The sequence below is a fragment of the Halichoerus grypus genome, chromosome 5 (assembly GCF_964656455.1).
Source record: "Halichoerus grypus chromosome 5, mHalGry1.hap1.1, whole genome shotgun sequence".
Lineage (NCBI taxonomy): Eukaryota > Metazoa > Chordata > Mammalia > Carnivora > Phocidae > Halichoerus > Halichoerus grypus.
The window spans coordinates 128,775,275-128,847,363 of record NC_135716.1 but is presented as its reverse complement, the minus strand read 5'-3'; the positions used below and the strand labels follow the sequence as shown (position 1 = coordinate 128,847,363).

Here is a 72,089-nt window from a genome sequence, read left to right as displayed (position 1 = left end):
GCCTTGATTGGCAGCTTTAGTTTCAGAGTGACGGATGATCAACATGAGAGGTCCATTTCAAGGCAAGTGTGCTTGAAGAGATATGCAGGAAAAGCTTCAAGTACTTGCCTCGCTCTACCTGACACTTACTGGGAATAAATATTGCATTTAATTATTTTTCACAGAAGAAAATGGGTCAGGCAGATTTTAGCACGTAGACAACTAGGGTGGGCTTAACGATAGACCTTCTGTCCACCCCTATCCCTCAATCCATTTGTGTTTCTGCCTAAGTGCTTTTAGTTACTGGCAGGGCCAACAAAGGTCTTGGCCTAAGATGAAGAGAGGCAGAATTTAGGGGCACATGTCTATGGCAATTCAATTTGATTTGACTCAAGTTTAGTCAATGCAATATGAACCAAGATCACAGGAACTGAAATCAAGGAAAGTAATCCCTGAGTTCCTTTCACTGCCTTGACCTCCACTGCTCAATAAGCCTATACTACAAAACTTCAGATATATAACTTAGAGGGACTTTGCTTGAAAACTAGAATGAATATTTTTGACTATTTGTAGCTACTCAAGGATTCTCTCAGGCAACTAGTTACTCACAGATATTCTAGGCAAGTAGGCTTTATTCTTTACATCAGGGTAGAATACTGAAAGGCAATGGAGAGACATATTAAAGTGCATATATTTTAGCAGTTGTAATTCAACAATATGATTCAACTCTGCACCAAAATGAGGGTGAAGGATTGGGATGAGAATATTAAGGAACAAAACAGTGTTACCTGGTATAGGCTCTTAATTTAAAAATAAAAATAAAAAAAGAAAGAAAACTTGCACCTAAATTAAAGTTAAATGCAGAGTAACTTGTGTGGAAGAGTATTAGATTAGATAGCATTTGTTTTGAACTTGCTGCCAAGACTTCCCACACTGAATAAAACTCTTCATCTATAGGCACATACACAAGTTTTGGAGAATAAATATTAGGCCTAAATATGGGAAGAATAACTTGGAAGCAGCCTTCCTGAGTTATACACAGAATTTCACTAAGAGAGAGACAGAGACAGAGAAAGGGAGAGAAAGGGAGAGAGAGAGAGACAAAGAAACAGAGAGACAGAAGGTCAAGGGACATGCAGGGTCCTTGTTAGAATCATACCATAGAGGAGGCTCAGAAGCATAAGGTAATCATTCTCAAGGACCAGGTGAGTTGTCTCCCTTACCACGAGCTTCCTTTGAACCAAATGCCACATCCAGGGGAAAAATGTGGGCAGGAGAAAAGTCTCAAATAGGAAAATAAGACTTTTTTTTTCTAACTGAAATGCCTAATAAATGATATATAACAGAAGTTAGCATTTAACATAGAAACTGGGTTCTATAAAAAAAAAGTTTTATTTTTTTCCATACCTGAATTTGTGCAGATTTTCTATCATTTCCATCCTTTTCCTGGGATTCCTGACCCATATAGGCTGAGGGAGAAAATGCCATTACACATTGGCACTTCTCCCAGTTGGAGAAACTCAAGTTACTGTGCTTTGATTAAAGATGACTAAGCCTGGGGTGCCTGAGTGGCTCAGTTGCTAAGCATCTGACCCTTAGCTCAGGTCTTAATCTCAGGGTTATGAGTTCAAGCCCTGTGTTGGGCTCCTATGGAGCCCACTTAAAAAAAGAAAAGAAAAGAAAAAGATGGTTGAATCTGTAAACATTTACAGGAAAAATTAAATATTTATTCATATCTACTTATGTGAATTAAACTTTTATTCATATCCACTTATATTGCTACCAAATGTTAGGTCACAGCACTGTTTTTATATAATGGATTGATTCAGATTTTTGTTTGTTTTAGCAATTATTTTCAGGGTACATTTGACACTTGAACAACATGGGTTTAAAATGTGTGGGTCCACTTATATGTGGAATTTTTCCAATAAATACAGTACAGTATTGTAAATGTATTTTCTTTTCCTTATGATATTCTTAACATTTTCTTTTCTCTAGCTTATTTTATTGTAAGAATACAGTATATAATATATACATATAACACAAAAATATGTGCTAAGCAACTCTTTATGTTATTGATAAGGCTTCTGGTCAATAGCAGGCTATTAGTAGTTAAGTTTGGGTAGAGTCGACTTATATGTAGATTTTTAACTGCACGGGTCGGTACCCAACCCCCACATTGTTCAAGGGTCAACTGTATTTGTTTTGTACTGATACTGTTTCATTCCTAATCAATTCAACAATATAATTCAACTCAGTCTTTCTAAGCATCTACTATGTGCTAGTTCTCTGATAGCATTTAATATGTGCTAGAAACTATGCCAGGTATAAAGGATACAGGGTGAACTGTTCTTTCCTTAAATAAGCTTCGACTCCAAAATATGTTCTTTTATAACGGAGATGCCATGAATTATAAGATAGTAGGTAGAGAGAGAGGTGGAAAAAGAGAGATAGGGCCTTCCTATGTTGGGACAGTGGGCAAAGGTCTACTAGGTCTTGCCTTTTATTCTCTGCTGCCACTAATCAGATCCTTGGTATTCTTTCCTGAGTTTATGGCTTTTTGAGTATATTCCCTGCTCTCAAAACAACTCATGCTGAGCTTGGTCTTCTTGAATGCCACAATAACTTCAAAATGATGTGAAAATAATGCACCTATAAGACAGTTGAAGATTAGTTACAGATTAACTAATTTAGTATAAATTAACAAGTTAATTTTAACCGCTATGGTTTTGATTTTTAATCAGTATCCTGAATTCTAATTCTGATTCTACTCCCTGCAAGCCAAGTATGGTAGGCAGATTTCTAAAGATGGCACCTGCTAGATTCCTATCTTTTGGTTATTCAAACAGAAATCTAAGTACTACTATGAAAGGATTTTGCAGAGGTAATTATAATCTCACTTCAGTTAATCTTAAAATACAAAGATTATCTTTCTAGGCTTGACCCCATCAGTTTCACCCTTTAAGAGCAGAGAGTTTCTCTTGCTAGTGGCAAAAGAGGAAGTCAGAGAGATTTGAGGCATGAGAAGGATTCATCGTGCCATTGTTGGCTTTGAAAATGGTGGAGGCCACATGCCAATGAATGCTAGCAGCTGAGAGGAGCCCCATGCTCACAGACAGCAAGGGAACAAGCATCTTACTCTATAACTATGAGGAACTGAATTCTGCCAAACATTTTAATAAACCTGGAAGTGAATTCTCCAACAGAGCTTTCTGATAAGAGCCAAAGACCAGCTGATATCTTGAGACCAGAAAGAATTCAACCATAGTCTGCCAGGCTTATGACCTACAGATGTTTGAGCTAATAAACAGATGTTGTTTTAAGACACTAAATTTGTGGTAGTTTGTTATACCTCAGTAGAAAACGAATACATCAGGAAACCTTATTGAACTAAATTAGAAGTTCTGGGAGTCAGCTTCCTCATCTACAAAATGAGGTAATTCTAGTATAAAAAAGTTTATTGTAATACTTGAATATATATGGGAAATAGTAGAGAGCAAAATCTAATGCAGGGGTATCGTCATTATTAAAAAAAACATTAGCAGGGCATGAATAGTTGTATTCGAACTCTAGTTTTGGATGTAGTTGTTGCTAATTTTTACACTGCATAGTTCTATATTCCATTCTGTTCCTGTTCTGGGGTCCTTTTGTGCAGTCCTTTAAAATTCTCCTATTTCCCTTAGCCTGTCAATTTAGAGTTACAATTTCTTTAAGTGCCTAACAAGTATTTATGTTAAAATTTTTCATTATCCTTTTTGCTTTCTTCTTTAAAAAAATTAATGTTTTTGTTCATTCCTATTTTTATTCGTGTAGTTACAGACACAGTCTTGTTATCTGTGTCCTCAACAGACAGGTTAGACTTATACAACTTCGGATAAATCAATTTGCTCATGAGAACTCCCACATTTTTGCAATGGCATGACCTGCTCTTATATCTTCACATAGAAACCTACCATGCTCACAAGTGACTTTGTGGGAGCTGACTTTTCTCTACAAGTAGGCATTAAACTCTTTAGGGGCTTCTGGGGTAGGGACAATAAAAAATACCCACTATGTGAGAGGGATGATGATTACCTATTATAGGAAAGAATATGTATTCAAACTGGTATCTTGACTCCATGTGAAAAGTACAACATTTGGCAACCTTGGCAATGTTATTTCTGATATTATTTCATAAATATTATATTCTACTTATGCCTCACAAAACAGCATACATGTTTTATTGTAAATGTTGAGTCAATCTGTTTTAGTATAAAATTGGAAAGTTGTGATAATATGGATAAGGGTATGTTTAGATTCAGGCAAAAGTGTTGATCTTGCTCCTTGAAATGAAATGAAATGATTCTCAATGTGCATCCCATTCAGGATAGCCAAGTGACTTCTTGTTCAGCAAGTGATTTTATTCATATCTATTATTTCTAGCAATATGAGACTAATTTAACTAATCCAAAAGCATTTTGAAATTATGTGTGCTGAACTTATATCCCAAATATGAATAATATTCTATTTCCAAATCATGCACTGGAAATCACCCTCTAGGGAATGAACAGCAAATGTTGGACCATTTGTATTTTCTCTGCTTAAATTAATCTTATGTCTGTAACTTTAAACTGTCTCCAAATGAGAACAAAATGTCTGATTGTTTTGGGAATGTTAAATCTTAGCCAAGATATTCATGTGCATTCCCAAACGTCTCTCTATATTTTCAGAAGTTTTGTTTGAGGAGATAGAGACATACCTTCAAAAACTCTGTGATCTATAGGATGGCTAGACCTTTCTGAGATTGTAAAGTTATACCACAAAGCAGCAGAAACATATCAAGAATGCATAGACAGCTGGTCTGCACTATTTGCCAATTACTGTGTCTGAGATTGCAGTCTGGCCTTCATGTACAGCTTTGCTGTGCCTGATATTATCTTTGATAGTGTGACAGTTTTGAAAAAGTTGGCCTAATAGTCAATTAAATTTCCAACTGTGAGAACTCATTGATTTGATGAACTTATATCATCAGGCTTTATCTCTGATTTATTTCAGTTTCTCACTGATTGACAATCATTACTTCCATGTACTATTAAATTCCCTCTGGGGAAAAAAAAAATTCCCTCTTGTTGCAGACTCAGTTTTCCAATTTGGAGAAGCATAACTAACCCACAAACCCTGGGCCTCAGGATTCTCTTGGTTGACGTTAAATGAGAATGCACGATTATGATGTGAAAAATATGAAGACAAAATAGAATAGAAACATTCCTCTTTGAACACTTAATGCAGTTCGGTGGAAAAAGGATTTAGTAATCATTTCCTCAACATCATGCCACAGTATTTCTCTGTGTGTGTGGCTGAAACTATGAGATGATTAGTATTTTTTAGCATTGTTTTAGTAAGTTTGCTTCTATCTGTGTTTTTCTGCTGATGCTTATACAGAGGAACAAAGCATATGCAAATATATTCAAAATATCAATTGCTGATGACCCTGAAATTGTGAAAGGCAATACTACATTCAGTTATTCCAGCATTTCAGTTGCACTGACTGCTGTGGACCAAGGCAGAAGAAATATCAGCGCTAGAGGTCTCCAATTACTGTCCATGTTTCCTACTATGGGAAATGTAAATGGTGGATTAATTACATCTTTGAGAGAAGGATGCCTTTTATCTCTTTGTGTTGTCCCTTCCTAGCCACGTGGCTACTTATATTTTAATGTGAATGAAGGGAGAATCTTCCATGCCAGGGAAAATTTCTCATTATACAGGAAAATCAGATATAATAGGAAACCAAAGAGACTCTTGGACCATCACTGATACCATGTTGAACATATCAGTCCTGTGTGGTTGCATAAATTGCATGCTCACATTATTTCTTTGCTGAAAATTCATTGTCTATAGAGTAAAATATTTATTTTAATGACAATAAAACTCTTTTCATAGGCTAGTACAAACCTACCATATTTCTTTTTCCAGGATCATATCAGCCACTTGTTTCTTTCTCTTATTCATTTGTAATTTGCTATCTCCCAAATGCCTCATTTATTCTGGACAGTCTTCCCCATGCCTTTGTTAATGGTGGTCCTTTGATCTATAGAGTCCCTTCTGCCTACCTTTTGCTTATTTCTTCATGTGATGATCTTAAACTACTATTTCAAGATCAATCTTAAATAATGTAACCCATCTGAAGCCTTCTCTAATCTCTCAAGGCAGAATTTTCAGGGTGACCACATCTTTCCTATAGACATTCATCATTATGATGATTCTGTATGACATACAGTTGTCTGTTTTTCTGGGGCATTCATTAGGTCAAGAACTATGTCTCATTCATCTTGTGTACTTACCTTTATTAATGTACAAACAAACCCATTCTAACAACAAGACATGAGATCCAAAGGTATAATTGCATGAATAATACAGGGATTTATTTCTCTTGTATGATATAGTCCAGTTGGCTTTAAGAGCTTTAAATCATTAAGAGACACAAGATTTTTTTTCCACTGCTTTATTCTGCCCATTCATTGGCTGTGGTTTTCATCCACATGGTTGAAGGTGGCTCCTGTCTTCTTTACATTCTGCAGCAAGGGAAAAGAAGCTTTAGTTTTAGAGATGACCTGAAGTTGCACACAATATACACATGATAATGCATGCTCACATCTATTGGTTTAAATCCGGTCTCAGGGCCATACTCAGCTGCGAGATAGGGTAAGAAATGGTGGTCAATGGTCAGATGCCAAATAAAATCCTGATGTATAGGATGGATTTTATTGCTAAAAGGAACGACAAGATAATGGATACAGGGGAATGATTAGCAGTCCTTCCCGATGTACCTTAATAGAGTATTTGGCATATAATAGGATGTCAGTGATTGTTGTTGAATAGGTAAATGAATGAGTGAGTAAATGGAATTACATATAGAAATTAGCATAAAGAAAACTAATTTTTCTAGATATTTAAAGAAATATTGGGAAATGAGATTCTGTACCTTAGAATTTGCAATATTTTAGCTGAACATAATTATTATGATGATTTATCTCAATGGGACTTGTTTTGTCTGCCAAAACTTTATTGGCACAAAATAAGACCTCCCAAAACCAAAAGAACTAGTAAAACTAATTTTGTGTTGTGTTAAGTGACCTAGTTTTGACACTGTATTCAACATTTCATCTTACTGTAGGTGTTTTGTGTTTAGCATTTTGAATGCCATCTTAATTAACTTCAGTGGAAACTGGGAGTTTCTCCATAGACAAAGTAAAGGTAAGAGATAAAGCGAAATTATAGGGATTTCTAAAATCTAACTAATAACTAATAAATAGTTATTTTCCCCTTCTGATAATAAAAAATCATTTTAAGACCTTAATTATGCATTAATTATATATATTAGTTATAATTATCTAAGCATTTATAAATCCATTCTATTATATTACAATGGGAATATCAAAGTTTTGTCATTTAAAGTAGTCTTTTAAAATATTTCACTTTTCTGTCTTGTGGGGAAGTAAATGTAGACAATTAAAGACATTTACTCTTAAAATGATTTATTAAATAAGAATCAAAACAAATCTGCCTGTGATTTACAATATCTGTAAACGCTAGATGGAGCTCTATTACTAATGCCAATACTAATACTAATATATATGTATATGAGTGTGTGTGTGTTTGAAAACAGACACACTTAGGAAGGAACCTATTCTACAGATATTTTGAAAGTCAAAATGTAAATATGGAACCTGTGCGTGATTCGGCATTGTCAATTAAGCACTGTTTCTTGTTAAAGATTATACGAACAGCAGTCCTATCTATTTTTCCATCCTCCTCTCACCCTCCTCAAATCCATGATTGCTTGTATGTGAAACACAAAAATACACAAGTAGGAAAAATTAACTTTTCTTTAAATCCCTGGATCATTTTGTTCTTCAAAATGACCTGTGTACTTTCAAGACACTGTAGGTGCATTTAAGGTATTTGTAAAACAGAGTAGTATAATAGTAGAAAAGGCTTTTCATTCATATGCAAAGAAGCTGATTAAATAGGCAAGATGCCTATATATTGTGTTACTCAAGACATAATTTAGAACCAGCCACAGAACTTCAGAAAATTCCAGAATAGAAATTTAATGACTCAAGTTCTTTTGTTTTGTTTGTTTTCATGGCAGAGTAGTTAGCACTTTTTTCTCCTAAAAAATGATATTAAGTGGTGCTGAATAGTCAAATCTCTGGTTTTCTTCTTTGAGTTTTTCTGTGGTGATGCTTCATCCACCTAATCAAATAGAAGAATACAGAGGTAATTTTGGTTGTAGACTCAACTATGGAAAAGAAAACATTTCCTTTGGTTGTCACCCAGTATCTAGTCTTCCTTTATTATGTTGTAAAATATTTCTGCTAAGTACCTGAGTGTCCAGGTACAGATTACATTTTCCAACCTTCTTTTGTTAGCCCATAAAACTAAATTATTTCTGTGATGTACGTATGAGGTGTGCAACATCCATGCTGTGACCTTAAAGGAAAATAGTGTGCCCTCACCTTTTCCAGTAATCCTGCCCAATGGCTTTAATGCAGATATCCAGGCTTGAACAGAGTCCCTGAGTGGCAGAAAGTGATATAATAAGATAGAAGAAACTGTAATTCTGACACCAGGAATCCACTATACTTAGTTTGGATTGCTTTTGACCAGATGATAACCTGAGAGGGAAATAAAATACTGCTTCCTTTAAGCCACTGTCATTTTGAGTTTCTTTGTTGTAACAACCAATCAATGATTATTGTAACAATCAATATTCTAACTATTATGTGTTCCTTTGTTTTAGAAATGATTCCTAAGTGATTCGGTTCTATTTTGTACTAACACTTATTTCAAAATAAAACAGAATCCGTTTGGTGCTGATAATTTACTTTTCTAAGCCCATAGAACGAATGAAGAAGGAAAGGACCTCAGAGAACATCTAATTTGATGCCATTTGTAGAGGAAGAAAGTTAATTAAAAAAATGGAATATGGTATTTTTTAGTATGTTTTTTTTTTCTTAACAAGTAAGTTAGAGAACAGACTTGGATATCAGAGAGAATGTGGTTATTTCTCTTCTCTAATTGGACACTCGAAAGCCTTAGTTTTCCCATCTGTACATTGGAAATAGGAACTTTTCCACAAAGTATTTGTGGGGATTAAATGAAATAAGTAAAAAATGTAGTGTAGAGTTTGGCAAATCAGAGGCACAGAAAAATGTAAAGCATCGCAGAGTCATTATGATGTTTCTCAAAAATTGAAACTATTTCTAAAAAAAAAATTATTTCTGCCACTACTATTTCTTGGAAACTGTCCATGATCACACACAAAAGAAATATCTTTCCAACACCAGGTTCTAAACCAGTTGTAGTCTCAGATCTCTTGAACTATTTGCTCTTAGGAATAATAACAAAAGTTTTATTGTCTTGGTTTATACATTAAAATTATGATTAAGATTATCCTCAAGATCTGGCTAGTTTAAGAGAGCCAGTTCTTTTCAATTGTAGAATCTCAACACAGTTGTAATAATCCTGTGTTGGAATTCATAGAAACATCTATGTTCTGTTATCTCTTAGTAACTCTAAGTAGATATGTCTTCATAAAAATGAGTAAACAGAAAAAAATAAATCAACTTGAAACCTGTGTGGGAAAAAGTGCTGAGGCACAAGAGTAAAAGATAAAGATTTAGAGACAAATATTTTCATTTGAAATAGATATTTTGCAAGTAACATAACCATAATATTTTATTAAAAAATTGAAGTAAAGAAAAATAGACTCTGAGTATATGAAGCAAGATTAACCCATATTCAGGAAGCAGGATGAAAGAAGAATAAACTGCATGGAAAGAAGTTCTTCTAAATAACTACTAGTTGTGCTGAACAAAAAACCAAACAAACAAAAACCACCTATGAAATCAAGGAAAGAATGAAAATTACTATTGTAATTTGAGAAAATAATGCAAACATTTTATAAATAATAGAAAATAAGAACATCAAATAGTTTATCCTTAGGTAAGGAAGAAGCAAAGTACTTAACTCATTTGCAACCCCCAAAAGAAAAGGAAAGGAAAACCCAAAACCCAATTTACCTAAAGAAAGCCAAATTGATAGGATAATGAATGTGAGGGTAGTGATAAATTTGTAAAAATAAAACCAAGATATTAAGCCCAGCTCTGTATTCTAAAGATCTCTCTCTAGATCTTTAAAATGAACAGAGCCCTACAAATCAGATCAAAGGAAAAAATATAAAAACAAAACAAATGAATAGAGGCTGTATTAAAGTTAGTGAGGATGTCAGTAGTATGAACAATATATATTTAGAGCAAAATCTCAAGTTTAACATGGCTCTCAGCTGATTTAGCTGTTCCTCTCTGACCTTCTCCTCTCTGACCTTTTCCCTCACTCCAGTCCAGCCATGCAGGCGTTCTGGCTGTTCCTTAAACCAGTCAATCACTTTCAGCCTCAGGGCCTTTGCATTTTGTTTGCTCTGTCTGGATCGTTCAGCCCCTACATGTCAACCAGACTAACTTTCTTTGTCCTGGTGTCTGTTCATGTTTTATCTTATCAGAGAGGCCTCCTTCAGCTGCTTAATATAAAACAAGCCACTTATATTCCTGTCGCTCTCTGTTTTCTTTAAACAACTTTATTTTTCTTCTTATAATACTTATTGCATACCATGTTATATATTTACCTGTTTTTGCTGCCCCCTCCTTAAAATGTAAGAAACTGTTGGCAGTTGTTTGTTTTACTAAATGTTTCCTAGTATTGACTATATTAATAAATGCAATAATTGTATACTTAGCTAACATGGCTATTTCACCAAAATAGATAGTTATCTCAAAAATATAAATTATCGTAATAGATTTTACAAGAAATAGCACACCCAAATGTATTAAATTTAAAGAAGCATAACAGAAAGTTCAAGACAGAACTTATAAGGATTAAATGAGCTAAGTAAACCATTTGCTGTAGAGTTCGACAAGTCATAGGCACTGAAAAAATGCTAAGCAGCATGGAATCATCATGATTTTCATCCTTTGGTACTGGGGGCTCCTCATACCCACCTTGGTCCATCCAGGAAGGAATTCACTTACCACCTAGCTTTATAAGATAACTTCTATAAACACTTAGCATTTTAACCCTAACTACTTGACACCCAAAATAGTTTGCTTGTCTCCCCAGCAATAGCCTTTATCTCCCAGTATCTTATTAAAATGGAAAAAAAAAAAAAAAAAAAGGATGAGGAGGTCTCTATTATATCCAACACTGCCTGGCCCCATCGTCCTTCTCTGTGGGATAAGAAGATCGGGAGGCTTTTGGCTTCTGTTGTTGAAATATGACTTGTATATTTCCCTTATAAAACCTACTTCTTAACTCACCATTATGAAATTGTGGACACAGGCTATGTTCCATGACACATGGTGCCCTTAATGCCTTAATGTGATGTGGTACTTGTCTTCCCCTACCTTAAATGACAATATGATTTTTACCTTAAAAATTGTATTGATTTAAAGTTATGTTACTTCATAATCAATTTTAGAAAATTGACTATGTAGAAAATGAATATACAGAAATTAATGGTATTTCATACTAGAAAAAGTCAGAATAGAAAATGCTTACTAGATGGCCTCTTTAAAAACTAACTACATCTGAGTGTATTGCAGAATAAAAGGAATGCATATCTTGTCCATTTTTACATTCTATTAGATTTAATTATTTTTTAAAAATCATTCTCACAACAGACATTTTATCGTAGACAGTGCTTGAGGCACTTTCCTATAGTCCAGAAATCAATAAAGAGAGCAACTTCTCTACTTCTGTTTGTTTTGTTTACATGTGTGAATTGTGTTTGTGTTTGTGTGTGTATGTGTGGTGTGTTTTAGCTTGAAGAGAGAGGCTGAGATAAATCTTGCTGCCTAATAAGCTGTAGAAAAAAGTGTGGTCTAACCAAAAGAATATGCTATTTAAATCTCTCTTGCAAGTTTTCTTAGACCAGTTTTAGCTGTAACATGTCTGTTGGCAGAAACTTTAGCACTATATGATTTTGAGTTTCAGATGATGCATCCTCAAGATTCACTGAACAACTTATTCGGTACTTTTTATATACTAGATGCTTTACTAAGCTTCATTACATGTGTTCTCCTGTTTAATGATATGTGCAATGGACCTTGAGAACTCTGAGGGGAGTCCTAGGAGGGGAATACAAATAACAGGATGACCTATGGCTAATTAACAGTATTTCTCCCTGCTTCTTTCCTCAACACATATTTATTTAGTGCCTACTATGTGGCAGACATGTAGAATCCAGGGAGCAACTATGGGAAAAGAGAATGTATGCAGACTGATCAGCAGCCTGGTTCACTGCTACCATTGGTTTGCATATAGCATTCTTTCTAATTAACTGATTGTTAAATATTTTTCCATATTATCCTTGCCATTGAGATCATTAGAATTAACTTTGGAGGTCAATAAGATGACAAATATAGCAAAAGTTTGACTTCATATATTCCATATTTAAAGAAGTTTTCAGTTTTAGCATATTTAGTATATCTTAGTGTAGCAAGTCCCTTAACCATTGAAGAAATATTTGGGAATGGATTATTTTCTATAAACGGTACTTGTGGTATTCCAAGAAGAATACTGATGCTACTAATGCCTTGAAACTGGTACCCCTACATTGGATACCACCCCTACATTGTTTACTAGTGATAAACTAGTCCTCAAATGACTTCCCAGCATTTACTTAAAACAAAACCCAAACTCCTAACCATGGCCTCTCAGACTCAGTATGACCCAGTCTTACTTCCTGCTGTTTTGTGACTCTCAAGCCATAGTCCGCCCATCTCTGGATTTTTGTGCATGCTGTTACAACATTTTGGAATGCTCTTCTTCCAACTCTTTACATCATTAAGTTTTAAATCAGGTGTCAGCTCCTCAGGGAGACTTCTATCCAACATCCATGATAGTATCTCCCCTTCCCCAAAGTCAGCACTTATTTTATCTTTTACACTGAACCCAGAAATTGCCTCTCTTTGGGGGTATTTATTAATTTGTTTATAGGTTTATTGTCTCTCTCTTTATCATGGAGCTTATATTTCTCTAGGCAAGTGATTTTGCCTGTCCCATTCCCTGAGAGTACCTAGCATATATTACACCTATGTGTTAATGGACTTGCTAACATTTATTGAACATTTATTATTTGATAGGTAGGTCCTGAGATACATACCTTACATGAACTCTGTCATGTAATTTTCTTAACAGCCACATTATTGTGTTAACATTACTAATATCAACCTCCTTTTTCCAATGGAGAAAACTGAGGCTTAGAAATGTTAATAAATGCCCAAGGTCACAAAGTTAGTACAGCCTGGAGCCAAGATGGCCTGACTGCTAAATTTAGCCTTTCTCCAATATTCTATTTGCGTGAAACTGCATTCACAAAAGTTTCAACCTGGTTGGGCATGAAAGAGATAAAGAGAGCATATCTGCTTGTATATATTTGTAGGGATTTAAGGAGGTTTTTGCTATAAATTTTATAATATGACAATTTCACTCAATTTAACTCTCTATTTAATATTAAATGCATGTCAATCATATCCTCCTCTCTGCAAGATCAGTTATTAATTTGCAGAAATGTTTCAAGAGAGTTGAAGGTAAAGAGAGGTATGAGGTATTGTTATTATTCTAATATTTATTATTTAGGACATTCTTCATATTTTGAAGATGAATTCCAGTCATTAATTATTCCCTGTCATGTTGCCTTGGTTACAATTACTCATAGTAACTGAAGCTGTCAGATGCTGTAGGCAGAGCATGAAGAGTATTGGGTCAGATTAACACTGAGTTATACAGAATGAAAGTCGAGTCATCTTCCAATTTAAAGCTCTCTAAATTCTCCTAAAATGGTTTTATTAGGAACATATGGCATGAATAAAATACATGTTTGGGTAATTTCCTTATTGTAAGACGTTCACTTCAAGTTGGTGCCACTTATTCTACACTAGGACATCTTGCCTTCCATAAATAATCTCAGACAGCCACACATTCAGGTATTTTGTACTTTACATTCATTTACAATGGACTTCAATTAGTGTGTTCCTGCTTGGTAAGTAAATATGTGGAACACAGAGTATAAATGACAAAGATGCTACATAATTCCACCATAAGTAACCTGGATATCCAGTGCCAGCAAATTACTCCTAACTTGGAAAATAAGTGCCTGTCCGCCACGCCTGCCCAAAGATGTGGACCGAAAAGCATTTTAAAATCCCCAACATCTATCAAAAAACTATGCTTGTACACCCAGAAGGAAATGAAATTAAAGGAAAACCCATAATGATATTGTTCATTTTTATGTATGCTGAGAAGCTTTAACTTTTATTATTTTTTCCCCCTCAAGTCCTATTATACCAAATAAATGCAAGACAGCTGGTTTACAAGTGTTGGGTCAGTCTCCAATCACCAGCATTATAAAGGAACAACATTCCATCTCCGTTATTTTTTGTTGGAATTATTGTTACATTATAGCTAGGATGTGTTTCTTTTTGTGCCACTGGTCATCTCTCATTTAGTGATAATAGTGCCGGCACCACTGACCTCGCAAGGTTGTCGTAAAAATGACGACTCAAGCTTGAGAACTATATTATACATCAGTATAATGGTAGTATAATTGATAGTACATACACAATGTGAGATTATTATCTGAAAACATGCTTTGGAAAAAAATGTGCTTAGATGTCAGGATAGACAGATTTTAAGACCATAGAACTCAATCACGGTTCCTGGACAAAAATGACAGAAGATATTTTATATGGCTACCCAACCATACAGCATGTGAAATAAGGGAGACAAGATTATAACCTCTTATTTCAGGGACAGAACCCAGGTACCTGGTTTGGAAACAGCCTGGAGATAGAACGCTGATCTGTCTGCGTTTCCTTCTGATAGTCTGCACTGGCTGTTAGCACGAACAGTCTTATTCAGAGTTCAAGCAACCTGTTTCGTGTAAATGTTTTACTGAAAATATGAAGTCACTGATGAAAAATATACATTTCCTTAAAATCAAGAGTCATGACAAAAATACTGAAAATGCCAGCAAAATGAGCTGAGAGAGATTATGGACCAACATGTTCTGGTGCATCCTTAGACTAAATGGAAGAGTATTGACTGTCAATAATTCACGTAGAAACTTTGAGGATGAGGGCTGGAGATAGAGTAACATTTTGCCAGGGTAAGGTCAAATCTCAGCCCTTTGGGTTTAGACACACCATTATATATGCCGCATTAATCATAGGCACCACATGTTGGAGTAGTAGTCTTTTTGTGTCTATCTCCTCTCATATTCTAAATGGAAAGCAATTCTAGAATCAGGACCCTAATAGGCTCAACTGCCTAGCATATTATGTAGACAGAGCTTATACTACATGGGTTCCTGAATCTACCTATCCTTCTATTTCTCCAGCTTTCACCTTCTCATATCCTCAAAATACCTTTTCCATCTTTTTCTGGAAATTCAGCCCCAAATACTCCAGAGTATAATTACCTTAGGGGTGGTCATGGGGGGGGCTCCTTTCCATGCCTTAAAGAAATTTTAGGTGCTCAGGGCAATGGCTTCTCCCTTGTTCCTCATCCCATGTTTAAAAAAAAAAAAAAAGTTTTTTTTTTCTACATTTGCTTTGTATTCTGTACCAAACTATCTCATTTTTTGTTAACAGTCATATGAGATAGATATTTCTTATTCCTCATCTCACATAAGTAAAATGAAACTCAGAGAAATGTAATTCTTAGCCCTAAATCCCAAACCTGGACTTGACTACAGATCCTATAATGTCAAATCCATGAGAATTTCTATGGTACATGAGCATTTTTTATTTCAAGAATGATAATTCTATTTTTAAATCATTCTGAAAGGCAAATCATTCCCAAAGATGATAGAGAGGATTCTTAATTTATTGCACTTTTCTTAAATTATTCCAAATTTTGTTTTAACTGTATTTAACACTCATACTGAATATTTTAGATTTGACAAAGTACTTCATACTATTTCATTATTTTTCATACTATTTCCTTTGGGTGAAACCATTATAGTTTTGTCCCCTTTCCCACAGTATACATGATTTAACAAATCCTTTTTTATGTCCATTCTTAGGATATGCTACCTATAAAACAGTTTGTCTCCCTCCTTTCCCATCCCAACAACATTTAAAGAAGATTAATTTGCATTAAATTACTTCAGAGGACAATGTTTCTTTATGATAAGATCTTATTAATTTTCCTGAAATATCTAGCCAAGTCTAACTGCATAGCCAGAGACAAGGATAAAATAAGATGTAAGACAAAGAATTCCTAAAAATTCTATCCAGTAGGGAGCATGTTCTCTGTAGTCATAGTTTTTTTTTTTTTTTTCATATTCTGGAAATGGATTTGTATAACAATTGTAAATTGAGAGCATTTCATTTCAATATTAATAAATACATAAGAAAGATAACTAAACATTCTTTAAAATGCCATTCCAAATGGGGATACTCTGATCAATTCAAGAAAGAAGGAAAGTGGAAAGAAAGAAAAGTTTTTATCTAACAAATAAGAATGTTCAATCACTTTCAGCCTAAGCTAACTTAAATGACTTTTTTTTCCATATAAAACAGACTATTTTAGAGATGTTGAAAAGAAGAAATAGGCAGGACTTCTGGCTATGGCCAAATGAGGAGGTTGGCAAATCTTCTCCCAGAAAAGCAACTACAATGTTGAGTAAAATTGAGAAATACAGATATTCCCATGCTCTGTAGGTTGATCAAAGGCAATTTATGAGAAGCATTTATGCTTGAAAAACTGCTGAATTGGGGGTATTAATAGTGAAAGTCTGTGGTGTTTTTACCTATGACTCTTCCTCACAGTTCAATCAATGTAAGGATTTTTACCAGGCCAGGGCAAGCTGAGAGTTTGTTTTGTTACTGTTTTGTTACTGTTGTTAAAAAGGTCTCAGTCTATTGGGAAAGATGAACAATGCCTATAACCAGTGACACTGTTGATGAAATAGATGATCTTTGTGGTATATGAGTAGGGATGGCTAATGGTTCTGTTTGCTTGAGGTTGTGGTCATGCTCGGTTGAAGCTACGTGCATGCATAGTGGAGACCACAGAGAGCCCAAGCTGTCCACACACTCCTGTCAACCCCAAGTCTGTGTTCATGCATAGAGGATACTGGAAAAGGATCAATATAAAGAAAAAAATGATATGTTAACTAACTAGACTTTAAATAAAAATTTGGAACAAACAAAAAAGGTGGCATCAGATTGAAAAAAAAACAAACTGTGAAGTTTGGGTGTGCATCTTTTTTTTTTTTTTAAAGATTTTATTTATTTATTTGACAGAGGGAGAGAGAGAGCACAAGTAGGCAGACAGGCAGGCAGTGGGAGAGGGAGAAGCAGGCTCCCCGCTGAGCTCAGAGCCCGATGCGGGACTCAATCCCAGGACGCTGGGATCATGACCCAAGCGGAAGGCAGACGCTTAACCGACTGAGCCACCCAGGCACCCCGGATGTGCATCTTAAACCACAGATATATTGAAAGTTTGTCAGCTCAATGTTGTTGAGCACAGTTTTTTCTCCATTTATTGGTAGCCACCATATTACTCAGAAATAGAAGTGACTCCTAGGAAGCCTGGTTTAAAAATAAAGCAAAACTTAAGAACTAAACTAAACTAAACATAGTTCTTAGAGACTATAAATTGTGGAGCAGACTGATTTCACAGATTTAGTACAGGCAAGTTCCTAAGCACCACCCCCCCCAATAAAATGAAACAAACAAAACCTATGCAATTTTTAAAAGTAAAAATAGTAACACATGGATGGAGCTAGAGAGTATAATGCTAATTGAAATAAGTGAGTCAAAGAAAGACAAATACGATATGATTTCACTCTTATGTGGAATTTAAGAAACAAACAAGCAAGGGGGAAAAAAAATAGAGCAAGAAGGACACAGGCCAAGAAAGAGACTCTTAAATGTAGAGAACAAACTGAGAGTTACCAAAGGGGAGAAGGGTCAGGGATGGGTGAAATAGGTGATGGGGATGAAGGAGTACACTTGTCGTGATGAGCACCTGGTATTGTATAGAAATGTTAAATCACTATATTGTGCACCTGAAACTAATATAACATTGTATATTAATTATACTGGAATAAAATAAAAGAAAAAATAGTAAATACATTAATTTACTGGGGTAAAAAAGAATCCAGAGTTGCTGCCATATATTATTTATAAAAAAAATTAAGAGACATGCAAAAAAAAAAAAAACAGGAAGACTAACTGGGAGAAACGTTCAGTAGATGTTGAGTTTAGCAGATATATATGTCAGAATAGCTACTGAAATAAGGTCAAAGAACTAAAAGAAATCGCTTTTAAAGAGTTAAAGGAGGGGCACCTGGGTGGCTCAGTCGTGTAAGCATCTGCCTTCGGCTCGGGTCATGATCCCAGGGTTCTGGGATCGAGCCCCGCATCGGGCTCCCTGCTCAGCGGGAAGCCTGCTTCTTCCTCTCACACTCCCCCTGCTTGTGTTCCCTCTCTCGCTGTGTCTCTCTCTGTCAAATTAATAAAATCTTAAAAAAAAAAAAAATAAATAAAGAGTTAAAGGAAATTATCATGAAAGTGAACCAACAAATAGACTCAAAATAGGGACATAAAAATTATTAAAAAGAACCAAATGAAAATATGGTGTTAAAGAAGTAAAACAGTTGAGGGGTGCCTGGGTGGCTCAGTCAGTTAAAGTGTCTGCCTTTGGCTCAGGTCATGATCCCAGGGTCCTGGGATTGAGCTGCATATAGGATTCCCTGCTCAGTGGGGAGTCTGCTTCTCCCTCTTCCTCTCCTTCTGCCTCTCCCCCTCCCCCTGCTTGTGCTCTCTCTCTCTCTCAAATAAATGAATAAAATCTTAAAAAAAAAATTTAATTGAAATTAAAAATTAACTAGACTAATTCAACATCAGATTTGAGATAGCAAATAATTAGTGAGTTTAAAGATAAATGAATAGAAATTAAGAAAAACAGAAGAGAAAAAAATGAAGAAAAATGAATAGAGCCGCAGAGACCTGTAAAACATTAAATATATCAATATATATGTAATGGAAATCTCAAAAAAAAAAAAGAGAAACAAATGGACAGAAAAATATTTGAAGAAATAATAGCTGAAAAATCTTAAATTGGTAAAGAACATTCCTCTACACATTTGAATATAATAAATAAACCTTAAAGTCCATGTAGAATAACTACACAGAGACCCATACTTAGATATATCAAACTGTTAAAAACAAAAGACAAAGATAAAATCTTGAAAGCAGCAAAAGAAAAACAACTCATCACATATAGGGGGAGGGTATTGATAGATTATTTAATTCATTTCTTTTTTTTTTAAAGATTTTATTTATTTGACAGAGATTGACACAGCGAGAGAGGGAACACAAGCAGGGGGAGTGGGAGAGGGAGAATCAGGCTTACTTCTGAGCAGGGAGCCCGATGCAGGGCTCGATCCCAGGACCCTGGGATCATGACCTGAGCCGAAGGCAGACACCTAACGACTGAGCCACCCAGGTGCCCCCAAAAGTGTACTCTTAGAAAAGATCAACAAACCTGACAAAAATGAGCTAGTCTGAACAAGAAAAAAAAAAAAAAAGACACAATTACCAAAATAAGAAATGAAATAAGAGACATCACTACCAACCATAAAGATATGAAATATCTCCATATAAGGGGGTATTATGAACAACATTATGACAACAAATTAAACAGCTTAGATGAAACAGACAAATTTCTAAGAAGACGTAAATTACCAAAGGGACCTAAGAAAAACTACAAAACCCGTATAGACTATAACAAGTAAAGAAATTAGTAATTTAAAATACTTCCATAAAGGAAAGTCTAGGCTCGGATGGCTTCATTGGTGAATTTTACCAAATATTGAAAGAAGGAATAATACAGAGTCATTCTTCAGAAGTTCTAGGGAAGGAAAGACTACTTTTCAACTCATTATATGAGATCAATATTATCCTGAGACCAAAGCCAGACAAAAGAAAATAAGCTACAGAAAAGTATCTGTCATGAATATAAGTGAAAATCCTTAACACAATATTAGCAAATGGAATCAAAGAATTTATTAAAAGTACTGTACACTATGACCCAGTAGAATTTATCTCGGTGATGCAAATTTGATTTAACATCTGCAAATGAATTAATGTCCTACAACTATATTAAAAGAATAAATCAAAGTTTGTAATTTTTTTTCAGTAATAGGCCAAATAGTAAATATTTTAGACTTTGAAGTCCATGGAACAGCGAGGGAACTGCTGAACTATGCTGAATAGAGTAAATATGACATGTCCACTAAATATTTATTTACAAAAATATTGATTTACAGGTGGTAGGCTGGACTCAACTTGTGAATTGTATTTGCCAACCTCTGGAAAAAAGGAGGAAAACCACATAATAATCTCAATAGACAGAAAAAGCACTTATCAAAATCCAATACATTGCTGTGATAAAAACTGGCAACCAGTTAGGAATAGGAGACTTTGTCAACTTGATAAAAGACCTGCATGAAAACCCATAGTTAACATCCTGCTAAATGATAAAAGACTGAATACCTTCCCCTTAAAATCAAGAACAAGGTAATAATACCCAATCTTACCACTTTTATTCAACAAAGCACTGGTAGTTCTAGTCAATAAAATAATCCCTCCCTCCCCTTTTCAAAAACAAAGTGATCCATATTGAGAAGTAAAACTGTTTTTATTCACTGAAATCATATTTGCTTATGGAGACAACACCAAATAATCATTTTTAAAGACAGCAAAGTCACAGGATATAAAAATTAAAACCACCTATATCACAAAAAGAGGAAATAGGACTAGAACTAGGTGGCCAAATGGTCCTAGGTCCTTGATCACTCTCCTCCATGGTAATTCAAAAAGCATTGACTCCATGACAATGAGGTACAAACACCAGAGCTCAGTTAGAAAGCAGTATGGCTGTAGCTGCTGAGAAAAAGGGGATTCCAAAGCTGAAATAAATGGTGTTAGCAATGGGTACCTATCCAATAAAGCTATGGGTATTTTGAAAATGTCAGAAGTTGATTTGGCTGAATATCCAGCTAGCAGTCAAAATTGAAAGTCAAAGCAAAATCTTGCTCACTGGTGTGGAATAATTTCTTCCTCTGTGTCCCCTAATTCCTTTCTTTCCTCTAATGCAACCTTAGCTGCTTTAAGAAAAAGATAATTAAGGGTGGAGCCAAAATCCTTCTTTCCCCAAAAGGGACCAAAGCCATACACATTCATTTGAGTAAGCTGAGGAATTTGGGGGAGGTGCAGGAACTCTGTTTGATGTAGGCAAACAGGTCACCATCCTATGTGGCAAGAGCTCCTGGATTCAACCAATGAAGTTTGGACAAATAGCATGGCGGGGAAAGGAAACAAATATGATTTTGTGGGCAGAGCCTTTTGGGTTAACTTATGTACTGTTGTTATGGTTTCCAGTGCTGAAAATTTATTTTGTTTTGGTTTATACACTTTTAACGTGAATGCTCACAAAGTGCCAGAGGGCATTATCCTGGTATGGAAGGGCGACATGTAGAGCAGTATCAGTACCACTGGGACATCACAACTCTAATGACCTTGTGCTTTAGGTCTCTGTGAGTGATGATTTTGCTTATTGGATCCTATGACAAAGGGAGGCTGACCCAGAGAAAATGTTTAATATATCAGTTTATTGACATGGCTACCAGTTCCATATCTTTTGAATTAGCTTCCTATTAGCTTCCTACTCAGTTCTGTTCAAAACAGAATGCCTAACCTACGGAGGTCTTGTGATTCTCTGGTCTGATATTCCCAACTGGAGCTAGGTCAATTCAGACTCAATGACTAACAAGACAGGAAGGACCAAAAAAGTCTCTCAACCAAATGGAAATTCAAGAATACAATTGAGCTCTGGTGGCACCTCAACTTCACATGAAATGTAATAGTTAGGTATTTGTGGGGAACTTTCCACCCATCCTACTCTCTGAAACAGAACTGCTGGCTCAGTAAGACTGGGCCTGTTTCACTAATGGCTTGGTTAAACTGAAAACAAATGGTGTCTATTAAATCGCTGTTGATGTTCAATCTCAGTACCAGCTATTCAGAATCAAAAAATGCAAGTGGCCACTTCACTCAGTACGCAGAACTCAAGTTCGTTTTCATAACTCTGGGCAATACTCTCCTTAATGAAAGTTATTATATTTTCTTGGCTCATGGGCTGTTGCTTGCACCATGCTTTGTTTTCAACTTGGACAGCTATAGCTTGGAAGATTAAAGATAGATCAAAATGTCTGGGTCACTCATACAACTGAACCTAGGAAGTATCCATTTCCTAGTGAGACTAAGAGGAATCAAGCTGCTGATAGAGACTATGCCACCCATAAAGTCACCATTGTTGCCTGGAGCCATTATCCTACAGAACATGGAAATATATGAACCATTATAGACTGGGCACAAAATAAAGGACTCTGTTTCTGATGCAAGGACTACCATTGCATGCTGGATTTGTGAGCCCCTGCAAAACTGGGCTGATTCCACCTGATCTACCTTTCCAGGACCCCCAGGAAAAACTGTGGACATCAAGGCTTGGTTTAACTTTCTCAATTGGCAGCGCTTCACGAATGTTGTTAGACGACTTTGTTAGGAGAATTAAGCGTATGTTCATGAAACGCCATTAGGAGAAGACTTTTGAAAGCCTGTGCTTGGTTTCGTTCAATGGGCCTTTTCCCTTTTCTGATTTTAAATTGGTATCTTTTCACTGTAATAAGCCATAACTTTGAGTATAATAGTTTTTCTGAGTCCTGTGGTCTTTCTAGTAAATCATTGAGCATGAAAGTGGTTTGGGAATCATCCTCTGATAGATTTCTCTAACCATGATTTGATTGTAATTCCCTTTAACTTTACTGAGAAGTCAATAGGAAAGGTTGGGGGATGGCCCCAGCTCTTGTACCTCCTTGCAAAACACCTTTCAGTACCTTTAGATGTCTTCTATGCCCACTCCTATAACCATCACTCAGTCATTTCATGGGGCAAAGGAATGCCCTTTGGCTTGTGGTATGGATGAAATGGGACAGATTGAACAACTGCACTCAGTCCCTTCAAACAAGAATTTAACTCAGTTATTTTAACTATCAATTGTAAGGACTAACAGCTAGCCAAGAGAGTACATTGGAAGTAATGTCAACCTGTGCCCACAGACTGATGAAGGTCACACTAGGAGGGCTTCAACAATTGTAAACAACACTTTTTTGGCAGAGGTATGTGTGCCCCTTGAACTCTACTTTTTGTGTGGATGTCAGGCATCAACTTGCAGTCCTCCCTAAAACACAGTAACTTTCACCTTAGAGGTGCTCATAAGATACCTTCAAGTATTTAAAGAAACAACAGCAGCAGATCATGCAATATTCAGATAACTGTAAAGATCTCCCAGAGGCAAAACAGACTCACTAGTTATGCAGACCTTGTGGTCATGTACTTCTACAAAGAGGTTCATTCAATTAGAAAACGTGGTCCAAATTTGTTTCTGACTTTAGCTTAAGAGAATAGTAATACCACCTCAGCTTTAGAAAGAATTCAGATCTGACTCAGCCCACTGAACAGGGCTCTTATGAGTGATAGAATTGCCCTACGTTTCCTCCCTGAGGCTAAAGCAGAATCTGCACATTTACTACTAATTCTTGTTTACCTGGATTGATTTTTAGACCAAGGGCAGTATCAATGTAAAAGCTTAAGGAAAAGTCACCTGGCTTTTGAAGATAGGCTATGATGATTTAAGAAAGCTGTTAAACTGACTTATTTTGTGTCCCTAGGCCATGGATGAGGTCAATACTTCAGGTTAACCTCATCTTGCGGATCATTGTCCCGTTGATTGTAACTTAATTAATTGCTGTATAAGAAAAATTGAACAGATATAGTCCCAAGCCTCTGTTGTCCAGATTAATCAGAGTGGCCAGCAGAATAGTATAATCATGAAATCTTTCATCAGAAGCCAAGAAAGTGTAGAAACAAAGGATGAATATTATTAAGAGACAGTTCTTCATGGTTTCCTATTTTCTGTGCATCTTGCAAGTCAGGTCCTAACTGCTCTTTGTTCTGAATATCTTTTCAAAGAAGTTTGTAAAGTTAACATTCCTGGAAGACAGAGATAGTATTTCCCACTGAAGCCAAAAAAAAAAAGACCTGATTGCTGACCATTTTAAAAGAACTGGTTCCCAAAGCTTAGGGCTCCTCTCCTGAGAGCATATGCAGGCATCCTTCTGTGTCCATCTGTGTCATTCCTCTAGAGCAAGGGGAACAAATAAGCTGTTTATGCTGCCTTTTGTGCAGTGGGTACTAAAGACTTTTATCTCTGACCCAAGATTCTTGTGTCTTCTACCAGCAGCTATGAATATGTGACTGGCTAATTTGTTAGCTTATAAATAGGATAAAATATCACAGTAACAACTTCCAGAATAAGAATAATTTTGCTTGGGCTTCTCCAAAATATACCCTCCTCAGCTATCATTAAAAACAAACAAACAAAAAACAACAACCAAAAAACATGCTTTAATACCTCCTGGGAAGCTATTTTGTTAAATTTGAAAGAGCATAGGCTTTAGAATCAGAATTACCCAAAAAGAAAAGCCAGGCTTGCGGCTTGTAAAAGCACAATAACATCCATAACAAGGGGTATTGTGATGATGAAATGTTATGGTGTTAATAATCAAGCTCTTATTCAGCACCTGGCCTGCTGAAATCAATGGATGCTTTTTTTTTTTTTTTTCCTCTAAGAGTTCTTAAAGATTTGGACACTAAATTGAGAGCATATTAAAAAAAGGAGTGCAAATAAAAATACTTTATAGTATCCATATAAAGTCATATACTTTAATGAAGAAACTGAAAATACCCAGAAATAAAAGTAGAGAAAAATCAACTATAATTCCTTATATAGAACAAATACTTGTTAATAATTTAATGTATCTTCTCTTTTATTTAGTTCCAAAGAGCAGATTTTAGAAAATAAAGTGTATACAATTTTGTATTCTAAAAAAGAACATTTATCAGTGGTTTTGGTGAGTTTATTTGTAAGAAAGAAAATATATTAGTATCACAAGTTAGAAACTTTGGCTGTTCAATTTTTGTTAAATCCACCAGTTAGGAACACAAATGAGACTTTCATAGGCTTTTCTTTAGCCCAACCATCTGGACACTTGCTGTATTTTGATTAAAAGCAAAAGCCCATTTTACAAAAACCTATAATACAGTTAAATTTCAGGCCTCTATAGAGAGAAAACCAGAGATAAAATAATACATAAAAAGTCTGAAAAAAAATCATTGTTGCATCAGAAAAATTCCATTAATTATAGTAATTATCTATGATTGGAACTTTTAAAACATCTGCAGTGAAACAAGTGGCTATGCTTAAACATGCTTATTTCATTCTTCAATCACTTAAATGTAACTATTGTTAAGGAATTAGTTGGAAGTCATTAAGAAAGTAACTTTCAAAAAACCAATTTTGGCAGATGACAGAGACAAAATTGAAGGAAAATGTGCTCAAACATTATGATCTCAATCATTACATATAAATTAGTATAAAAATGAAGAAATTCCAATTGACATTTGACTTCAATTATATGTCTTTATTTAGGTATTAAGATCATTAATTCTGTTAACTAATTAAAATATGCAATAATGCAATTGCAATGAATGCTGATTCAGTGAAGAGAAAGACCTTTTATTGATTTAACAAGCATTTTTTCAGGTATCTATCATATGGCCATGTGGTTGTCATCATAGGTACAGAGAAAATGCGGCAGTGTTTCCAATTCTAATGACCCATTTGAATCATGATGTGTCTAGAATTAGAAATCCTGGGGTGCCTGGGTGGCTCAATCAGTTAAGTGTCTGACTCTTGATTTTGGCTCAGATCATGATCTCAGGGTTGTGAGATTGAATCCCGCATCCGGCTCCATGCTGGGAGTAGAGCCTGCTTAAGATTCACTCTCTCCCTCTCCCTCTGCTCCTCCCCCGCATCTCTCTCTCTTTCTCTCTCCCACTCTCTAAAAAGAAAAAAAAAGAAAAAGAAATTCCTTCAAAACTGTAAGTATATATTATTGAAAACATCTTTTTTTGTTGAAAACATCTTAAGAAATAGGTATCACATAAAATGTACTTTTTGTGAAAATATAAAATTATAATTAAAAACTTGAAAAAATTATGAAATATAGTAGTAAATTAAAAGAATGAACAAAACAGTATATATAATCTTAATTTGTAAAATAAAGAATATTAAATTATATATATAGGTGGAAGTGCTGCAGATAATCTTTGTGCTTTATGGATTTCCAAAATTTCAGCATTGGACAAGTGTTTATTTATCATCTAAAGCAATTATACCTAACAGGAAACAGCCAGGGCACCTGGCTGGCTCAGTTGGAAGAGTGTATGACTCTTAATCTCAGGGTTATAAGTTTGAGCCCCATGAGGGGTGTACAGATAAATAAATAAAACTGTAAAAATAAATAAATAAAAGGAAAAAGTCATTCCTCAGATACTTATCATGTTGAATACAGTAATTAATGCTAATATATGAGTACAGTTAAGGCAGCAAGACTCAAATGAGATGACCTGGGTTTTGGTCTGAGTCCATTTATCAGCTCTTTGATCCTGAGCATAAAGTTTGGGGTCTAATTTACTTTACTTATCTTTGATGGATTTGGACTGGGTGAGCTCTATAAGCTTTTCCATCTCTGAGAAAATAATTATTAAAGTAACTAGGAGTCATATAGTGCCAGGTTCCTTTTAAAGTGTGTATATATACTTTTTACACATTTACTTAATCTTGATGATGTCTATATATCAGAGTCACCAATATTTTCCGCATTTTAGAGATAATGGAAATTCAAGCTTAAACATAATGAAGATAAACTTTAGAAATCAGGTAGTCTGGTTTTAGGATCTATAATCTTAACTCCTATCTCATAATGCTTAAATTCTTAATATCTCTTCTTCACTAGTATATTGATTAAAATACTTATATTTCCAATAATAATTGTGTTAGGGTTCTCCAGAGAAACAGAATACATATGTGTCTGTCTGTCTATCATCTATCTATCTATCTATCTATCTATCTATCTATCTATCTATCTATCTATCATCTATCTATCTATCTATCTATTGAGAGAGAGAGATTGGTTGATTGATGTTAAGGACTTGATTCACAGTTAGGGAGGCTTGCAAGTTCAAAAATCTGTAGTTCAAGTCTGAAGGATGTCAAGCTGGAGATCCAGGAAAGACAATGTAGCAATTTGAAGTCTGAAGGCTGTCTGCTGGTACAATTTCTTCTTGCTTAGGGGAAATCAGTCTTCCGTTTTCTTCAGGCCTTCAACTGATTCAGTGAGGCCCACCTGCACTCCGAAGAGTAATCTGTTTTATTCAAAGTCCACTGATTTAAATATTACTCTCATCCAAAAACAACCTCACAGAATCATCCAGAATAATGTTTTACTACATATCTGGGGACCATGGCCCAGCCAAAGTGAGATATGAAATTAACCATCCCAATGACTAAGCACAAGTTACTTAAGATTACTATGGTCCCTGATATTTAGATATCACTGTAGAGATATACTGGTCCCCTTAAACAGGTGTTACATATCACTTTTTCAACCTCTAGGACTTATTACAATAACTTCATATGCTCTCTTGCTTATATAAGCAAACAAAATGGGTTTAGGTCCAGGTATACTTCAGTTTACTAATAGACTTATTCCTAAAGATCTGTGCATACATTGAATTCTATCACATAATTCCTCATGTAATGTCAGACATGTTTCTCTGTATTTCACATTGATTTCCAATTGGATGTGGCTCTCAGACTTTCAGTCGTAAGTTTTTAACCCTTTATATTTCCATTTATTTATACTAAATAGTGAATAAATCTGTGAATAAGCAATTAGGATTACTAAAGCCCTGGGTGTCTGGGTGGCTCAGTGGGTTAAACACCCAAATCTTGGTTTCAGCTCAGGTCATGATCTCAGGGTTGTGAGACTGAGCCCTGTGTCAGGCTCCACACTAGGTGTGGAGCCTGCTTGAGATTCTCTCTCTCCCTCTCCCTGTGCCCCTCTGACCCTCTCCCCCTCTTGTGCTCTCTCTCTTTCTCAAGAAAAAAAAAAAAGAATACTAAAGCCTCTCACCAATTTCACTGAGATCTGTAACAGGGATTTGCTTTGGTAAATGGAAAGATATGAGTAAAATATTCAACCCAGTAATTACTTGTTTAATGGCTGACATGACATGTTTACTTTCATAGATGAAATGAAAGTGAGAATTTTTGTTTTTTAACCTAAGCTTTCATAAGATATTTAGTGTTTTAGATTATTCAAACTCTGATATATGTTTGTCTTGATCGAGTGATTCATTTACTCATTGAGAAATCTACTTATTGAGAGGGTACCATGTGTCAAGGACTGTTCTAGTTGCTGAGAATACCAATAGTAGAAAAAAAATATTCCTTCCTCCCACAAAAATCAGTGCCTTGATAAAGCTTATATATAAGTTAGTCATAAAGAATAAGTACATATGTAAAATGTATAGAATATTTTTAACAATTGCTATAGAAAAGTAAAGCAGAAAAGAGACAAGAGAAACAAGGAGGAAAAGTAGAGGTATAAAGGAGGACTCATGGAGAGTGTGGCCTTTCAAAGGGGGGGACTGTGCAAATAAAGAGATCCTGATGCACAAGTGTCCCCTGCGGTGTCCAGTGGGCCCAGGAGGCTGTTGAGCTGCGTAAGTAAGGGCAGAGGGTAGCAGGAGATGAGATCAGAAGGGCAGTGGAGCATTGGGTTTGAGTTTGAGGAGCTAATTGCATCTCGTTAGAGACATTGGGTTTTGCTCTGAGCAATAGGAGATACAACTGGCAAGTTTTGAACAGAGGATTGATGATAAGTGACTACAATTTTAATAATCTCACTTGGGCCAGAGGGAAATGTGTTAGGAGATTAGGGCAGTAACTCAGGACTGGGCAAAACACGATGGTGGCTCAGATGAGGGTGGGTGAATGGGTGAAGAGAGTAAGCTCATTTGGGACTAGACTTTGGAGATGGAGACTTTTGTGTTTGCTAAGGGAGAGCGAGAAATCAAGAATTGCTACAACCTGTGTCAGTAGAAGCAAAGGAAGAGTGTGAGTAGGATAAGTTCTAGATTTTTTCTTTTAACCAACACTTTTAAACACAATGGTAAAGTGAATAAAAATATGTAACTTCTCCTGCCATGCGTCATGCAGCTTGTAGGGACAAGCAATCAAAGTTCCTGAATCAATAATTGTTTTGATTATACCATTCCAGAGAAACAATGTATAAAAACATATTCCAGTGCAATTTCTCTGTAATCTGTTCCTCCTGTCCCATCAAGTGTGAGAGTGTATTATTATATATTGACAGAAAACATCAATATGGATGATGTTAGACAGTGGGGGGAAAGCATTTTGGTGTGCAGGTTTTGTCTTCATAATGACAGCATTGATCTGTGTTGCAGCTTCCCCATTGTCAGCAGCTCACAGTTAATTTGCCCATATCTACGTTGGTATGAGCGGTAATATGGTGAATGTCACATGGGATCTGCAATTCATGGGAACAGCTCTGCAGCCTCATGATTTTTTGTCAATTGTGAATTAATTATTAATCTGATTTGTCTTGTTTGTTCAGATTTCTGCAAATGTTAGTAAATCAGGGTCTGTTCAAACTTTTAGTAGAATCGGCGTTTGATAATCACAACATTTTTTTAGTTTGCTTACTTTCCTCTTGCCTGGTTAAGTAAATTATTCTGGCACTTTTGTGGCCTTGGGACTGCCATTTTCTCAATTTTACAATTATTTATTCAAAATGAATTGTCTGCTTAGTGGTTTTTATATTTTACACTCTTGTTTGTTTGGGACTTCTAGCATTCTTCTTTAAATAGTAGGCAGCCTTCCATCCTATTTTCAGGTCACCAAATCATGGTAGCAACCGAAGAAGGGCCTTTGGAAGTTGAATTCACTCAGTTAATAGTTAAAAACTTAGGCAAGTCACTATAAAGAGTGTCAAGGTCTTTATCTATGTTATTTAATTAAAAATACTTCACAGTCTTATGAGCATTTAACAGGACAATATATATATAATTCCTTAGTTTCTGCCAATTGCTTTGTCATTGTGCTTATTATGCTTGGAATGGGAGGCAGACATATTCCCTTTAAATCAAGTTATTTCTCTTCAGAGATGACTAAGGGCATGACTGTCCATTTACACACAGCCTGTTATTAAATTATTAACTGAATTGGTGGAAAATCAGCACAATTCACTAATTGGCATACACATGATTATGTTAGAAATCATTATTGCACTATTCACCTGATGCATTCATCTTCTATAGATAGAACCTATAAGGAAAGCTGTACATTAATGTGATCTACATTCTCTGGTTAAAGGCTAAGGATCCTAATACCCTATTGGCTTTGGGGTGCTTTGGTTTTTCATTGTATATTAGCTGAATTTGAAAACACCTAGAAGCCTAGAAGGCTGGGAGGGCCATGTTAAATTCCAACTTAACTGAAGAACAAACTGGGCTTGCAGAGGTTATTCACACAGCCTGGCTTTCTAGTTCATTCGCGTGGATGTGACAAGCAGAAAATTAGACACCTGGCAGCTACAAGGGTTTTGGTTTTTGTTTTTAGATACATGGCCAAGATTACTTTGTGAGTGCCAAATTGTTACCTTAATTTAAAGGCAGAAAAACACATTAGATTTTTACCACCTAGAAAATCATGTTATATCCTTGATTAAAAATATCTTCATCAGCAAAGAGAGGGGAAATTTTATTTTATTTTTTCAAAATTACCTTCCATCCATTTTGTAGGATTTGGACCTTGAGAAATGTCTGACAATACTACTAAACTGCAGTAATAGGTTCTGGGTTTTGAAATGTTAATTTTATTGCTGGAAGCCTATTAGGACTAAGAGTATAACTGAATGGCGTGTAGGGACTGATGGTGATAAGTAAAAGTCAAAGATCTGTTTTTGTTTTGTTTTGTTTTTCATTTTGCTTTCAGTGTGGTTTTATGTGGCTTTTCCATTAGACACAATCCTCAGATTTAACACAAGGTGGAAAAGAAAGCTGTTATGAAGTAGATCAAAACTCTATACAAGTCAGACCTAACTCTAAAATCCGCCTGAAAAACATAAAGCACAGTGCATTTGAACTAAACAAAATCCAGGAGGCAAACATGACACATATTTTTGCCCCAAGGTAATCGGTCAGAATTTAATGATAGAACATCTGATTATAAAGAAAAAGAAAACTGGTGATGAAAGATTCTGAGAAATGTGTCCTCCTGCTTTATAACAAAGACATCTCTAAAAAAAACGAGCTTAGAGCCCAATTTCTGAAAGGTTTTTTTTTTTTTTTTTCTCCCCTGTCCTTTTGGTTATATTTTCCAGTTTGTTTAAGCTGAACAATTGTAACATGCATTTGGTTAAACAAGGGCAAATATGCTTGGCAAAAGCATTTGGGGCTTTTGAGTGCTTCCTAATTCGTACTATTGTTCCCTGTCCATCTATTTGCCTATGTAATGTTATGCAAAATTTGTCCTCGCAGCTCCCTTTCCAGGCCACCCTCCTGTTCCTATTCAACATTCCCATTCCATTATATCTATGGCCTCAGAGCTGTTAACTCTGCCACTTTCACTGGCCCTGTGCTTAAGCCAATTGTATCGATTTAGGGAGTATTTAACAGCTTTGGCTCCTACACAAGTCATTTTCCCAAACTTCCATTTCCTCTCTAAATTTCTTCCAGTTCAAATCAAGTATAGGATTTGGTACTCTTAAAAGTGGCTCTGGGTATCTCTATTTATACAAGAGATAGCTTTCCCTCACAGCCCCTGTTGGCAATCCTTTACATAAAGACTTCTCTTTTGATTTCTTTTCTAAGATTCTACTTGTTATCATGCTAATTATCTCAGGCAACTTTCAAAACTGGAGATCTTCCAGGAATCCAGAAGAGTGGGAAAGAACCTGTTACTTACCTTTTTTGTATTGCCTACATAAAAGCAAATAACCTTAGCATGTTATTCAGGATCCTTCCTGCTCTGTCCCAAATCTCACTTTCAAATCTCATTGCTTTCCCCTTCCCCAGGGCACTGTAAAGGTGTTCCCTTCCATATTACTGTATGCTATTGCAAAACTTTGTTTCTTTCCTTAAGCTCTTTCCTTGGTGAGTATTCCTTTTCTACTGTTTCTTACCCAGCACACTTCTACTAATCTTTTAAAAGTTCAACCTTAGTCTTACCTCCTCCATGAGGTCTTTTCCTCCTCTATGAAGTCTTGTACTTACTTTTAAAAATAATTACTACTCTCCCAAAAATGTCATAGCACTTTGAACAGCTCTCGGAGAGGCCTTAGGATCCAGAAGATGGTTGAATCACTCTGAATGAGGTTATTCCAGAATACATTGGCAATGAAGCATGGAGAAATTTGAATCTACTCCCACCCCCAGCAATGCAAGACATGGTCCGAGAGAAAAGAACGGAATGTACCTTCCCAAAAATGCATGAGTGACTTTATATCTCAAAAAAAGAAGTTGAGGTTCAGAGATTAATAATTTCCAATGCAAAAACAGTCTCCTTTACATGGGTAGTGAAGGAAAATGGATTTTATTATACTCTATGAACATTCTTACAATATTATGGCTTCTTGTCAGGAATTGGAGAAAATGACTCTGGCAAGAAGATATACAGATTGTTGATGAGGAAGTTTCCCTGCATCATTACAAGATATGGAACAGAGGGGATATACTTAAGGAAGAAATGTCTACCTGCATAAGTATATTGTTTTGACTGTGTTTTATTCAGGTCTGAAAATCTTGTTTCAAATTAACTAGATAATAAAGGTCAAAGAAGAATCAGAATTATATGGGAGATCTACTCCTTAATGAAAAGATTGAGTGCAACTTTCATTTAATCAGGGGTGGGAGTGATGCTCTCTTGTCATTTCCCCTATCCTTCTTAAGAACAGATTTAAGTATTAGATGACTGAGGGAAAAAAAATATGGAACTAGGCAAAAGGGACAAAAAGTAGAGTCGCATGCAATTTGTTATACAAGGAGGAAGGGCTGACTTCAGAAATGGGTGCAGAAGTACTGTCTTAATAGGAGTCTTAGGGAAGAAGGAGGTAGCTTTCAGTAACTTGTAATATCTGCTGCTCAATATTGGTCATATCTTGGTTGGATTAGCAGTGAGAAGATTAGGGGAACAAGATGGGGCCAAAAAGTCAGCTATGGGCCACTGCTCCCAAAGAAAAATTATCTTAGAAAGCCTACTCAAAAATTAGACTATCAGGCAGTGCTTAAATTCTTCAGAATTGGTCATAATTGGTCTCTCTTGTGGAGTAGAACTGAGAGTGCAAATGGGACCAGCTTTTGGAAAATGAGGAAGATGGAGATAGGATAATTGGGATGGAGGCTGGGAGTCACTCCTTCTGTCAACACATATGGAAGAACTGTACAGGACAAATAAATGAGTGGACTAAGAATATCGACGGGCAGATTTAGATTCAACAAATAATTTTAGGAAAAACTGGTGGGCTTATTTCACCACCTGTCTAAAACATAACAAGAAGGAAGAAAACTAGTATCTAATTCCATATGATAACTACAACCTCTACACTGAATTTTTTTTACTTTATTTTTTTTTTTGGTCACAAAAGAATTGAACAAAAAGGAAGAATTCCTTTCCCATGAAAAATGTCTTTCTTCTGGAAAAATTGATATAGGACCAATAAATGAACTCTCTATGATGATATTGAGTAACTCCTGACACCTGAGGAAAGTTTCTGCTATCTTAAATTCCAAGTTAATTTTTCTTTTTTCTAAAGGACTCAAAAATTCCCTCGTATGTTTGTGACCTTAAATGTATGTGAAAGTTTGCTTTTGAAAATCTTATTTATAGTTTGCATGTTCACCTAACCAATGAGGTTTTTAAATGATGGGATCTGTTTTCCTTTGTTTTTTCTACATTCATGGTATTTTCTTTTTCTGCCCAGCTAATCTCTGCAAACTTCTGATATGGCTAAAGTTATCCTATCTACTTATTTTATTAATTTCCCTTTCTATTGTACTGGATTGTGACCTCTAGAGAACAGAATTTATATCTTTTTTTTCATTTGCATGATCCTAGCATCTATTATAAAACTTCATATTTATTATTTGATAAATGAATCCTTTAACTCATTTTATATAAAATTCTGGGAAGTAGGATGACCCTTCTTATACAAAATTTTGGGAAGTAGGTGTTTCTACTCATCTATGTCTGTGTAATAAATTATACAACACTTAGTGGCTTAAAGCAACACCATGATTTTGTGGGTCAGGAATTCACAAAGGCACATCACTGAATCATCATCTGGGTGATTCTATGCTCCAGTTGCTGATATTCATCCGGTGACTGGGATGGGCTCACCTGGGCTCCCTCTATCTCAGTGCAAGCTCAAGGTCTCTCCAGCAAGTCAGACCTTTTATATGATGGCTGGGGGTTCCCAAGAAACAAGATAAAGGCTGACATGACAGTCTCTATGTCTGTGGAAGCCTGAATAGGATTTTTTTTTTTTTTTAAGAAAGGCAAAATATTGTTCATCTTATTCCCTAAGCAAATTTGGCATATATTTCTTTGGCCTCAATTGCTTTAATTGCTTAAGGTCCTTCAATATGCAAGTTACTCTGAATTTATTTTTTTGCAATGCCTCTATCATTGCCTTTTGTGTTTTCACACTGAATGCTCTCGGCCCAAAGAAACCTGGTTAGTTCCATAGTTGTCCAATAAGTACATCAATACTTTTCCAAATAGAAATGAGGAAAACAAGGATCAAGGCCTCTAGAATCTACCTCCTGTAACCCATTGCTCTCTGTCCATTCCATTTCCAGATGTTCTTTATTTCAATTCTATATTATTCTTTCATGTCCTTGCTCATAACCCTGTCAAGTGGAGTGCTAGTATTTCCCTTTACATTTCTGTTAATTTATTTTTATTCTAGTTTAAACATTTTTGTAAGTGAAAGAAAATATATTTCAGTATGAGGCAGAGTAGTAACAATAAACTAGTTAGGTATAAACCAAGTTTAAACTTTGTAACTTGGCATACAAGAACTTTGCAAATTTGTTTCCAAATTATCTCACACTCTTTCCCTGAGTAAATAGCCTAGTCAGTCCATGTGAAATGCTTCAAATACTCTTTGCATTCTCCCAGATCTCTGCCTTGGCTGATGCCATTCCTTTGACTCCATTGATGGGACCCCAGTTATCTTTCGAGCCCCTGCTAAAATGTCACTATTTTTATGAAATTCTGAATCTCATAATTGAAATTATTCCTTCCTTCTAAGGATTCCTTTTTCCCCCCTAGGCATTGCTAAACAGCTTTCTCTGTACTTCTTAATGTGGTTATTATGCTATAATGTTATCATTTTGATATTTATAAAGCAGTTTTCTTTACAAAAATAAAATGCTCCAGATGAGCAGAAATTGTGTGATTTGCACAGGGTAAAAACTCCATAGAGGTTGGAATTAATAAATGGATGAATGAATCAAGGACCAATAGTAGGGTAATTTTAATAGTTGTCTCTTAGTTGAAAATACATGAATTATATTGGTAAAGCAATTTTTGGAAAAAAAAAATCTAGGGGAAGGTCCAGCAGAGAATTCAGACATTTTATTAGGTAGAATCACTGCCTATGTTCTCCAAACAAGAGTCTTTTATCAAACACTAATAAAATACTTCTCCTTCTACATTAAAAGTCCAAACATAAAAAAAAAAGGATGTCAAATATTATTTGGTATATTCAAGTATATTTGTGCAGTTTTATTGTGTATACAAAAATATCCTTGTATGTAATTATCAGTATTTAAAAGCATTTAATCATTAGTTTAAATCATCAAACTTAATAAATTTAAGAAAATTAATACAGTTTTATTTTGTCTTATAAATTTAAATATCTTCAGCATTAACAATGGTTTGTATAATTTGCAAATATAATAAAAAATGCACAGATTTTATTAGAGCTGAAGTACAAAATGCTTTGTTTGAATTTTTAAAATATTTGTTGTCCCTAAATTAAGATATGGCTGAGATTAGTAAAGCAATGATATTTCGTACACTTTGGGAAACATAGGCCTTTAACTTAATAAGAATGTTCTTCCTTCACTGTATTTTGAACAAATGACACTAAATACAATTAGAGAATAAGTAGCCCAAAACACCTATATGAATTGTGTTGAAATGTCACAAAAAGCTTAGTTCACATTGATTTTCCAGTGACACTAGTTACTAATTCATGTGTGACTAACTAAAGCATATTACTGACTGCCCTAAGAAAGTACAAAATTTAAAGTTTTTGCATGGCTAGAATAGATATAGATAACTAAGATATTATGAAAAGTCTTCTAAAAAGTCTTTAACATTTACAGGAATGTCTCACTTTGCACTAATATAACCCATTTTCACTCTGTCAATGGTTCAAATGGTTTTAGTCCCACACTGAATGTCTCTTTAGGAAGGCCCCTGGTCTCTCAAAGGCAGTATACATAATGAAAAGGAAATTTAAGTGACTTTTTTCCAGAAGTATGGAACAATTTAGTAGTCTCTAGGAAATGAATATCAATGGACAGCTTTGGTAGTCATATGAAACTTGTTCAAATTCGGTCAACTTATAACTCCCTCTAGTTCCCTCTGTAAAAGGTGCTCATATTTGTTTTTAGAACGTCTTTTCTTTTTTCCTTTGAAATAGTAAAAATTCTCAATCTTATATTGCCTATTTATAATCGTTTAATCTTTATATTGACTAGTTTGTAAATGTTCCTAATTCATTATTGTATCTAGACTATTGTTAAAGAATCAAGTTTGGGGGATGTTTAAGGAATAAAAATAAGAATATTCATGATACCACTGATACTAATACCAAAAACCTAACCAGGTTAATGCCTAATTAGTTAATACCTAATAACCACCACATATGGAACATTGACTTTCCATCGAGTGCTATCATGATCATTTCACATACATTATCTCATTCTCTATTGGTGATCATATAGGAAGATAGTTTTCATTTTCCCTTCTCAGTAGATGAAGAAACAGAGGCTTAAGGAAGTTGAGCATCTGGACAAATTAAATGTCAATTAAATGGTAGAAATGGGATTCAAACTCAGGCCTTGTAGACTAAGTCACGTGCACGTGTCCAGCACACATACAACCCATTCACTTAGTCATTAAAAGTCTGAATTTCTAATATGTAGCAGGCTGAAAGGAAAACAATAAAAAGACAAGGTTCATGCTTAAGTTCAATTTAAGTCAACAAAATCTTATCAGTATTTACTAGGCTAGTTATTGTGTGAGACACTAGTGATAAGTACTTAACTAATTAGAAAACGTGTTAAATTCAATAGAGTAATATACATAGGGCACTTTAAGGGAACAGAAGAGAGATAGGAGATAGAAAGACAATGAAAGTGTGGATACCTAGTTGGGTTTTAAAGGATATTGGAAAAGCCAAAGATGGGAGGGGCTTCAAAATGGAGTGAGAGTATATACAAAGGCACAGAGATGAGAATGTATGCATATGAACACTGCATATGACTTAATTCAAGATTTGAGATGAGGCTGGAAAAGTAGAGAGGACTGCATATTGAGAAAGTTGTGTCCAAGTCTGCCCAACATATAATGCTATGGTATACCAAAGTCTTTGCTCAGGTTTTCCCATTTTATTCAATAGTCTTTCAAATCCTGTTTTGTCCAAACTGCAAATTTTTACCTATTAGAGGCTGAAGAGCTTAGGGCTTATGATTATACACTCTAGAATCCCACTAACTGGGTTCAAATACCACTGTCACCATTAATGAGTTGAGTGATCTGGGGCCAGGTTTGTTGTTATTGTTCATCAGATGGATGAACAGTATGTTCATTCATATGTTCATATGATGTCATTTTTGCCCTGAAGTAATTAATAAATGTTATTATATATTTTTTCAAACTGCACCTCCTGCACTGTCTAACTATCCCTATAGAATAATCATTCGTTTCTTTATGTATCACTTCCACATACATATGGTAGATACAAAATAGATGAATTGAATGAAAGAATGAAAGTGTTGTTTTTCAATGTGTAAGTACTGAATATTTCAAGGTTTCATACTTTTCTCAAACACTTGAAATCAACATGTGATCTGGTTATCCCTTTAATATTTTAGGAATTGTACAACATATCTCATATAATTTCACACACACACATTCACATAAATAGAATGAAACGGTTAACAAAATTATCTTTTGAACTTCTACAAAGCAGCTAGGGAATTGTAACCCAGGTAGTTCTTTTACTTCGTTTGGCAAAACTGATTATAAGTCTCATAAACTGATTTTCATAAAAATAGGAAATACCAGACTTATTGCATGAAATACTTTCCTGTGGAAAGTTTTTCACAGTCAAAAGTAAGAAAGTATTATTGTTCAACTAACAGATGCAAAATTATACAGAGGCAACAATTCCAAACTGGTCAAAGTCTCATTAAAATTGTATGAGGAGAATTGTGTAGGACCCATTTACAATTTTTCTTTATAGCAGAATATCAAGTAATCCATGATTTGAGAGAAAACTTTAGTTTTATCCTAGACCTGCTTGACCTTGTAAGTGTTTCTTGATTTTAAAGGATGACATTTAATTAAAGCTGCCTTGCTGAAGTACAGTAATTATTGGTGCAGATAAAAAAGATTTACAGAAACCCAAGCCAGTGGATTGGTAAGAACAACACTGATTTTTCTTAACATCATGATGTATCATTTGCAAATTGTGATTTACTATCTAGCTTTGTATCATTTAAAAGCACATCAAGTTTGCTGGTTGAATTAGCACACACGATTGTGGAAGAGGCATTTCAATTAAACCACAGTCAAACAGACTTCAAGAATTTTCTACCTTTATTTGTAATGCCGTGCATAAAATTATTCGAGCATTACAATGAAGAATGAGAACTCATGGAGTATAAAATCGGACCAAAGTCTCTCCCCTTAATAGATGATATCTTTCCTTCATAGTTTGCTACTCTTCAATGAATGACATTTAGTAATATGTATGAGTAATTGCTAAGTTTACTGCTCATTACCTCTTTAAAAATCCAAGGAAGTAGTAAGCACATTTTGATCTTTTTATGAGAAAACAATTTTCATGATAAAGATTAAAACAAAATAAGTGATTTTTATTTGTAGTTTAATAACTTAGGTACTGATTCTTTGTGATACCAAAATACTATGATTACACTTTCAATTATATTTGTGCAGACTGTCAAAAAAAAAAAAGTACTCAAAAGACAATCTTTTCCTTTTATACAAAAAATGATTTTAGAATCCTTCAAAATAATGCTTTAGTAAAAAGAGGTGTCCTAATAAAATTATGTCTGACTTATTTTCCCAGAAGTGTATGAGAAATATTCTTCATACCTGTATTCATAATTAAAGATATTATGGGAAAATAATGTAAAGATATCAACTCTGTAAATTTAGTGTGTGAAATCTAAGATAATATTACCATTTTCCAGCTTGATATTCTCTTAAGATTACATACCAAATTATTTAAAACAGTTTTGATTTGTGTGTAAACTATAATTTTGATGGCTAATATCACTAAAGAGAAAAATTTTGTTGACTTTTTTTTTTTTAACAATTTTACCCTCATTGACATTGTTTGATCACTATTCACATTGGTCTCTCTTAACAGATCTACATGTTAACATAGTACTTCATAATCATTTATTGTTGAGCCCAAGATAGCAGGTGTTTAGCATATTGTATTTTGAATTGATACAAATGTATATTGAATTCTTGATCCTTGAGGTATTTTATAGATGTTTTCAGAACTACCCTAATGACTAAGATGATAAATGGGTTTAAAATAACTTTAGCTAATTATACCTTTTCTAATTTCAATAATGATGACATCTATCAGTTTGCCTACATAGATCCTAGGTTCTAATTATCATTCAGTTTGAATTCTATAATCTCTAAATCAGTTAGAAGAAAAGCATATATTATTAGATGAGACTTTGTGGGTTTGGGCAGTCATCACATTATGGTGTTAATCTCCTACAGGGATCAGCTATTGATTTTATTTCATGATTCTGGAAGGTATAACTTTTCTTCTGAGAAAGGTGACAGTGAATATTAAAGTAGCCTTTATTTTATGAGTGCAACATGATGATAATGGTGATAATGAAGATCATAAGGCAATAATGAACAATAATAAAACTAGCTACCTTGAGGTCCAAATTAAAATTAACAAAGGAAGAGAGGATCCAAAATTTAGGGAAAAATCTATTCTTTCTTTTCTTTTTCTTATACATTTGTTGTGAAGGACAGGTGGAAACAGAGAGTTGCACATTAAGGACTGCATGGTATTCAAGTTGATCCTCACCACTCTTCTGTGGTAAAATATAAGACTCAATATGAAATGCTTCTGCTTGAAAATTCCTTTACAAACATTGATTTAATGACTACTGAGTGCCAAGGAATGAGGTTCATTCCATTACTGTTCTTCAAATCTTTTAACCACATTTACATTCCAAATTTTGGCAACAGAATTGCCCCTCTTTGATGCTGCCAAGAAGAAAAAGAAGTAACGCATAGGAGGCAAAACATAATTACCTTTCTATTTAAAAAAAATCATGTTTATCTTTCTTGTTTTTGTTTTGAATTAATATTTTATTATAAATCTTTCAACTAAAAAAAACATTTTTCCTGGAAGAGGAAATTAAGATTCAAAAAGATTACAAGATGTAATTAATATCATAAAGAAAGATTTTCATATCCCATTTTTTTTCATAAAGGATTTCTCACAACACAAGTTTAAATGAAGACAAGAGAAAGGTGCTGGGACATTAGGTTAAGGGGGATCAGAGGAGCAGCAAGATGTTTAGAATAGAGAAGACTTGTGCAAACACTTCAGTAAACTAAGAACAAAAAATCATTGAGAAGGAAAAGAAAGAAGATGCAGTAGAAAGAGGTGTTAGAGCCTGGTCATGAAGGGAGAATAAGATAAGTTGAAAAAAACTCCTTTGAGTGAAAATGTCTTCCTTAGAAATACCAATATTCAACCAGAAAAAGGAAAATTGAGAGCATGTGCAATGAAAAGGTGATCATATTACATATGATTAAAAAGGTGAACTATTGGTACTTAACTCCTAAAAGGAGTATAGATTAGCATTCCAAGAACTCCAGCTTTTTAGTGCATAAAGATAATTCATTTGGGGGGTGCCTGGGTAGCTCAGTCAGTTAAGCCTCTGCCTTTGGCTCAGGTCATGATCTCCGGGGTCCTTGGATTGAACCCCGCTTTGGGATCCCTGCTCAGTGGGGAGTCTACTTCTCCCTCTGCCCCTCGTGCTCTCTCTCTCAAATAAATAAATAAAAAATCTTTAAAAAATGATAATTCATTTGGTTGTTTTTCTTATATTGTGTTGGTCTAAATTAGAAGGTACAAATTCTATTTCAGTTTCTAGACCCCACAAAGATAGCAGATTCCATTTTACCATTGGGAAAGGCCTGGGGAAGAGAGTGAATTGGAGAATTACATGAGTCCATCATTGATACACACTGTTGATGGATTTAGTATTTCTTTCAAATGAGAAGATTTCTAGAACCGAGGATACTAAATTTACTTCCTATAATTAAATGGAGACAATAAGAATAGAATCTACCTTTTATTAGACCCTCCTGAGGAAGTCAACAATGAATCAGAAAGAACCAACGCAGGTTACAAAACATTAGTAAATTGTGAAAAACTTCTTCCTGGCCATTTCTCAAATTCTTAAAACTGTTCTAAAGGGCTTAACCTTTCAGATCTCCGAAAACCCCAAGAAGCAGTACCTCAAAGACTCTATGACAAGGACCACATGTAAATACAGACATGATAGACATGAACGACAGTAGTTACTAAAAAATGAGTACTGGTTTAAAAAAAAAAAAAAAAACTTAAAATAAAAAAGAAATGAGTTCTGCACTTTTTTTTTCTCCAGGTAAGAAAGCCTCTTGAGGAGCAGGCAGGCCAGAGGTGGGGAGGAGAGAACCTAGCATACAGAGTTGAGTTTTGTCTTTTTGTTCCAATGAATGCTATTTTAAGCTATAGGATCTCAATAATGGTGCCTCTCCTCTGATGCTCCTAGTAGGGTGTAAGATGAAGGCGAGATATACCATGATATAAACTGTGATAGGGTATGTTTGATAAAACAGAGACCTGGGAGCATCCAATGCTCCAGCATCTACCTTAGAGCACATAATAGGTGAAGGACAAGCAGCAATGCCAGGCTTTCAAGGAGGTAGGTGATGAGTCTTTTATACAGGCAGGCACCAGAACAAGGACCTAAGCAATAGGAGTCAAAAGCTAGACAAGTAAACTTATAGCAGGCTTTGGAACCCTGACTCTAAGCTGAACCCCCACTGCTTCTGAACAAGTGAAGTTGACCTAACAAAGACATATCTCCTTGTTATAACATGCAGCACAGTTGGTAGGAATTGTTTGATTTATTTGGGCAGGTGAAGGACCCAGAGTACTAGAGTTTTCTAATCATATCTTAAAATATTCTACTAGTTAGATAACAATGATTTCCAAAAGTAGGTCCTGATCTGACACATTGTGTCTGTACCAGGGAGTGCAGATATTTCAATTGCAATTCCTTCTTAGATCCATTCCAACAGAGCAAGTCTTCGGAAACATTTTCAGATGGAAATATAGAAGCAACTCAGATTAATTTTTAATCAAGTCAATTCCTTCTGAGGAAGGCAGTACAGGTATGGTGGAAAAAAAAACAAGTATTTTAAAATTGTCCTCTGAGATGAGTTCTGGTTCTGACAAGAAAGCTTTGTGATCTTCAACTAGTTACCTCTCTGAGCTATGGAAAATTTTCTAATGTATAAAATGGGACTAAAATGCAATTTTGCTGTTTAACTGCTGACAGATTTAAAGTGCCATCTCTTCTGCTTTACCTTTGCCTCACATATGAGCAAGCTGGGAAAAAAAAAAGTCTTTGGTCTGGGCAGGAAATTCAAGCCATGCAGGATCCATAACCCCAGCCCTAAATCTAAGTACCATAAAAACCCCAAATTTGTTCTCCTTCCTTGCTTCTCAGGCCATTTTCAGACCTGCTTGGGCTCTATACTGCTATCCCCCAAAAAGTTCCGTCTTGGAAGTAATAAACATTTTCACATCCCCTTGGTGTGCATATGTGTGTAACATCATCAGTCTCAACATCTGAACCAAATTTTGGGTTGGGAGACCCCAAAAGGATAATTCAATAAAACCCAGCCACAATGTAATAACTAAGGTCCAAAATTTCTACCAAGTAAATCGCAGGCTTTTATTAATGCCAGATTAATGACAAATGATATTTTTCCATTCAATCTTCACAATAGTATAAGGCATAAAACAAAGATAGTGAAAGTTCCATGCATGTAATTGATGATACACTGAGAAAGCTCCAAGTGATGATGAAACCATCAATTCTAAATCAATCTTTCCCTTTCCAACAAAAGACAAGAACATTAGCCCTCTCCTTTTTGAAAACATGGGCTGAGCTGAGGTAGGGAGCCAATTGAGTATATTTGCATTATCTCAGGGACTATATCTTGGAATATATCTACTATTTATCTTTTAAGAAGGCTGTGAAGATTAAAGAAGCAGTGTCTGATCAAAATAGTATGTCAGTAAAGTGTATTTCTTCATGTATCCTCTTACTTCAATACTCATAAGATGTAGGCAGTCCTGAGCCCACAAACTCATAAATCTGGCTATATGGTAAGTAAGTGAGGGAGTGGATAGCCAGATGGTTTCTATTACTTTTAAGAATAATTTCTAAATAAAGTATATTACATAGACTATCACTTACAGTGGCTGTAACTCTATGATGATATTATTCCATAGAGGGAATAAAGAATTTAGATTGTACCAACTCCTTTAGGCTTGTGAGAATAGAGCTAATAAAAGTTCTACAGCATCTCCCTGGGGAAGGAAATACAAATTCATAAAAATCTACCCTTTGACTTTCTGAATGGCATTTGTCTTAGCACTCCTTTTATAGGCCAAAATCATGAGAATTGTCAGAGCAAAAATAGCTGATTTAATAACTCCAATACCATTTGTTGAGGAGCAAAATAGTTGCCGATCTTTCATTTTTGTAAAGCCCATATGAATTATGAATATATGGTATAGCAAGCACTAGGACTAGTGATATTTAATGATTTAACACATGGATGGTTTGGGGATAGAAATACAGGTGAACTAATTCGTGAATACTAACTCATTTCATCAAACATATATTAAGCACTTCCTGTATGCTGTCTACTGTGATGAGACCTGGTTGATAAGATAAAAATGGAAGTACACGTGGAGTTTAGACTCAATTTTCAAGCAATTGCAAATTTAGAAGTAGGGGAGATTTGCTGAAAATTTATATATATATACTTTTATATATATATATATGTAAAATCATAGAAATAAGTGTGGTTTTTAAAAAGGTTTGGCAAATAAGAGAAAGCAAGTTGGACTTTAAGGGTACAAACTAGATAACTAACTACTTGATTTAGGCACTAGAAAATAGAAATTTGAAAGGATGGGCAGAAAATAAAAATATAGGAGTGACATCAGGGAAAATGAGAATTACTGGTACGGAATGATGGAGAGCTAAAAAAGAAAGATGTCTGTCATTGATAGCCTTTATTGCTAGAAAAAGTGATGTGTATTGCAAAAAGAATAGTGATGATGAGGTCAGCTGTGCAATAGTGAGTTTTAGACACTGAACTAATATGTGTTTGTCAAGTAAAAATTTAAATATGAACCTAGAGATAAAATGAAATTAGTGAACTATCATGATATGGGTTCATAGATAAACAGATTATATAATTCTCTTAGAGGAAAATATAGATAGGTAAAGAAGAACATGAGTATATTTTGAGGTGCATCTGTGGAAGGAGTGTGGGATACAAAGAAGGATATGGCGTAGGAATCAAAAGCAAGAAGGTAAAGAGTTGGGAGAACAGATGCCATAGACAGTTAAAAGAAACAAGTGTTGATATATCTAAAAGGAATTGTGTTCTAATGGCAGTTTAATTAAATTCTCAGAAGGAATTAGGAATATTATTCTTTTGGATTCTGAAATCATTTTGTGACTTCATTTAGACTATAAGTATTCATTTATTTATTTACTTAACAAATACTTATTAGTGTTTTGCTCTTCTGTGCATGGGGGATACAGGATGATTATACCACCTGCCACTCTTGGACTTACAGAAGATAAATTAAGTCTACCTGGGGTGGAGAATTTGGGGAAAGCTAACAGAGTAGAAAATATTCAAGTGAGGCCTTGGCAGCCAGGAAGGGGGGGGGGGAAGACATTTTGGGATCTAGAGTGGCATAAGCCAAAAACCAGAGTGATAAAATTCTGTATAGTTTTCCAAGCATGTTGGCTTTTGTAGGAGTATTGGAGCTGTAGTTGTAGGTACATAGACAGACAGGAGCAGGATATGAAACTGGGAGGTTGCTGATGGCAGATTGTGAGGAACCTTTTATACAATATCACTGATTACTGATATTACTGATACAGTCAGGACCAGAAAACCTTGAGGATTTTACTGATTGATTGATTGATTGATTTTTAGAGACAGAGAGAGAATGATAAGTAGGCTCCCCACCCAGCACAAGCCCAACGCAGGGCTCGATCTCACAACCCTGAGATCACGACCTGAGCCAAAATTAAGAGTCCAACACTTAACCAACTGAGCCACCCACACACCCCAACCTTGAGGATTTTAAAATGTGGAAGGATTACAAACAGATACATGTTATTAGAAAGATAAGTGGCAAAATTCAGGAGAATGTATAAGAAGCAGGGAGTGAGAAAGGAGAATGGTTTGAAGGTTATTGTAAAGATTTAGAGAAGAGATAATGATCATCTAAGTCGCTAATACTTAGTATAAGAAGGAGCAAGAATTATTTTTTAATTATAAAAGTAAATTGTATTTCTTGAAGGATATTTGAAATATGAAGTATGATATGGAGACTTCTCAATTCGTTGATGATCTAATGAAAGCCATAAGTAGTATTTTGTACATTTCTTGTCAGTGTGTATCTGTATGTGTGCACATGTGTGTGTAATGTATGTGTGTACATATATATGCAAGATATATAAGTATATAAAAAATTTGCAACATATATAAATAGAGAGAAATAAATGCAAAATTGTCTCTGGTACTTCGCTTCACTTTATATCGTAAACACTTCCCCATATATTGTCATAGTCTTCAAAACACTTGGCATGATTCTGTAGTATTAACCATTACTGGAGTATACCATAGTGTACCTAAACATTGTTTGAAATTTAGATTGTTTCCAATTTTTCACTATTGTGCAATATTGAGGATCTTGATTTACATTGACAACTGCTCAGCAGAAATGTTATAGTAATTTTCCTTTTTTCTTCTGTGTATGAGATCCTTGTCATTCTACCCTCGCCAATCAGCAGTATTTTTAAAATTGCCCATTTGATAAATGAAAATGGTATCTTATTAATGATCATATACAGGTAAACTTTTTTTTTTCAGATTCATTTGTACTTATATATCAACTTGAATGAATTACTTGTTCATATAAAGATAAATTCTTTGTGTTGTTATTGCTTGTGAATTGCACTGACTTATAAATTCAGTGGGTATAGAATTCTAGAGAATCTCCTAAGATTTACTGATCAAATAAACTTTTTTTCTGTCCTTGGTATGTGCCAGGAACAGTTCCAAGTTATTTATACTGCATGGGCATTTAATATTTTGAAGTACAGTATCAACACACTCTTCATCTATAAACAGTCCTCAATTTTGCTTTGTGAAACATCATTACCCTGACCTCAGCTCATATGTTTTGGATGAAGCTGGCTTCATTTCTTCTGGTTACCAGGGTTGGAGAATGTGACTTGGGGAAAGCCGATCAGCACATTCCATCTTTCTTGCTATGATTATTTCTTTAGGGAGGGGCACCAATCCAAGTAAAGTCAATCAAAGTTAATGAGAACCAATTTTCTATAAGGAACTCAAACTCTTGTCTACTTGGTTTGTTGATGTAAAGCTGAAGAAATCTGGGGCAACTGAGTAGCACTTAGGAATGGCAGCAACTCAGTAGAACCAGACCAAGATGATTCTGAACTTAGCCACTCCAAAGCTACACCCAACCTTGTTTTGTTGAAGACTTATTTTTTTCTTAAACTGGTTTGGATTTGATTTTCTGTTATCTACAACAGAGAGTTTTAACTGATAGAGTAATGAAAAACTCATAGCTCTTCCCTCAGCTTTTTTATGAACTGTTGTAATCAGTTATTCATTTAGTTTGAGAAAACATAAGTTTTCAAACCCTTCAACATGTCAGAGTCTCAGGATCCTGGATATTGAGGTCAATTTTCATCAGCGTAAACATAGTGTAATGATGTGTCCCAGAATTTGTCATTTTAATCTTTTGAATTAAATATATTCTATTGTTCTTGGAATAACTTCATTATGAACAGAGACTAAAATTCATTAATATTTTATGAAACAGAAAAGGGATCGACTCTTTGTATATTTAGCAGAGTCAGTTGCTGTGTCATGGTGTAGTTCAAGGATTACAGATATTTCCTACATCATAAGGGCAAAGCAAAAACTTGCATCTTCAATCACATTAATAAATTCCTGTTTTTCATTCCCCAACTTTCTTAGCTTATAGGAAAATAGTATAGGATTTAGGTGAACAAATTTAATATAAACACAATCAGTGTGATTTCATTTCTTATTCCATTGGAATTATGTTATTGATGGAACTGGGCTTTGCATTTATTATATGTTGAGGAGTATTAATGGGGAATGAGGCATTTTTCTCTTTGATCATAGATGTTTCTTTTCAAAATATAAATGTCTGACATTCTTTTTTTTAAATTTTATTTTATTATGTTATGTTAATCACCATACATTACATCATTAGTTTTTGATGTAGTGTTCCATGATTCACTGTTAAGAGAAGCAGCTTCCTATCCTTGCCACCTGTTTCTTTCTTGACTGTTTTATAACCTCAACATGAACAAAACTTAACTCATTTCTTTTCTCTCCAGCCCCATTATCTAGTTAAATAATACCCAAGATGGAAACCTGGATTTCTCCAGTGCTACTTTTTATACCCACATGGAATTGTTCATCACAACTTATTATTTTACCTCCTAAATATCAGTTGCAGTCCTCTCTTCCATCCCTGAAGCTTTGGCTTTTTCTTTTCCCTAATAATTTCATGTTCGGATTACTGAAATAGTTTGTATACATTGTTTACCGGATCCTCTTGTCTTCCTGAATCCCCTAATCCATCTTAAATCTGGCACTATATGACAGAATAGTGATTTATATAAATCACAAAAATCATACAGAATAGTGATTTATATAAATCACACAAATATGATTATACATTTGTTTTTCATTATAAATTCTTTCATGCAGTGAGGATTTTGATTTTTAAAATAATAGCCATGTTCAGAATTAATTTCAAACTCCTAATATGACAGAATTTCCTTGTCCTCCTCACTCTTTTCCTCCTGCCTATCTGTCAAGTTCATGTTTACAATGTCCTCCCATTTACCCTTTCTTTCAGCCATTTAACCATTATATAGTAAGTTTCTGCTGAAATAGTAGTACATTTTATGTACCTAATTCTCACATCAATCCTATAGTGTAAGATTTATTACTTCAGGGTAAGAATTATTTTACAGATGGGAAAATTGAATGACAGGGATCTGGGAGAAGAAATGATAATGCTTTTGCAAAGGTTATCAGGTGAAGGAGAGTTTGACTAACCCATCATACTATAAGCTTTAATCACATTGAATATATTCATTTTTAACAAGGCACCTTTCTTTCTCTTCCCTCCATCTTTCCTTCTATTTGAAACTCTCCTCCTTTCCAACCCACTTCAGTGCCCATGCATGTACAGCTCAATGAAGTTGAGATGAATCTTTGATGCAGTATATATAAAATGATATTTACTTGATTTGGAGGAAACCTGTATAACTTACTTTGTACCTATTTGCAAGCACTTAAGAAGCTATTCATGTAGGTTAATGATTCTCAACCCTTCAACACACACTGGGGAACCTCTGAAGAATATTCTAACAGTTTTCAGAAATATTGCTCTTTCTAAAGGCATTGTTTTAATGTTCAATTTCTTTGTTTTGGATAAGTTTATGGACTTGGGATCCAGGAAGATTCAGGTCAGAATCATAGTTCTTTCATTACCAACTAGGAAGTCACTAGTGTTAATTAAAGTCTCTGAAGTGCAAATTTCTCATGAGTGAAAAGAATAATAAAGGTCTTTTCTTTTTAGTATTAGGTTATTATGAAGATTAAATGAGATAGATCATTTTAAAAAATTATCAGAGCACAGGGCTTGCCACATATTATTTCCTTAATAAGTGTTATATATTTATTATAAATGTTATTGACATTGTTTTGTTGTTACTTGGTTTTTGGAAACTTTGTTTCCAAAATACCTTTGTGAGAACATACAATATGCCAGTTATAATAAATATAAGTAATAACCTTTTCCAAACAATGTAAATATGCTATGGAGACAGATATAATATTGATCTCATATAAAAACTGGTTAGATATCTTTCAGTAATTATTTAGTCTAGCTTCTTCCTGTCATCCTGCTTTTATTTTACCTTATCATTATTTTTTCACCCTGTTTTTAGAATAGCTTTCAGGTTTACAAATAAAGGGGTCTGAATATACAGAAATCTATTTTTATAATATTGTATTTTTCTACATGGTAATAAAAGAATATAATGAAGAAAATTTGAAAGACACAAAAAGTAATCAATTAGAACACATATTTTTTGTAATATGCTTGGATTTTTTTTTTTTTTGGTACTTCAAAAATGTCAAATTACAAAGGCTAATATAACATCTTTTAAAAACCTAAAACACTGAAGAGGCATAATTCCTCTAAGGAAGAAAGAAAAACTCTTCAACAATAGTGTAAATTATTTATAGACCTCCTGCTTGAACAAGATAAGTTATTAAGATTTTCTGAAATGATTAACTATTGTTTTAACTGCAATTTGTATTTAAACACAGGGGAGATAAAAACACTTTGGATTGGAAGTCCAGAAGCCTTGTCTCTTATTTGCTAATTGCATGGCATTCAGTAAGGCATTTTGTCTCTCTTTACCTCAGTTTCTCATCAGAGAAATTGGCACTTTGAATACATAATGTCTAATCTACATTAATGGCCATACTGTGGTGTTAGAGGAAGATCCTAGAACCTCACAGATCTAGAAACTCTGTTGTTTACAAGTTGGGCAATTTGGCACATTACTTAATCTAATTGAGCATCATTTTTTTAATTAGAAAAATATATATAATTGTGTATAAGTTGCAGATTTGCTGTGAGGTATATACAATAACCTATATACTTTGCCTGGCAGACATAGGTATGCAATAAATGTAGCTAATATTAATATTTTATAAAAGATTTGAGAATATGTGGCCTTTAATTTTCCCCATTAATGTTTAGTAAAACTCCATATCCTTTCCATTAAGTATTTGAGCACTTTTCATTTATTTAACAAATATTTTATTCAACTTGGACCATGTGATAATGTTATATACAACTCTGTGGGTATACTGTGATTAACAACATAGTCATAGACCCTGTCTTCATGAGGGAAATAGGTAATATGACGGTAACACATAGTCAAGTATTTAATTAGAAAGTACAATACATGCCAGAAATGAAAAAAAAAATTGTGAGAGTAAAGAATGGGAGAGATTTTTCAGATTGAGTGGTCAGGGAAGGTCTCTCTGAGAAAGTGTTGTTTAAGCTGAAGTCTGAAAAGAAAACAACAAAGGTGAAGAGTGGTTGTATGGATATTCCAGAAAGATTGACATGGGCAGGAGGAATGGGGACGGCCAATCAAGGGAAAGAGCTTTGCATGATTTAGGAAAAGAAAACCTCTTTCAGCTAAGGGGTGTGAATGAGACATGATGAAGAGTAGCAAGCGTTGAAGTTGGGAAGATGGACAGGGGCCAGATTGCATTCGGCATCATAGATCATAATGATTTTCAAAATCAATCTAAGTGCAAAAGGCTATCACAGAGGATTTTCAATCAAAAGAATAATACGATTCCAATTTCATTAAGAAAAAAAATCATCCCAGCTGCTGATTAGATATGCATAGGAGAGAGGCAACAGGGAAAGGAGAGAAACCAGTTAGGTGACGTTGTAGAGGATGAGCCTAGTGATGTGGGCCAAGGTTATAGCATTGGCCATGAAGTGATAATAATAACAATGACCGTGACAACAATTATAATAGCTAACCTTTAATAAGAGTTTATGATGTGCCATCCTGCCTAGACATGTTTTTTCCTTTGAAGTTTGTGAAGTTTATTTTGTAGCTTATTATTATTTATTTTGAGCAGTATTAGGCTTACAACAAAACTGAGAGGAAGGTACATAGATTACCCCTACACTCCTGCCCCCCCCAAGAATATAGCCCCCATCATTATGAATATCACTCACCAGAATGGCACTTTTTTTTTTTTTTCTACCAAGAATGAACCTAAGTTAATATCATAATCACCCAAATTCTAGTTTACCTTGGGAAACACTCTTGGCGTTGTGTATTCAGAGGTTGAACACATGTATAATGCAATTTATCCATCATTATTGAATGATATCAAGTGTTTTCACTGCTCTACAAATCCTTTGTGCTCTGCCTATTCATCTCTCTGGCCTTCTACCCCTAAAACTGGCCTTCTATCCCTAGACATCTCTCTGGCCTTCTACCACTGATCTTATTTGTCATCTCCAGAGTTTTGCCTTTTCAGAAATGTCATGTTTTTGGAATATTAATGTATTTAGTCTTTTCAGATTGGCTTCTTCCACTTAGTAATATGAATTTAAGTTTACTCCATGTCTTTTCATGGTTTGATGGCTCATGCCTCTTTAGCACTCACTAATGTTCCATTTTCTGGATGTACCACAATTTATTTATCCATTCATTTACTAAAGGACATCTGGTTTCTTCCAAGATTTGCTGGATCTTATCATATGCTAAGAGTATGCTTACTTTTGTAAGAAACTGTCAAACTGCCTTCCAAAATGGCTGAACCATCTTGCATTCCTATCAGTAATAAATGAAAATTTCTCTTGCTCCACATCCTCACACATGCAGTGTTATCAATGTTCCAGATTTTGGCTATTCTAATAGTTGTGCAGTGGTATCTTGTTTTAATTGCATTTCCCTGATGACATATGACATAGAACATTTTCTCATAAGCTTATTTGCAGTCTGCATATATTCTTTGTTCAGGTGTCTTTTATGGCCTTTAGCTCATTTTTAAATCAGTTTGTTTTCTTATTGTTCAATTTTAAGAGTTCATTGTATATTTTGGATGAACAATCCTTAATCAGATATGTATTTTGTAAATATTTTCTTCCATTCTGTAGCTTATCGTTCCTCTCGACAGGGTCTTTCACAGAGCAGTTTATAATTTTTTTTTATTGGAGTATAACTAACATAAAATGTTATATTATTTTCAGGCATACAACATATTTTTTAGGCATAAAACATATTGATTCAACAATTCTATACATAACTCAGTGCTCACCATGGTAAGTATAGTCACCATATGTTACCAAACACTGTTATTACACTATTATTGACTATATTCCCTCTGCTATACTTTTTATCTTTGTGACTTACTCTATGACTGGAAGTTTACCTCTTAATACCCTTTATTTCACCCATACCCCCACTCACTTCCCCTCTGGGAGTTTGTACCTCCTTTAAATTTAATGAAGTCCAGTTTATCAATTAGGGTTTTTTTTTTTATGGACTGTATCTTTGGTGTTATATTTAAAAAACCATAGCCAAAGTCATCTTTGTTTTCTTCTATGTATCTTCTAGGAGTTTATACTTTTGTGTTTTACATTTAGGTCCATTTCAATTAATTCCTGTGAAGAGTGTAAGGTCTTCACATGCTAAACATCTCATATGTGAATTGCTACAACTAGTGTATTGATGAAGAGGTACAGCTTGGGGAGGTGATCACTTCCTGCAGATCATGCTATTAATGATAGGACAGAATAGGCATCAGGAAGCTTGATATCACAGAACATGCTCTTAATCATAATGCTACACTACTGTAAAATAGTGATCTGATTAGAGATAGGTTTTAATATATTATATGTAGAACTTAGAAATCTGTTGGATATGGAAGGTAAACAGAGGGAGGAATCAAAGAGTCAAAGATGACTCTTGAGTTTTTAAGTTAAAATTTCTGTGTGTATGTTTCATTAACAAAAATTGAGCAAGAATATTTTATGAGTAGTATGATATTTAAAGTCATGGGCTTGAATAAGATTATCTCCAGAAAGATGGTAGAGACAAAAAGAAGAGCCAACATTTCATTCCAAAAAAGAAATTCAACATTTTTGTGTATGCTAGAGGAGGGAAAAAAGAAAAAAAGGATCTCAGGAGAAGCCAGAGAGGTGGGAGTATAAATCCACAAGAGTATGAGAGCAGCTCAAGGAGAGTTAGTAACAGTTGACTATCAGTGAGCTATTCAGGAAAATGAGGAATTACAAGAGTCTTATTTGGAAACAGAGATGGTCTGTGTGCTGAGGGTGCTTGTTGCTACTGGAGTGATAAACGTTTCTTTGTCTTTTCATGAAGACATTTTTCTGGCACTAAAACAGGCCAAGCCCTTTCTGATGTATCAGAACCTTTGTATTTTGGGTTTGCTCTGTCTGGAATGCACTAGCCTAAGAACTTTGCAGAATACACTTGCTATTATTTAGTGTTTATCTCAAGTCACACATCTCCAAAAAGTACCTCCTCCCTCATTTATTTTTTTATCCCATAATGGTATTTTATTTTTAAACTCTTCTAAATATTGTATTTTTCATTTATCTTTTTCTCCTCATCTCCCACCAATAGAATAGAGTTCATGGAAATTAGGAACCAGTCTATTTGTTGAGCATTGCATCCCTAGCACCTGTAATGTTACCTAAGTAGAATGATATTCTATAAATTATATTAAATGAATGAATGAAATAGTAAAAAGATCAGTTATTGCCAGGGATTTGGGGTGGTGGAGAGGGAAGAACAGGTGAAACACAGGGTACTTTTAAAGCAGTGAAACTATTCTGTATGATAGGATGAATGACATTATACATTTGATAAAACCTATAGAATGTGTACTACAGAGTGAATCCTAATCAAAACTATGGACTTTGGGTAATAATAATGTATCATATTGGCTAATCAATTCTAACAAACGTACCACATCAATGCAAGATGTTAATAGAGGAAGCCGAAGGGGTGGATATATGGGAATTCTGTACTTCTCCACTTTCTGTGAGCCTAAAACGGCTCTAAAATTAAAGTCTAGTAATTTAAATGAAACAAAAAAACAAAAACCTGTGACTTTCCTATCCTCAGATCTTGTCTTCTTTCAAACTGTCTTCCACACCTTTCCTATAGTATTTAAAATGCAAATCTTGTAGTTCTTTCACTTAAAATCCTCAGGATCCTCAAAAGAAGCACAATTAGGTTATTGAAAAAGTAAAAAAAATCTGCTGTGCCAGATGTAGTAAATACTTTCATAAACAAGCCAACTATGCTTTTATTCTCCTATATTTTTAATTTTCAGGGAAATTATAAATTCTAGTTTTGGTGCCATAGAGCACCTCTCTTTGTTTTGCTGTCCATATACTTGTATTACTGTCACAATATTTTTGGATTTTGGAGAAGTTAGTCTCTCTAAGCCTTAGTTTTTTGTCTATTGAGTATTTTGGAGTGAACAAATATATATATTAACACATTAATATTTATATTAAATATATTTAATGCAAGTTATTTAAACAAAATTCAAAATATGTAGATCTGAAATATAAATATAATTTATAAACTATATTTTATAAATTTAAAATATTTATAACTATAAAAAATTTATATTAAAATTCATTTAAGGGGCGCCTGGGTGGCTCAGTCGTTGAGCGTCTGCCTTCGGGTCGGGTCATGATCCCAGGGTCCTGGGATCGAGCCCCGCATCGGGCTCCCTGCTCGCGGGAAGCCTGCTTCTCCCTCTCCCTCTGCCCCTGCTCGTGTTCCCTCTCTAGCTGTCTCTCTCTCTGTCAGATAAATTAAAATAAAATAAAATACAATAAAATTCATTTAACATTAAAATAAATAGCAATCTTTTTAAAACTGTATGTTATCACTACTATGCTATTAATCTGTGCAATGTACTCTTTTATACTTAACTAATCTTTCATGTGCATAATTCTTGCTTCCCAAATAGGTTTGTAGGCTCAGCTAGGGGTAGGAAGCACACATTGTACTGATGCCTTTTGATTTGTCCTCACCATAAGTGTCTCCTAAGATTTTTGAATTTTAAAGTAACTATCACTCTTCTCTGAATTCTTAATTTTAGCTAGTTGAGCACTAGCACCACAACACTGAGCAAGTACAGTTTTCCTCCCCCTCTGTCCTCATGGAACTTACCCTCTTGCAAAGGGCAGGAAATAAACATTAAGTAAAAACCTCTGAGTGGTTAAAATTGAAGCTGTGATAGGGCTTTAAAAAAGAAATGCATATTGCTGAGAATTGTGTGACAGGCAGCTTTTAACTGAGGAGCTTATCCAAGAAAACATTCTTGTGGCAAAGACAAATATTAAGGAGGGATAGTCATAAATTAGGCAAAACAGGAAGTAAAAGAGTTCAAGAGAGAAAGAATTGAATCTGCAAAACAATGGCAGGAGTAATCAAAATGAGGCGGTACTGAAAGAAGTCCTCACGACTGAATGAGCACCGGACACAGTGTGATGTGAGGTTGGAGACTGACAAAAGATAGACTGGGCAGGTCTCCTTATTATGGGATTTAATCTTTTATTTTCTTAAATTAAAAAAAAAAAAGTTTTCTAGTAGTAATGAAAAGCCACAGAAGGAATTTCAGCAAATGGGTATCATATTAACATTGTGCTTTCATAAGAACACTCTGGTTGCAATATGAAAAAATGATTTCAAGAAACGAAGGTGTGAATTACCGTAAGAGACTATTAATAGGAGTTCTAGCAAGAGGTAGATGGAATGATCTTTCTTAACTCACTTTCCTCTGTATTGAAGTCTTTTCGAAAGTGAACCAGACAGTTCACCCTTAATGATATTTCCTTGTCATTAGAAAGTGATGGGAAGAGTTTACCATAAGGACAATTGCTTCTCACTGTATGCCATATCTCTTTTAACATCCCACTTCAAAACAGATACTGCAGTCATGTGACAAATACATTGTTAGTGACAGAAACAAGTTACAATCATATAGATTCTCATATCTCATCTCTTACTGTATTTTTGAAAATGTCTCAATTTGTTTCATAATGAGCTCTTACACAGATTTCCTGTGTATTGTTGCTACCATCATGGCTGTATTTGAAAGAATGTTTGGAAAGAATATCTACAGATTGCATATCCAAAGAGGCAAAGAGGCAAATTAAAATAGTAATCAGGCCCTGATAAATTCAAGGACAGTAACATATTTAAGATTAATTAGCAAAACCTATCTAGGGGCCTGTTATCCATAGATAGGATTCTGAGGGCAGGAAAACCAGAATGGTGGTTTCACAGTATCCTTGCTGGTGGTGAGAACACTTCTTGATTATGTATGTAGAGTACAATGTATTTGTTTCCAATGATATACAAAATTCCAGTTGAAGAAAATTATATTAAAAATGCATGAAAGTGTCAGGTATCCCTCTGAGTGCAACTTTAAACCATGTTAGCCCAACCAGTATTTCTTAAATAATTTTTTTTTCTGTACCCTTATCTACCATATTACTTAATGATTGTTCTGTCTTCATTTTTACTTGGATTCAACTTACTTTATCTAGTCCTATTTAGAGAAGCCTTTCTTTATGTATAAATAATAAGTGACATTATTTTCTTTGGGGACAATATATTCTCTTGGTCCTTTCTCTCCCTGCCTACCCAGGGTCTGAATTAATTGATTAACTGATTAATTCATTCATCAGTTCATTCATTTTGCTTGTGTCTTGATCTTTAAAGTTTTGATATTTAAGATTAGAGGTTTTCAACCTTTGTTTGAGGCATTATATGATTAAATCTCTAATCTATCTGGTTGTATATACTATGAATTTTTTGTTCTATATGAAACAACAGGGAGTTTGTTTCAACATTCTGATACCAGATTTATCTTCAATATTCAGGTATATCTTTTTTCTGTAATTCAGGTGTTAATGGTAAAATCACTAATATGCATTTATCTGGTAAGTAGATTTAATTGAATGCTGTTAATTTAATGGGATTTTCTCATTCTCGAAACGTTTAAAAAAAGAAAAACTTTGAAATGTATCTCATTCCATTTTACATGCAATTATATGTCAGAAATCATAATCTTTCAGGCTAGTTTGGTTTTCTTCTTTAAAGGTTAAATATATTTAAGACAGTTATCTTTATACAAAGGACCATTTTTTTCAAGAATCTATTGATGTTGAATGTGCATAAGAGCATAAGAGCATAAATGTCTTCAAACTGACCACTAGAACTTGATCTCTGATTTTGTTTGGTCACTCAGAAAATAAAAGTCTTCCAAACCATTTTTATCAAACAAAGAATATAAGGTTAGTAGTAATTCTGTCTACTCCATTATAACAACAAAAATAATAAAGCCTCTAAACTTTATTTAAAATTAAAGCTTCTCTCCCCCCTTTTGGGTTGATTGCCTATAGTAGAAGAAAAAAAAAAAAAAGGTAGGTTTCCCATATGTTACCTATGGGGCCCATTTGGCATCAGTTTCTTCAGGATGTGGCAAATATTTACAGCTCTCTTAGAGATACTTTTAAGGGTTACTCAGGAAATTCTCTCCTTAAGACTCTCTCTCATCTCTATTTCCCTTGACATGTGTTTACATATCTCCTTGAGCTGACCATTCAAGATTCCTCCCTCATTTCTAAAGCATTTGGCAATACTATCCCAGCATCTTTCTGCTGAGGTCCACTTGCCCCTCCATTTGTCCCTCTTTGCAGTATCTAAACCAACTCTGGCCAAATTTCTCTTATGTAGAGAACAGGAAATATGCCCCTTTGATCTGCCATCAGTAGGAGTGCAGTTATTTTCAATTATACCCTTCTTTTCATTTAGCTGCCCAGCAGGCAGCTTTAGCTACAGCCTTTTGCCCTTTAAAATTCTCACTTGTGAGTCTGACCCTCATCCAGTGTGTCACTAGACTGCTGGGACTACAATCAAGCTTGCTGAGTTATTTCTTTGAAGCTCCTTTCACTAAGATTAAGGTCAGAAGACAACCATTCTACACCAATACCCGTTGGGAGATGGGACTGACAGAATAGCTCTTGTCAAAGAAATACTTTGATTCCCAACTTACCTCTTGGCTTTTCCAAATTCTCTGACAGGCTGGAGATGGTTGGTCAGATAACAGCAGTAAAACAGTTACGTTCTTGCCCATCTCCTTGGCAAGTTGATATGGTCTTGAAACTCATAAATAGGTTTTATTCTGAGACAGAGATAAACTAATATTGAGATAAAGAGTCTCATTTTATACATTTTTGGGGTGTCTGTGTGTGTGTGTCACACAAAGGACTGTTTTTATATACCCTGCACATTATGAAGTACCAAACTGATGTCTATATACATAGTAAATGTTAAATCATATGTGAGGACATTAATACCAAAGTGATGTATTGTTTCCAGTGGTATCCTATGCTTAGAAAACTATGGAAACCTCTATCTCTTGCTGATGCCTTCCAGCACCAAGTATAAGCAAAGGAATCTGGTTTGGCCTTGTTGGGCACATAGTAGGACAGAAAAACACTGAAAATGGATAAATGGAGTGTACCTAGAAGATAGCAACACACTTGGGTTCAAATTCCAACTCCTATTCTTAGTGTAAGATATAAGGAATTCACTTAAATTCTTTGGGGAAAAATCACAAACTCTTTAGTTATTTTCTTAAAAGTAAGTTAATAATATCTACAGAATTGTGAAGATTAAACAAAATAATAAAGTAAAAGTTCTATAGAATACAAAATGCAGCCTTTATGTACATTAGATTAAAACATTTTAGCATGCCTTCATAGGCATGGAAGAACCACTGGAGGTGCTTAATAAAGGAAGACATGAAATGTTAATCTAGTAACAAGGTATAAGATGGATTAGAGGGGAGGAGTTAAGATGGCAGAGGAGTAGGAGGACCCTGAGCTTGTCTTGTCCCTCAAACACAGCTAGATAGTTATCAAATCATTCTGAGCACCCAAGAAGTCAATTGGAGGTCTGAGAGAACAAAACTGCAAGTCTACAAGTAGAAAAATGACCACCTTTTGGAAGAAAAGCTGTTCTTGAAGACCACCTGCTATTTAGTGATAAGAATGTTTGGACCGGACCTGATAAAACTGCTTGGCGCAGATATGAATGCTGATGTGGTGTGTCATACACTGGAGTTTTGTAAGCAGGACACTGGCGAAGCATTATGTCATCTCTACCCACTTCCCAAGAAGCCATGGAAATTTACATTAGAGAAGGCAAGACAGATTGTGAAGAAATCCCCAACTCTGAAATATTTCAGAAGTAGTTCTGATGTTTGTTCCCTCCCATTTTAGGCCAAGATCTGTCAGAGGATTAAATCAACCCTAGAAAATTCTGTGCCATTCAAAGATGAGACAAATATAGCATTTTCCCAACCTTGAGGGGCTACCCCTGGTGAGGGAGAGACTGCAATGACAACAAGATTGCATACCCAGGCAGAAGGCCAGACAACTGAGATATACACGAGGATTCAAACTGTAATGGCATTTGGGGTGTTGATCCAAAAGATGGAATTCCGTATGATAAGAAGTTCTGTGAAGGTTCACAGCCCAGGGGAATCATTTTGCTGGGAGACTCAGCTGGGGCTCATTTTCACATCTCTCTTGAATGGATCACAGTTTCACAGATGTCTTTGCAACCCTTCATTAACTTACCAATACCTTTTACCAATGAGCTCGACTGGTCCCAACTCTTTGGTGCTACTGGGTTTCTGGACTCCATTAGTGGAATTAAAGAAAACTCTATCTTTGATTACACTGCAATTACAGAGGCTACCAGAATATTTCGAGAAATGGTGCATCTTCCCAAAACCTGGAGAGATTTCTAGAAACTATGTCTAGGAACCAACTGTTGGACCATCCAGACATCGTCATATACGCCATGGTTGGAAATGATGTCTGCAACGGGTAAGTTATGGAGAAAGAAGGTTTTGAAAATGCTTGGACTCTGGGTTCCCCCTCTTCTCTTCTCCACTCCACTGTGTTACAGTAGCCTGCTGTTGAGTTGAATTTCTCTGTCTTAGCAAGTCCTAGACACATATGAAATTGATAGAACCAATCCGTAAAGCTGAAAGACCCTTTAAAAAATATCTGATCCATTAAAAAAAAAAGAAAAAAAAGATGGATTAGAGTAGGTGCAGACCAGAGGCAGGTCAATCAGTTAGGAAGCCATTACGATACTTCTCTTGTATAATAACAAGTGATAAATAAACAGGTAGGGTTTAAAAATAAAATATTCCATTAACTTGGTGCAGGAATGCAAAATGGAATAGAGCTCAGAATGTATACTATTTCTCACATAAATTGGTATTCCCAAAATGCTTGCAGTGTGTTTAAAGCTATGACTGAGCTACAGCAAATGGAGTGAGTAGACATAGTCACTGTCCCAAAGATATCCTCTTGGCCCTCACCATTCCCAGATGTATTTACAGCTTCTTGTTAGAAACTGTAGTCTGGACCTGAGTCTCTATCCGAGATGTGACCACAAGAATGTACTTGATCTGTGCTCACGTTAGGTTGGAAGTATTGAGTTAGTGTAGCCTGTAGTAGCCCTCAACCAATGTCAAGGGAGGAATCAGTGGATCAAGAGCTGGTCCTCCTTACTCCTTTAGCAGGATAATTCAGAAGTGTGTCCTAGTCTCCCTGCATCTCCAGTGGTCATGTGCCAGGTTGCCATGGAAGTAACCTGTTATTTAATGAAGCCAGAACTGGCTTCCTTCCCTTTCTTGTCTCACTTCATTCTCCTACCAGTGCTTTCAAAGATTATTTTTCAAATAAACTAACTACTTGCACTCAAATCCTTATTTCGGGGTCAACCTAAGATGAGGAAGGATGAGGAATGACATAGCATTGTACTGACCTTAACGTGTCTTTATAATGTATTTATGGAGTAAGAATAACTTGTAGGTCCTTCTATTATATTTAGATGTTTACCCATCCCAATAGATTTTACTCTCATGGCACAATACCTATGTAATACTCACCTGTGATTTCTTTAGCATGTAGCATATTGTGTCGCCCAGAAAGATGCACAATAAATATTTTTAAAAGAACAAGTCAATAAAGAACTAAACAGCTTCTTTAATACAAATACTGCTCTTGGTTGCTGTAATCAACTGATAACCTTTGCATTCAAACCCTTCTCACATGATTTTCCTGCTGGCTGCATCTACTTTATTCAGGAATTTGACTTCACATTTTCTTTTGAATCTAGGCAATATTATTATAATGAATATACAGCAACTCAACAGAACAAAACACACAACTGTCCAGAGTTAGGTTGATAGCAGATTCATCATAGCTCTTTTTCTGTGGCCTTTAGTGTATATTGACAAAATCATAAGTTAAATGCCAGACTTTCAAATGTAAAGCCAAACCGTTTCCTAATACTGACTAAACAATTGTTGTATTAGGCATTTCAGACTGATAGTTCATTCCACAGCGATCGGTTTACTGCTCTGTGCATGCGGTTTCAGGAATACATCCTGATTCCAACAGGAAAACAAGGCTTACTGTTCTGAATGAAGCTGGAATTCTCTTCTCAGTTGAGGACACTAATGTGAGGATAAAGCAGATTTAGAACCCAAAATTGGCAGAAAGTATTCCCTGCAGGGTTACTCAGTACTGTCTGCCATATGCAGCAATCTCTCAATTCACGTGTTCGCCTTGCTTGATTGACAGCTGGCTAACGAAGCGGCAACAATCCAGTTAATTGATATGAAGGAAAGAAACACCATACACACAGGCATAGAACACTGACATTCTTTAGAAGATTGTTTTACCTGCAAACAATAAAACTGTGCTTATATATTTAGGAAAATATAAATTAGGAGAGGAAGAAACATAAAGTTGAACATGATTTGTAAGCTTTATTTAATAGGCTATAAAACATAGCGTTTGTGTGAAATAATTATTTCTAATCACCTCACTACAAAGAAAGTACAACATTCATTTATAGGCTGTTTTATGGTTAGATAATACTTTTTTTTTAAGCTGGTGCATGTATTAATTGACAGTTTAACTTTGCAATGGGTTGGAAAAAATACTTTTCTGTCAGAGCAAATTTAGAGCCTTGGATGACCTCCATAGTGTGTACTGGGCCAGTTCTCATGGTAGGAGAACCTGAGGAAGTTTCCAGGATTGGCTGACCTCTGCAGCTCCCTTCCTGACGGGAGGGGAAGCACAAGCTAGCCCCTAGGCCAAGAGCTGAATGGCTCACGTATAGCGTCTGACCTGCTATTTTCATAGTCTCACAAGAGTACGGCGCTCATCTGAAGTCAGAGTGGTGGGCACACTCCCTCATTCCTGGGCTGTGGTCATTAAGTAACCACTCAGGCCTCTCTGCAGCTGGCTCAGAGCATGGGGGATTTTTCCCAGACTCTTTTCCTAAGTGCAACTGGCTGGAAAGTGAATTTTCTCTTGCAGGCTGCATCCAGACAGAGCAAGTAGAGTGGAAAAAGGAGAGAAATCACCCAGTTGTCTGTAAAACTTGGGAGTTATTATCAAAGCTTAAACCCATAATTGACCTCTCTTGTCTATACTTTCTTAAAAGCCATAACCTATCATACTTAGGGCAAAAGGCTTTTTATCCTGACAGAGGAACATGAAAGGAGAGAAGTGTTGTTCACAGAGGGTAAGGAAAAGGACAAAATTCTTGTTTTTCTAAGAAACAAATTCTCCACTAAGGAATAGATTCTTCATTTTAGAAAACTAGGGAGTCATCCTTCCAGCTCTCTCATTTTGAAGATGCAAAATCTGAGGCTGGGAGATTTTTAAATGTCCAGCATTATTCATGTCCCATGTCATGTATAATGTTGGCAAATGTTGTAGTTTGGCTTCATTTTCGTCTGCTTTATAGGGAAACCTTTCCTAAAGAATTGTTTATGTCGACTTAATGAAAAAGAAGTTGAGAATTAAATTTGGCTGGTGTAGTCAGTTCTATTATATCATGGTCATAGAGTTATATCATTTTTGAACAAAAAAGGATCTTCAAAGATATGTATTATAACTTTATCATTGCAAAAATCAGAAATATATAGCCCCACATAATTTAGTGATTTTCAAGGTAATAAGAAAACCAGAGTTAGACACTCCTGATTCTCAAACAAGCTTTCTGCCCTGTTCCGTCTCAACACAAAAAAGGTAGTTGGTGCACATGGAATGTATTTTTCCCTCACTTTGGCTGCAAGATTTAGGAAAATTTTAGGAAATTATGAAATTTTTATTAAGAAGTAAGGATGAATTTCTGTATAGAATCCACATTGTTTGGAAATTGAACTGGTAATTATAAAAGAATGGAGTCTGTAGGCTTCCACAGATGCATATGACTAACTAATAAAAGAACTAAGTCCTAGGTTTTACCTAAATGAATGTGAGTCAAGAGAGACACTATTAGACTCAGTGAGAAAGAATTGTAAGATGGTAAGACTCTTAGACTAAAGATTAGTATATTGCCTAAATTCCTGCTGTCCCACCTAAACAATTATCATATCTGTTCAACCCCGAATGTTCCAAGAAACCAAGATGGGTAGAGAAATCAAGTTTCTAGATCCAGCCTGAGAGAAATCTAGAGTCAGATCCATTCACTCCTGCCTTTTATTCTAAATGTAGAGGGATCATGTAATTTATCATCCAAATCAGGATATACTTTGTTAGCTAAAAGGTTTGCTAATGTTATTTTTGGGGGACAACATCTATAAATCAGAAAAAAAGTCTGGGAAATCTGTGATCTATGATAACCCTATCTAAATGCCATGTAGTGTGGTTGTTGAACTTTTGGTATGCTGGTCCACTGCCAGGGCAAGGGCTTCTGTGTATTTTGTAGTTGGGGTACAACTATTACCTCACTGATAATATTGGCTCAGTCACTCTAGATCACTATCCTCACTTTTTTTTAAGCTCAGTTATTTCAGTTCCCTTCAAAACTACTTGCCAGGTTTGTGAGCATCCACATAAAATCTGGATTTGTATTCATATCTTTGTTTGCCACCTCATAGCTGTAACATCAATGAACGTGCTTCTCTTTGGGAGATACACACTAAGTACTGTACTAAAAACCATGTGTCTAATTATCCTTTCTTTCTTCCCCTCTCTTCACTGTGGTTTGCTCAGTGTAGAGGAGCATTGAACTCTAGTGTGATTGTTACATATGCCAAACTGCATCTTTCCTACGTCTATTCTGAATGATAGATAGTATTGTCAGTGACTTTGGCAACCCTGTATTCAGCTTGCTCAAGGAGGCTATACTTTCTGATTCTGGAAGAACTTACTTGTTTTTGTTTTGTTTTGTTTTAAGGGAACCACACAGGTGAATCCAAGAAGTCTACCATCTTTAGAAATTTCCAAGGTGGTTTTCTGATACACTGTTCACCAAAGAAATGCATACACGTACACACGTGCATGCACACACACACACACACACACATATACATATAAAATGCACAGGGACATAATGACACACACATGCTGGAAATAAGTTTGTTTTTTCGCAGAATATCCCTCTATTATGGCAACTTGTTATGTTATTAATCATAATTTGTTCTGTATTGTAGTGCTCTTCAGGGGCAGTCTGCATAGAATATCATAACTTGACTATAATATGTATTTTCCCAGATATTTAAGTTGGAGGTTAATCTATGTGCAGTGGGAGACTGCAGAATAGTTAGTAAAATGTTTAAGATTTTGTTATTTAAATAATGAATACTTGTACAACTGTTTGCAGTTTATCTATTGCTTTGATATGCAGAATCTTATCTAAGGAATCAGGCAATGAAGAGCAATTTCTCTGAGAATAAAAAAATACTACTTGATATGATGACATATATTCTGTTAGTTTAGTCCCTTTCTCCCTCTCTCTTTCCTTCCATCCATCCTCTTTCCCTCCCCTCCCTCGCCTCCTCCTCTCTTCTCCTCTCCTCTCCTTCCTTCTTTCCCTCCTTCTTTTCTTTCTTTCCTTCCATCCATCCATCTTTCCGTCCTTGTGTCCTTCCTGTTTGCTGTGGTTTGCTTAGTGGAGATGAACTCTAGGGTGACTGTTAAATATGCTAAACTACAATACTCTCTGTTGTGATTAGCATTTTTAAAAGTAGCTTTAAAAATCCAGATAGAGGCAAAGTTCCTACTTGATAGAGAAGTGGTAGCATGGACAGCCTCAAATTGTGAGATTTGGGCCTATAATTGAAATCACATGTTTCTTCTCCGTTTCATTTGCATGGGCTACAGGCTATAATTAACATCAAGTGGCAAGACAAGATCACATACAATAGAATTCTGGAGTACAATCAGACCACCAAAATTGAAACGAGCCTTTATGTTACTTAGCTACACAATAGTGGGTCTGCGTGGCCATCGAGAGTTGACTATGGGGTATGTAAAGAACAGCTGTGTGCAAAGAATGGAGTGAGGGTACACTAAACTCACCACTAAATTTAGTGGTAAATAAGATTTCATTTTATTTTGATATTTTTTCACTTGTCTTTCTAAGCTTGATGCCTAAATTCTTTAGTAATCTGGCCTTTACCAATGTAATTTTTCACAAACTTCTACCATGTATGTCATGCATATGGATATAACAGGAAACTCCCTGCTAAAAAGAAGAAAATAAGGCAAAGTCAACTTTGTTTCCATGCTATTTCATCTTTTATTTCATAGGCAAGAATGCTTCAGGCATGCTCTGTCTCATCAATGACTCCCTATGTTTTTGGATTAATTTTTACGTATCTTTTAATATTCAACCCAACTGTCACTACTTCTGGAATGATCTTTCCAGGCATGACCCCTACTGAACTAGGTTCCCTCCCTCTAGTATTGCATTTATCACACTGTACCATTATTATATGCCTAACTCTGAACTACAAATCCTTGAGGCTTTTCCTGTTATTCTTATTTTACAGATATTTCACAATGTCTGACTCATATAAGGTGATCATTATGTGCTTATCTAATAAATAAATGGCTTCCTCCCTCTTCTTTTGTGTCAAACACCTAATATGTGTTCAGTTCATACAAGTGTTTCTACATCAACATATAAAACCCTTCATATATCCAAATAACACAGATTTTTAGAGTTAGACTACTTTTGAAGGTTGGAAATCTTCTAAAAAAGAAGGGATAATATTGGAATATTAAATGAGATCTGGAATATTTTTGGAGTTGGTGGTGAATTTTCAAGCTCTTTGTTTTTGTTTTTTTAATCCATCAAGCAGAGGGTATATTTCTACCTTTCTAATGAATTGTTTTAATTACTGACATCAGATTGAATGACACTGTATCCTCTCATAAGCAGTTCCTCCTCAGAGGATGCCTGAGGTAATGTGTAGATAATTACTTCTAGCTGGGTTGGTCTAATCATATGTATTCCCTGGACCCCAGATTGGAGCTCTTGAAATGCTAGTTGCTCCTCAAGAGCCTTCTTCATTGCTTTAATGGGATGTGAATGGATTATCTCTCAGGACTACTCTTCCTTGTGCTGTCTCTGCATGCTACATAATTGAATCTGTAAGTGGTCTTGGTAGGTCTAACTCAAACTGTAGAGATTCAGTGGGTGTGTTTCTTATGTACTGTAATCTTGCCAGGAATTCTCTTGTCAGTGGCATTTGGAATCTGCCCTTAATATTTTTGTGACATATAAGGAAACAGTTTTATTGATAGAGTCTTTTTTTTCCTTTTGTCATTATGAAAATCAACTTAGTTCAGTCAAAAGATACCAATGGAGTATGATTTCCACAAACTAGAAAAACTCTAGTTTTTTCTCCACATAATTGATGGGTAAATATTGTTAACTTTTAAAGTTTTCAAAATAATAAATAGAGTAGGGATAATAAAATTATATTATCACCATTTTAAGAGAGCTAATAAAATGAAATATCTAGGCAATCATTGGCAGAGGCTACTAACATCATGAGGATACACACAACACAATATTATGTGACATCTGATAGAATTATAATGCTGAAATAGTCATGCCCAAACAAAATCAAACCTAGATCTGATCAGGTCTCAAGTTCTAACTACCAATGAAGATATATGGGAAAACATATACTGAAACTTAGAGATACAATCAGTAAAATCTAGGCTGTATGAATCTTTACTACTAAGTAAAATATAAGATAAACAATCTAATTTCCCCAGCAAATAACTTACAGGAAAAAAAGTAAGATGGACGGGGAGGCTAAAAATCAATATTGCCCATTAGAAATAAAATGCAAGTCACAGATGTAGTTTTAGATTTTTTATTAGCCACCTTAAAATAAGTTTTTAAAAGGTAAAATTAAAATAAAAGGTGAAATTAATTTTAACATTTTATTTAAACATTATATACAAATACACAGACATATATATACAGATATATATTTTTAATATATAATATATAAAATTAAAATATGTGATATATAATTATATAATATATGATATATATTTATATATTTATAATTATATAATATAAAATTAATGTATGTGTAATATATATTATATTTCATATATATTATATTTCATATATATATATATGTGTGTGTGTATATATATATATAAAAGAAACACATATACACACTTATAAAATATCTGACAGCAACACTTAGATTAGTGTTTGATCAAATAACTGCATACTGCAGCCAATCCAAATTGAGAAAATAAAACTAGCCATCATACCAAGGAAACATTTATAGGGAAGTTATAGACTGAATTTAGGTTCTAGGAGAGCTCATTGCTACTGGGTTGACCATTTTTTATAGGCCCTTTCAACAGACAGAGTAAGAAAATACATTTTTAAAAGATAAAATACTTTGTGTTTAAATGGATACTTCAGGTTCAGGGCTGTGATCTTTCTATTTAACCTTGAGTTTTATTATATTTTTTATCTTCTTTTTCTCTTACTGGTATTTCCACTTATCAACCACAATATCATAAGTATTAATTTTCTTTATCCCAAATGTACATTTAGACTTAAAATGACAATACCAACACTACCACCAAGAATATAATTATTGAATGATGTCACTAAGATGACATAGGTTGGTGATAGGTTGGTTCTGACTTCACTCCCCCTCACAAGAAGAACAAGTAACAACTATTCAAGAATGAGACAGCACTGAGAGAATCCTAGAACATAGGGGTGAGGCTGAAGTATCCCCCCCCCCCACACACACCACAGAGACTAAGAGAGACTGCATAAAAGGGTAAGAGAAGTGGCTAATATTGACTTCATTGCCCCTCCCTCAGGTCACTGCAGCACCATGTGGAGAAGTCTCACCTAAGCCTATGGCTCCTCCAGTAGAAAAAGAGAATCCAGGGGGTGACAACCAGTAACCCCCAGCAGTGGGAGAGCCTCCACTCTGATCTTGCATTGCAAGGAATAAGGGGACTTTGGGGGCTCAACCACTAGGAGTCTGACTGTGATGGAGGAGGGAGAGGGTTTTGCAACAACCAGCACAAGAGTCTTAGTGGACTGAGTTCATACCTGCAGTGCCCAAATTGTAATCCCAGTCAGAGTTTTTGCTCATCTGCAAGAGCAAGTCATGGATGTACTCTGACCAGGGAACTTAGCAGGGCAAAGACCTGATTCTATCCTCAAATAAAGAGATATGGCAGCCCTAGAGCCTGGTTTGCCCATGCCCAGGGAAGGAATGGAGTCACAGCTCCATTTGCTATGGAGATCTTCCAGTTTCACCTGATCAGAAGGGCTGGTGACAACTCCTGAAAGCTGTGTGGCCAAGGAGGACTCCAACAGAAAGGTGGGAGAGTGGAGATGATCACTCCCAGAGCAAAGCCAAATACTGAGCATGGCAGGTTCCCATGCTAAGCACAAGTAGGGGGATTAACCCATAGGTAAGGCTGAGGGTACCTCCTAGCTCCCCCCAGTCAGACACCCTATTTGGAAAATTGAGAATAACTTGGAGTGGCCCTTACTCCTCCTGCTCAAGCAAGGGAGCTGAGACATAGCCCTACCTGCTCTGGAATATTTTCAAGCCTCATCTGACCAGGAAAGCTAGTGACAACCACTGGGAGCTGTGGTCCTTGAGCCCAGAGAAGGGCAGGCAGAGCCAGTAGTTTGCAAAGTAAAGCCATGGCCCTGTTCAGGTATGGAACTTGGGGTAAAGGTCAACTTGAGTTAAGATGACAAAGAAATTTGCTGGCTTTGGAGCTGCTTTTCCTGCTGTGTCCAGGCAGGGATAGACCCACTCATCACTGAATACAGCCTTAGCATGTCCAACCAAGGAACCAAACCACCTCACATAGGAAGCTGCAAAGCCCATTTAACAGGCCTATGTACAGTGACACTCGGACAGAGAACACAGTCTATGGTTTCACCAGTTTCCAAAGCAAAATCAGTGACCACAACTAAACAGGGAATTTAGTGCACACTCTGGCCTGACTTTGGGTTCCCAAATAATGAGCATTATAGGCCCTGGGTCCCATCCTGCTGCCCTATCAGGATAGGGAAGCTAATTCATAGCCTCATCTATTACTGAATATCATATCCAAACCTAAGAATCATCTAATAAGCCTGACCAGAAAATCCAGGCAACTGTGGAGACCATTCTGTAGCCTCATTTTGGGTAGGGAACCAAGCCAAGAGTCCTATCCAACTGTTATCAGGCAAGAGAAACACCGCACATCTCCATCCTCAGAGCTTGAATAATTGCCTTGCCCCCAAATAAACTATAACAACAGGTCCCATTTGCCCAAGAATATTACCAGCAGACACACCCAGAGACCCAAACTAAGCTGACTAGTGAAGAATGGTCTTTGTCAAAACAAACCTATAAAGTTTAGAAGAGGGGCCTGATTATCAGTGCAATAAATCAAAGATCACAAAAAATAAGGTAAATTTGACACCACCAAAGCTCCAGTACCTGACCCCAAAGAAATGAAGATCTATGAGCTTTCAGAGAAAAAAAGCAGACTAATCTCCTTCAGGAAGTTTAGTCAACTACAAGAATACACAGACAGACAGCTAAGTGAAATTAGGAAAATAATACATGAGCAGAACAAGAAGTTTGTCAAGGAACTAGCACCCATGTGGGGAAAAAAAATACAACAGCCAGAAATCTTAGAGTGTAAAATATAATAACTGAAGAATTCAATAGAGTTTCAAAAGTTGGCTTGACCATAGAGAAGAATCAGTGATCTGGAGGACTGGATATTAGAAATTACCCAGTCAGAGGAACAATAATTAAAAAGAATGAAAAAGAGTGAAGAAAGCCATGGAGACTATGAGATGCAATGAAAAGAAACAATATTTACATTAGGAAATTCCAGAAGAAGAAGAGAGAGAAAGGGAAAGGAAGTATATTTAAAGCAATAATGGCTAAAAACTTCCCAAATCTGGAGAGATAAATGGATATCCAGATCTATGAAGTCCAAAGGATACCAAATAGATTGAACCCGAGTAGAGCTACACTGAGACACATTACAAATAAAAATTGTATAACATCAAAGACAAAAAAAAAAAAAAAAAAAAAGAATTTTAAAAGCAGCAAGAGAAAGAGAAGTTATGTACAAGGGAACTCCCATAAGATTTTTGGAAGATGTTCTCAACAGAAACTTTTCAGGCTAGGAGAGAATGGGATGACATATTCAAAATATTGAAAGAAAACAACTGTCAACCAAGAATTCTATGCCCAGAAAAGCTTCCCTTCAGAAATGAAGGAAAGATAAATTCTTCCCCAAACAAACAAAAGCTGAGAGAGTTCATTACTGTCAGATCTGCCTTACAAGAAATGCTAAAGGAAGCTTTTTGTAAGACAGGTAAAAGAATACTAATTGACATAATAAAAATATTAAGAAGTAGCACAAATCTCACTTGTATTGATGAATCAATAGTTAGATTCTGCAATATGGTAATAGTGGCACATAATTCACTTACAGTTCTAGTTTAAAAGTTAAAAATAAGTAATAAAAATAATCATAACTTCAATGATCTGTTATTAATTATCCAATATAAAAAAATGTAAATTGTAATGGCAATAACCTAAAAATATGAGGGGGAAGAATAGGAAAAGTAAATTTTATGAAATATACTGAAATTAAGTTGTTAGCAGTTTAAAAGAGGTTGGTATAAGTTTAAGATATTTTATGTAAGCCTCATGGTAACCAAAATAGAAAATTCTGTAGTAATTACACAAAAAGCAAGGTAAAGAAGTCAAAGCACGTTAATACCTGAAGATACCAAAACACACGAAAAAGATAGAAAGGTAAGAAACAAGGAGCACTGGATGAATAAAACAATAAGAAAACAATTAACAAAATGGCAATAAGTTCTTATCTAACAATAATTACTTTAAATGTAAATGAATTAAATTATCCAATGAAAAGACATAGAATGGCTGAATGAATAACAATGGTAATAATAACAATCCAACAATATGTTGCCTAAGAGAGACTCACTTTAGCTTTAAAATCAGACACAGACTGAGAGTAAAAGGATGGAAAAAGATATTTCGAGTAAATGGTAACAACAACAACAAAAAAGGGTAGCAATAGTTATATCAGACAAAATAGACTTTAAATATAGTAAAAGAGACAAAGAAGGTCATTATATTATGGTAATGGGATCAGTACACCAAGAAGACATAACAGTTGTAAATATTCATGCACCCAACATCAGAGCACCTAAATATAAAGAGCAAAACTAACAGAGCTAAAA

The 72,089-nt window shown here is 35.2% G+C and overlaps 1 pseudogene; it reads left to right on the top strand.

The window, feature by feature from the left end:
- Positions 1 to 29,029: 29,029 nt before the first annotated feature.
- LOC144381799 (acyloxyacyl hydrolase-like) lies at positions 29,030 to 60,359 on the top strand (annotated as a pseudogene).
- Positions 60,360 to 72,089: the final 11,730 nt, after the last annotated feature.